The sequence below is a fragment of the Corapipo altera genome, unplaced genomic scaffold (assembly GCF_003945725.1).
Source record: "Corapipo altera isolate COAL_440 unplaced genomic scaffold, ASM394572v1 22b, whole genome shotgun sequence".
Classification (NCBI taxonomy): domain Eukaryota; kingdom Metazoa; phylum Chordata; class Aves; order Passeriformes; family Pipridae; genus Corapipo; species Corapipo altera.
Genome location: NW_020884876.1, coordinates 15,070,859 through 15,142,947, shown reverse-complemented (window position 1 = coordinate 15,142,947; position 72,089 = coordinate 15,070,859). Strand labels below are relative to the sequence as shown.

The window sequence follows — 72,089 nt, the reverse complement described above, 5'->3', positions numbered from 1 at the left end:
ACTGTGAGGTACTTAGTTACAAAGGTATTAGAAATTAGAATTAGGTAATCCCAAGCACCCTCTTCCATTCTACATTTCTGTAACTCTCTGTTACCTGCTCCCTCTAGAATCAGTCTACATTCCTCTTCCTGCTATGTGTGAACTTACACTCATGTATCTTAAACACAGGGGGCTTGAAAACTTCTTTCACTGTGATGCAAAGTAGCAGCACTTTCCTTGCATGTGGGACAAGTTAAGAACACCCATATGAACAGGTAGGATGGCTCATCTGGAACTTGTTATGCTAACATAAATCAGCCGTGTTTGATACAGGCCTTAGCTTAAATGAGACAAACAAGAGAGAACAATGCTATGTTATCAGGGAGAGAGCAGAGACATCAGTCTAATAACAGCTCAAATACAGGACAGGATAATTAAAGAACAAGTTAGACAAATATTTTAATTTGTTATCCAATTTTAATTGGATAACAGCACTTTTGAGGGATGCAAAACCAAAAGTGCATATTTTAAAGGTAAGAACACAGACATGTAAGGACTTTAGGACCAGTCAGTTATGGAGAAAGTACAGAGCAGTAGAAGGAGATGAGGGAATAACATAAAAAGAAAAGAAAAGAAAGAAAATCAAGCTAGACTTCACAACATCTAAAGGCGTCAGCAGCCTTCTGAGGGAATACAATATTTTTCCTAGCTGTAAATTTATGCAATAGGTCAAATATATGTTGGCCTCATTTTCTTTGATGGTAGATTGTATAGATCAGATATCAAAGTATGTCAAACTTATGCAAAGACTGCAATTTTAAAACCACTAGTGGTGGTCCAAAAGAAAAGAGCTGGAAATGGAGTAACTCCCTAATGATGAATTTCAGGATTTGAATGCTATCAAAGTAGAAACTATATTCTATGTTATACAGCTAATAAAGGTCAAAGATCTGAAAAGATGGACTGGGATGCATATGAAACTGTAAAATGAAGGAAAGTAGTAGAGCTTCCCAAAGGAAAAGTAGAAACCAAAGAATTAAGTTAACACTAGAGACTGAAGAAGTGAGAGTTTTGCATAAAAATGGTTTATACATACATTTAAGCTCCTCTCACTTCCTTCTGTTATTAAAGAAAATTAGAAAGGCCCACAACATACCAAAGTTAAGATATGTGAAAATGAAGCCAGTGAGCTCCTTATCTATAGATAAAATGTAGGGGAAAAGTCAATTTTCAGGCAATAAAAATACAAAAGTAGGATGAGACCAGAGATATAAAAGACCAGAGATGCTGTTTAATAATCTACCAGTTCTCATGTCTAATTAATGCTCTCAGGCACATGGACACTATAGAGAAAACTGCAGACTTAAAGATTAATGAACTTACCGTACCATGGCTAAACCAGTATCAGTTTGATCCCAACCTAGAATAAATAATAAAAAAGTGGAGGCTGCAAAAAAATTAAATAAATAAAGCTTTTTTTACAAAATAGGAAGACTCTTTTAATAAAAGTAACAAGGCACATTGAAACAGGGGTAAGATACTCTGGTTTGATTTTGTTATACATATTTTATTTTTTTAGGTTTATAACTAAAAGTATTAAAACGCTGCTCATATAATAAACTCAAACAAATAGAATAACACAGTCATAGATGATATAGATAGCTATATAGAAGTGCATTTATCAATAACTAAAGTGAACTTTTTAACAAGTTAACAAAAGTGGGAAGTAGGATACTCAGTTTATTTGTGATATTTCTTCCTATTTTACAATACTGGAAATACTTTTAAAGAAACAGAAATGTTGACAAGATTTTCAGAAATCACTATCAGACAATTCTGATATGCATACCCCCTGATGGTGGCATTCTGAAGGAAAAAAATCATTAACAAAATTTGAATATACTTGGCAAAAAAAATTGAAAACATAAATACACTTACAGATATTTAATGCTGGCAAGTTCTAGAAAGTTATCTGTGTGCACTTAATGGTAAAATGGATTTATGAGAATTTTTTTCAAAGCTTTAGGGTCTACAACTCAATAAATTTAAAACCAGTTACATGTGAACTGTTGCAACTGTTTCACATGCTTAGAGTTTATTGATTTTTTTATTTTGGCACAGTATATCAGGGATAAAACTAAAGATGGTTTGAATACAAACTTATGGAATGTTAGACTTTGATTTTATAAACTCAGAAAATGTGTTCAGATTTACAGATCTTTTCTTGATTTCAAAAAATTCCCTACTACCAATCATACTAATGAAATAAATATTTGAAAAAAATGTAATTTTTTTTTTACTTACTTTAAAGAGTAGTACTTAAACCACACTAAAAAACAACCAAATTGTAATCTCTCATGGTAATGAAAGATTATTCCTTCTGCTACAATGATGTGAGGTTTTAGTTATGCTTTGGAATTAGACTTGCTAAAAAATTTCCAAGCTCTGAAATTTTTTCAACTATTTTTAGTGGGGAAAACAGGTAGTTCTATGCACATATGAAATGTATTCACTGCTAAAAAGAGAAATGCTATTTGACATTGGTCTGAAAACATTAATTACTTTAATAATTCCATTAATTCAATTATTTAAATTTCCTTCTTCTTCCAAGCAATCATGACACAACTTTCAGTCACAAGCAGCTTGAAATAAAGGGAGGAACATTCTTTACCTATTCCACATCTTTTCCACTGCCTGTAGAGTTAATATTCTGGTTTTGGTTCACAGTTAATTCTAATAAAAATCCCAAGAACTTGGGAAACACACAGATGGCCACACACTATAAATTATATGGTTGTCTTACGTGGGCGGTATGTAAAACATTGCTTCTTCACTCCCTTATATCAAGCCTGAAATCAGAAGGCACTTGCTGCTGATATACCTTTTGCATTTTCTCTTTTTAATTTATGTAAAAATTTTATTACTTTCAAAAATAAGTCTTCTCAATTAGGAAAACTTTTATGTAACGTAATCTCTCCAAAATCTAAAATGTTTTCATTAATGATGGTTTTATTCTCTCCAGAGGAAAACTATGCACAGGAAGGATACAAGAAAAGGAGCAAATCCAAGAAGAAAAAGAAATGTTCAAGTATGACTGAAGTGGTTTAGAATACTACCCAGGTCCACTGTTGGAAACACTTCTGAAAGAGGCAGTTCTGGAAGCTGGTCACCTGAAGACAGTGAGAAAACGGATGTGAGAAAGGAAGGACCTGATCATCCATCAGACGGAATCCAGACGTGACAATTAGAGTTAATGAACCACGACCCATGAAGCTGCCTCAGCACCTTTTTACAACCCCACTTCATGGCCTTAATAAAAGTACCAGGGCTTATTTTACAGAGCACATCTGCTCTAAATTCTCAAAGGAGAAACTCTGCATTCAGAAGTTATGTTTGGTTTCTTCACCACTTTTCAGTCATATATAAAGAATATTTAACAGCTGTGTATTTACTTTTCTATCTGTTCAGTCAACAGAACATAGGAAGATAATTTTTTTCATATAATAAGACTGCATTGTTATAATAGTCATTTAGTTACATTAACATAATAAGCTCCTGAGGATGACTGAAAAGTACCAGGCAATTTTTTTTGTTTTATTTCTCCAATGTAATGGCATCTATATGCAATATTGCCTTTGATTTCAGATATTTAGAAATAGTGTGCTCTACAAAAATCAGGTTGATTTGCTGCTTTTCAAATATGTCTCACTCAGCCTTGGTACTGGAGTCTTCAATTTCTTCACAGAGCAAGTATGGCTAAGCAATCAATACCTCTTCCTCCCCTAAGTCCGGAAGATCTGCTGAACTTCTAAGCCTGAGGTTGAAACTGGTCTTTCTTGCCTTACAGACAAAGGATTTCTCCAGTTATCCGGTTTTTGGATCCTACCCATTTCCTTAGGTCTCGACTACCAATTCAATACCCACATTGCCTCTTCTGTCCAGAAGCAAAAAGAAGCCAAGGGGAAGGACAAAGTAGCTCATAGATTAATTGTTAGAAGACTCCCTTTGGCATAGTAGGAGATTACTGGAAGAGCTCTGGGATGGACTTTAAGGAATAATATATACAGGGAAGAAGTAATTTTGTTCCTCACTACAGTAACATGAGTGAAAATATGACGAAATTGACCCTGTTGTATCACAAAGCTTCAGATGGCAGTTGTTGAGAAGCCTAATTATGATGTATTGCTTTCAGATTGTCAGTGTTTTTCAGGAAAGAGAATACCTTCTTTTGATATTAACCACTAATTTAAAAATCAATCAATCTGCATATTAATGCACGACTGAATAAATGCTAGAGTCATTTGTCGGAAGGATACTATATTTTGTCATTACATTATTGGTCAGCCAAGTGTGATATGTATACAGTGCTAGCACAAAAATTATTTTCCCAAAACAAATCAATTCCCTATGAAAACTGATATCTAAATTACCATTGCTTTTTGGTAATGGTAGACAATTCCAGGAACACTTGTCCAGTTTGGCCCTTGTCAAAGCCTCCTACAGTAAAATATATAATTCTTCTCTTTTTATAATAAGCAGAAAATATCAACACGTTCAGGAGACATTCTGCTTTGTTTGTAGGAACTCAGTGGGAGCCTGTGCCTCATATAGACTTTGACACTGAGTTCCTGCAGCTTGGTTCAGAAACCTGCAAAGGCAAGATAGTAAGAGCTCGGGAGTGGTGTCTCATGGACAGCTGCATTCCAGTTCCCTATTCTTAGTGAGTTAAAAAGTGATTGGTCACATCCTGCTTCTAGGGAAGAAAAAGACCCTCAGCAGACAGCACCTGTTTAACTCTGAACTGAAAGAAAACCACCATTCAGAAGAGTCCAGTTTGGTCTTGCACATGGAAATGTCTGTGGTGCAGGACTTCATTGGTAGCTGTTGCCTTTCAAGGGAAGTGGCTCACAGAGCTTTGTATTAAAATTTTTTTCTATACTTTAAATACAGATTAAATAATAAACCACTTAATTTTATTCTAGCAAAGTTTTCTCAAATAAAATTAAAAAAAAAGTCTTACATTGTTTTAAATGGCTTGGTAATAAAAATCCCTGAAACTGTTACTCTTAGTGTACATACTATTGATAAGACAAGTTCAGGTTTATTTTCTTTCCTTGTTTGTTTGGTTTTTGGTTTAACCTTCCTAGAGCTCATTAAACGTATTGAAATCACAGTCAAACTAGTGAAAAAATAATATGTGAAGCTTAAAAACTAGCAAAATTTAAAAATTATTGAAATAGTGTTTGCTATAAATACCTTCTGCCTTGCTTAAACACCAAATTATTTTTGCAAATTTGTGTTCAGAGAACATATACACCATAGTGAATAAACCACCCACAGACTGAATGATGTTTTAAATGCCCACTACTTTAATAATTTCCTTCAAGCCAATTCTACTTCAGTAACTAAAGAACATATAACAGAAGAAATAATTGGTTTTAACTTCAAGTGTCATATAAAAACATTTAATGGAAGATCTCTATGTAAACAAAGCTTTCTATGAGAAAATGCTCTACTAGACATTTGTGGTTTCATGAGCTGTTTACAAGTCATTCTATTCTAACACTTTTTATTTAAAAGTAACAGGAAATTGTGTTTCATCATAAACTTTGTTTCTTTGGGTTTTAATTAATTTAATTATTTTTTAAATTATTGTTTTGATTACATTTAATATACAAAGCAGTCATTTTGATTGAAAACTCTGTTCCTCATCCAAAATTCTCGTCCGAAATAACTCATGTTTATAGGGAGACACAGCAAGGAAAAAAAATATTAGGTGTTGACTTAAAGATACGAGAGCACTTAACTCAGAATTGTGCCTTGGAACAGCCAGATCAGGCATGAACATTCAATCCTTCTTGGCAGCTACAGTCCAAGTTTTTGTATACATTCTAACCAAAACTAAAGTGAACTTTCCAGTTTCTCAATTAATAGAAGATATACAGAACCAACCTCCCAGCACAGTACGTATATTGAAAAATGTCATGTGTACTAATTAAATTACAGTATTAAAAAAAAAAAAAAATCTATGTGTACCTTCTTGATCCATATTTTCAGCAACCTATGTCCTACTTTCCTTGCTAAGTGAGTCATATCTTTAAGAAGATTTAAAATCCCACTTTGAAAGGGAAGAGTACAATAGGACTGAGAACCAGGTCATTCTGGTATAGGCAGTAAAATGTTGCCTTACAATGAAAAGAGGTGTACGCGTAAAAAAATACTGTGTTCTTATTACTAAATTACTATTGCAAACAGAAGCTGTCATTAGGCAGAGACGTTTTTCAACTTTGTCTTGAAGGCTCTCTTAAGACAAAAACTAACAATAAATACTAGAAAGAAATTTCTGTCCGCTTGAGGAGATCCTCTGAACAGATCACCATATACTTTCTTAGTTAAGAATTTGATTGCAAAACTGTTTAAGCTGAACTACTGCGAAATAAGAATATCTACAAAGGAGTTGTATTACTTTAAAAATATTCCATAGTAAATCAACTTAGCATTCTTGTACAGGCAAAGACTGAATCTTTCTCAGACATATTGGCAGATACCACTATACAGAGATAAAATCACTTCTTATGTTATTGCCCAGTCACAACAAACCTAATTTTAATGATTTGTAGGTATAAACACTGGAACATTGAAGGTATCATAGAATCCTCACCTAATTACTTACCTAACTGTTAAGAAACAGGAAGCAGCTATGCACACACAGTTAAAGAGGCAGAAGGCCTTTTACTAGGAGCATACAGTTACACACTACTGGACTAAAATTCTGTGCTGCCTTCTGTTATTATGCACAATTCAAAGATATTTTTTTCATTATACTCTATTACATTCTGTAAGAGAGCAACACCTTGACCTACCACCTTGAACAGCTGTACATTTTCCTGCAGGTAATTTCAGCCCCTCCTGAGTATCCTCCTTCTCCTGCCGTATTAATACCATTAATTCTGTGACATATGGTAAAGTTTTTCAGCTGTAGAGGACCCAAGTAAAGATCCTGGTATGAGACAAGTCTTTCAAAGGATGTAAATCCAGTTTTGTTGAAGTCAGGAAGATTTTTACAGTTGAATTCAGGGAACAACTTAGACTTACTAGCCCATTCCTATTCACGTCACGCGTTAGGGAAGAGAACCTGCAGTTTTGGAAGTGACTTGTTCAGCTTAATGGCCACATCCTCAGGACTGAAGTTAATTAATTTTTTATTAAAAATTCCCATAAGAGTGAATTCCTCATAAGGGAAGTAATCCTTTCCAATACATACCATAGACATGAAGTAAATATTTTCTTGTTCTGAGACTTAGTGGTTATTACTCCTTAGTTCTACTCATGAAGTGTACTATTTCTGCACTGACTGACACAAATAGTTCCTTCTGACTGCTGTCCTCCTTATTAAGCTTTATTAGGTTATTAACAGTAAGAAGCAGAAAAGAAACAGTACTGTTAGTTGAGAAAGTTAATTTTAGAAAGCAATAGAAAGTACCTTACCAAAAAGGTGGATCTAAGTCATTAACTTTAATGAGGTAATAAAAAACACTAAGAAAGAAAAATAAAAAAAGTTGCGTGAGCAATTATTTTACATGAAATCATGTAAAGAATTAATCATACCAGATTATCATTGCAGCAGTATAGAACTTTTATATAGTAGATTAACAGTTGAAATCCATATGAGATTATTATTTATATGTACATCTGAATATATGTTTTACTATAATAGAAAGTATTTCATAGATCTTCCATTTCATTTTGAATGGAAATATTTTTATATTTTCAGGCAACATGTATAGGTTTTGATTATTGGTACTGAGTCATTTAGTAATATTTTATTTTTAGTTTTATGATTTATTTGCACCACAGTGAAATATGCAACCTAGTTCAAAGCTAATGATACGTAAAGTATTAACCCTGACAGCTGAATAGGGTCTTTATATTCAAAAAAAAGAAAGGAATGAGTAAAGAAAGAGAGGACAGAGGCACTGACAGGCATAACCATGATTCTTAGGAAAACATACTTAAAGAAGGCACATCACAGCATTTCTATGCAGCCAAGCTCTTACAGTCTAAGGGACAGCTACACTAGCTGCTCTACACTAACTTTCTACATGGGCACCTATGCACTAAAAGAAGGGAAAATTTTACATCTTAAGCTTAACTCACTTTCAAAGAAGACTAAAAATAGTGGTCTTGGTTTAATATAAGACTTAAAGGTAATACCATTTGCATGCTATTTTCTTGCACCAGATAATTCTTAGTCAGCCATCTCCATCCTTTTCCATTACAGACTACTGGTGACTGTCCTCTCTTTCACTTGGAAGTGGTTCAGAAGTCTGGCCCACAAGTACTAACATACCCATGTCATACAAATTGACACTTGACCAAGTCTCAAATTCATCTTAGTATTTTCTGAATAATTAGCAAATAGGGAAAATAAACAGGAAGATCCTGTTTGGAAACACTTCACTTTGAAAGACTGACAAAAGCCACCTCACTATAGCCTTTGCAACCAAATGACATTTTCTATGACTGGTAGAACAGAGCAGCACATAGTATTTATAGGGGATCCCTTTGATCCCAGGAGTATCATTTACCTGTGTTACGGCTCATTTAATTATTTGTCTTCTCAGTCAATATCCTTTGATGTAACAAATTTCAGGATGCCAGTCTTCTGATATATGGCAAAGTAATTAATTCCAGCAATAATATCTTCAAAGATGATGTTGCAATTCAACACAGAATAAAAAAGCCACAAAAGAAGAAAGAGGTTAGACACAAATAGTATATCTCTCTAATTCAGCCAAGAACCCAACTTTGTATGTTAGTCTGAGTGAGTTATTTGGTGTATATCTACACCATATAGCTTTTTTCTTTGTTTTATATGATACATGTAAATATTATGTTTATTAAAAGGTAATTAACAGATGTAAATTCATGGGACTACATGTTTACATGTTTTAAAAAAAAAGGTTACATTAAAGTACTAAATATAGGATTCACTTATTTTTTTAAATTAAAGAATTCAGGATGTAGTCTCATTCCTTTCCTAATAACACTCAAAATACTGTGATATTGAACCCATGCAACACACATATGGGCCTTTATTTCTAACTTTACAACTTGTGCAATTTTTTAAGGTTGTTCAAGTCAGACCAAAAATGAGTTCTGTGTAAAAAAAAAAAGAGAAAAATATACACTGTTGCTGGGGTTTTCTTATCCCATTCTATAATGCACCTAGGCTTCTTGTTATTTTCTACATTTCTTTGAGCATCACTCTTGAGCTGCCATGGACTATAAGGGAGTATACCCACTTTCATCATTAAATCCCAAGAACCAGGTTGACTGCAAAAAGACAAAGTTCTAACTCAGAAGATTGAAGTGAGTCTGCGTAAGCTAGTAGTACAGCCCCAGAGGAGAAGACTTGCAGAGCAAAACTGTTGGTGCCAAGAATGCAACATCCACAATACGTGTGTTTCAGGTGGGTTACTCAGATTACTTGATAATCAGCTTATGTGGACTGAATGTTGATTAGCAGTTGGACTTCATCTATTGTACTCACCTTCAATTCATAACTAGTGCAAAAAGAATCCACTTCATAATTTCTGATACTGCTTCATGACATCAAATCAAGCACAATAATTGGAAATGAGTGGGAGATTCATTTTAAAAGTGCACTGCTGATATAAATCCCAAATTGAGCAAGCAGCAGGACAGGGTATGATTTCATGAATGAACATACTAGTGTAGCAGCACAAAAACTTGAAGTTTAATATTCTTACCTGCTTTGTCATAATTCAGGTAAAGTAGTCAGCCCTAAAATTTGACATTTTACTCTGCTTCACATATTCTGACTCTAAAGAGCTGAATTAAAATTAGGCCTGGAAGTAGTCATGCTGGAAGTTTAAAACTCCATTTGCATATTCCATTTGGGCTACTATTGTGGATTTAGACTTTAAGATTACTCTTTTATGTATATTTCCTATTTTTTTAATCTACCTATTACTTTCTTCACAGACGTTTTCTGCAAAGACACAATTTATAAGATTAAAAGGTGTGATCTTTTCAACTGATTGAAACAGATGAATTTGAAAAGTATGTAAAATCTGACATTTTTTTCTGGGTGGCAGGGTTTGTTGATAAGAAATTTTCTTTATTACTACCCATGTTTGCTCATTTCTATAATGGGATGATGACTGTAGTAAAGGTCATAATGGTTCAATGCAGTATCACAAAAAAGCATAGAAAGTTTTGAACTATACATCAAAGAAATGTCCTTATGAATTTAATAATTTTATCTTTGTTTTATTAGATATGCCATTAATTATCTGTTAACATGGAAACTGCATAAAATGTTAGCCATTTATACTTGGATGCAAGTCCAAAATAATACTTGAAATTATAATTAATGAAAACTTAGCTTGTCAGCTGTTAGCTGTATGACCCAGTGTCTTTTTTCTGAAGTAAAAGATTATGTGGAGAGAAATATTATGGCTGGAGAACACTACAATGCTTCGGAAGAGCTGCACAGCCATGACAGAAAGGACTAAAGAACTTCTTACAGAGGTGGAAGATTTTCATCTTTTCTCCTTTCTCCAAAAACCCTGGGGAAACAGGAAAATAATGGATAAGTACTACACAGTCCTCATGTGGCTTCTGCCAGCCCTTCATATCAGTGCCTGTCAAAGCTTCATCTACAAGCTGATTTAACATGTAGTCACTCAGAATGGTTGCTTTCATATCAAACCTCCTTATCTACCTGCTCTGCTTGTGATAGATGGAAGGGGTCACGGCCTTGGCAGGAATTATTTGCAGATCTTCCCTCTCTTTTTTTCAGTTAGTTTTTTATTTGAAAGGGAATCTGAGTGGTGTTATTTACAGCCCTGTTAAGGAAGATTAGCAGAACAGAAGGACAATGATACAGATATAAATTCTATGGTGTTATTGCTCCAGGCCAGAAGAGATGAAAGGACAGCGCTAAGGGCACAGCATTTTGGTGTCTGCTTTCAAGTTACGGCCAGGAACATGAAGGTAACAAAAACATATTTATAAAGGTATTAAAGGGTCATGATATGGATAGATGCTTTTGGGTATCCAGTAATCTCCTCCTCTTCCTTTTTCTTCTTCTTCTTCCTTTTCCTTCCTACTCTTTTTTCCTCCTCCTCTTCTTTCTTCTTCCTCTTCCAATCAACAAGAATGTATTTTGTTTAACATTTACTACACTCTTCACTACTTAAAGAGCTGATATGTGGGGGGTTTTTCTGTTATATATTTAATATAAAATATATCATTTGCCAAAATGATACTACATATAATTTTATTATCCTTTAATTCTTGAAAAATTATTTTAGAACCCTTAAGTAAAAAGTGTGCAATTTTTTTGCCAATCATTTAATTATTGTGTGCAATATTCATCATTTCAAGACTTAGTTTTTCTGCTTAAACATAATATATGAAACAAAGCTTTCTCTACAGCAAATATTCACATTTTCTTTCTATGTTACATATTTACCATGGTAGAACACCTAGCACCTCCTAAAATTACCCATTACCACTTGTTTCAGAATGTCGCTATTGACATTCTAATGTGCTGAATCAATTATGCATGCACATGCTGAAATTCCTTTTCAGACCTGAAGTCTTCAGTCAGATGCATTTGTAGTCATAGATTTCATAGCTAACTATCTCAAACCCACTCATAGCATCTATGAGTACCAATAAATCACTAACTTCCTGCAGGCAGGAATTCTCAGAAAAATATTTCCCTATTTTAACAGCATCTTTTTCTTTCTTTAAAAATCCAGACTGATAGTAAAAGTAAATTAATTTATGTATTTTTGTATTAAAAAAATAAGTTGCAGAGCTGTTATAACTAGTGTACTTATTAAGATGTTTCAAATTGTTATAAATGACATCTAATTAATTATTTAGAAGAAAATTTGTTGAAACTTAAGTAACTAGCTTTCAGTCAGCATTTATTTGATTTAAACTCACTTTTGAGTTTGAATACTTTTTAGTTGTAAATTTAAAAGTAAAAATCAAAGGTGACTTAAATTTAAAATGAAAACTCCAAAAGTTTGCTCTTCCTGAATATTCCTTAAACTCTCCTTCTACTTGACAGATATAACACTGCTTATCTTTGAATGATAACATGCGATCTTAATGAACACCAAATGAAGTACAAATATCTGCATAGCCACAAGCCCAAAATTGACACTAACTTGGAGATTTGGGTTTACTTCTCATTTTAAGGCCCTGAAGCTGAGTTACTGGAGATGGCATAAGCTGCTTTCACTGTAGTTGCTGTGTCCTTGGTACATTTGAACTGGTTACAGAAAATGGTAAGAAAACAAGGGCATGACCAGAAGACTGGGTCTGGAAGAAGGATGAGAGTTAGAGACACAAAATGAGGAAAGCAGAGGAGGGATAACAATAAAAGAGAAATATAAAAAGAATTATAGGATTAGGGAAGGAAGAAAAACCATGAAGAGAAGGTAGAAAAGCAAGGAAGGAAGAAATAGATTTTGAACAAAATGTGTTTTACTCCATTGTATTCCTTTAATCAATAGTTACTCCTAATCTTATACTAAAAGAAGGCATTATATTGGAGTTATTTAATTGTGTAGTACAAGAACTACCTCTCTCCATTACATCACTTAAATTACTTAGATATTTAACACTTTTTTTTCTTTCTAACTTGCCTCTTAATCTTTATCTCTAGACTTCTTTTTTTTAAAGTCTTCAGTGAAAGACTTTGTACTACCACCCTTGGTTGAACACTTGCTTTTAAATAGATGTAACAGAAAAATGTTATGCTCATTTGGTTTGCTTCTCATAAGTTTCAGCATGCCAAAACATTTCCTTGACAGTGCTTGCAAAAAGCAGAACTGGCAAGCAAAACAGCTTCTCTTTTTGTCACATGAACACAACCAAGCTCAGCAAATCCAAGAACACACACTCAGCAACAACGGAAAATATGGAAGAAGAATTTCAAGCAGAAGAACAAATCACTATAAAAAGAAAGGGAAACTTATAAAGAAAAGGATATGATAAGAGCAATTGATGCATTCATTCTGCATGCTGAGGAAAACATGGTGTAGACATCAGCATCCACTGCTGCTCATTCATAGCACAGAAGTTCAGTGCTTGCAGAAAGTAAAACATCCCCTCAGTCTTTAGTGCTCATCAAATTATCTATATTTCTTTTTTTAAAATATTTTTCCCCTGCTTTTGGCAAAAACTTGCTTATTGTGTGGTTTAGCTATCTCCTTTCATCAAGGTGTCACTTTCTTTATCTTTTGCATTCATATAATCTCTTATTACACTTATCTTCCTCCTCCCAGATTTGTTCTACAGACACTGTGAGTGGAAAAGGACATAAATGGGAATATGAATGGCAATTCTCAATTATTTTTCTTACATTGTGTTTTTATCAATGCCCTGTCATACTGAGAGAAGTTGTCTACGCCTCCTGTTGTGATTAGTTTATATTTGTATGTTGTTTGCTCTTAAAGTATTTGTTTTTGTTCAGGTGGATATCTAAAAAGCAGTACTATTTCAGGGAGGTAGCTTTTGGTGTTTTGGTGACAGGTGACCTAAAGTTGCTCTATATTTGCTTAGCTGAATTGGCCGTAGATAAGAGTTATACTGAACAGTCTCCCCTTTCCTTAAAAAGGGGTTAAGGCTCTTGCAATCTGTGATATGTCTTTTCAAATTTAGGCTCCTCTCTCACTGTTTCTCTTCACAGAATCCTATTCCCTTACTTTGAAGCATTATTAACTAGGAGAGTGACCACCTGAAACGTGCATAGACCTTAACAGGTCTTCCCCAAGAGCCTGTATCACATATTTGACAAGTTCATACAATACCTCCTTAACTTTGCCACTGAAGGGAACTAGGACCGGACAAAACCTTGCAAAGGAAGCCAGACCAGTAGATGAAGATTCAGTCTGAAAATCCTCATAAAGGAAAGCTGTTAAGCAAGTGCCTAAATTGTTCTCTCTTCAGCAATCTGCCCTTGAACATATACAATAAAAGCCTTATTGAGCAAGGACAGCTCACTGAAAGGAGGCCTGAGAGCAAATCATAGCTCCACTTGAACTGGACACTTCACTAGTGACAATGACAAAACTGTACTTCTATAACTGAAACTGTGGTGGTTTCCAAGATTCTTAGATTTTCAGTAGTTACCTTTTGTTGGTTGAAATTGTTTTCCCATCTTTAGACTCTTTTTGAAGCATCCTTGTCTTTCATCTGCTACTGTCCTTTTGTCCTACAGTCTATGTTGAACATTTGAAAAACCAAAAAAATCTGAAACCAACAAACACAATCAACCTAAAAAGTTCAGATGTGCAAAACAGAGAAAATTAATTATATTTTAAAAAAATTAATGCAACAGCAGTTACCAGATACTGATGTTATACAGATTGCCTACACTGACAAAATTAAGTTCAGTGCCAGAGTGATTCAACACTCACTGAGGTACCTCTGAAAATGTGTACATTTTACCTTCAGCCAAGTTCTACTTCTCTTTGCTAAGAACAGAAGGTTATTTTAAATTACTTCCATTTCCAAACATTCAGTTCAAACAGTCATTGATTTGAGAACCTAATGAGTCTTTAAGGGCTGCTTTTAAGATATCAAACCAAATTTTTGAGTATGTGGAACTGCAACTTGTAATTGTAGTAGATTAAGAATTTTAGGATAAAAACATTGTCTTCATCCATATTCACAAAACATATATGTCTTGTTTACAGGAGTTATTAGTGATATTTTAAAGAGGAATCTAAGACAGAATCACAGTGCTCAAGAAATAACAACAACAACAAATTAGCATGTAGGATTTTACTTCAATGCCTTCAGTCGCCTCAATGAGAAGAATGGAATAACTCATGACAAAGCAGTAACCAAAAAATAGGATAAACTAGAATTCAGCCCTTAATCTTCTGTCTTATTCTAATGTGCTTGTGTGCATAGGCTTGAAGTTGTAGACTTCAACACATTCAGGTGACTTTATTTTCTCATAAGTAATACTCTTCCACAGCTCACTTTTTTGGCTTTGTTTGTTTGCATATTTTTATATGGCTGGTGACCTCTAAGCGACTGTCTATGGTAAGCCAGCCTTCACAACACCTTCTGTGGCCCACTGACCACTGATGATTCCGTTCATCTTACCTCCACTGAGATGTTCAGAGGTTATCAGTTGTCTCCAGCATAACTGGGTGCCATGACAAGATGACCTTACAGCTAAGTCCTATCAAAGTCCTTCTCAAGGGATCATAATACAGTTTATCCGCTGGTTTTGTCCTTTTTTGTTCAGTATTCCCAAAATCTTTTCATTTGTTTGCCTACTGCAAGCTAAAAAGAGGTTTCTGTGTTAAAGACCAGCACTGCTGGACTGTAACTCCTGTTATTTCCAGTAACTCCTGAACACATGAGCATAGCTTATTCTGAAATGCCTGTTCTACTTCTGCTCTGCACTTTAGGTTGTGTGTTTTAACATTTTTCATCTCCTTAAAATATCCAATAATTATACTCCTGTATAATGTATTTCAGACTGATGTTAGATATAGGGGTTTTTTTCATGTGCCACTGATAAGTATTTCTTCCACTTCTCAAGTATATATGAAAAAGTTCAATACTACTTGATTACAGGAATTCAGATTTTATATCCCTTTGTATGATGACAAGCTTCCATCCCAATTTTGTGTTTACCAATACATTCATGTATCTCTGTATTAATCTGTGTTGTCCAGTACATATCAGTTGTGCAGAGTAGGAATAAAAGCATCCAGAAAATTTCAGATGTATCTCCAGTCAGATAAGATATAGAAAAGGCAAAATGAAGAACTACATGTATTCTAGTTGGGGTAACTAAAAGTCTAGACAACTCTACAGACACTTCATTCTCACAATTATTTTTTTTCTTATCTGCCAGTCACTATCAAACAAGATGCTTAGATTGAAAAAAGAAAATCTGAAATTTAAAATATCGAATCAATCACACATAGAACAGTTCATGACACAGCCACAAAATCATACCCTACTTTAAAAATAGTTTTGGAAAAAGTATTTCACATTTTGGCACGGATGATGATTACAGGGCTGCTTTACATAGTAGTTTTTCACATAATTTTATCTCAAATACTTAGAAACCACCTTGCAGGAGCTGTTTAGAAAGCTGCTCAGCAGATTTTACTGCTATCTTTTATTTTGGTTTACACTGCAACTTGTTATGAAAACATCTTCACTGAAGAATAAAGAAATAGCAATGTCAATAGAAAATACTTCTCTACTGATAAAACTGCAGCCATGTTAGAAGACTAGCACTGGTCTCTGCTGTGATGTTCTGGAGTAAAAAAGTCCATGTGACAACAACCGAGAAAAGATTAAAGGATAGAATATGATCTCTTCAATTAAGAGCATGTTTGCTCTGAGCTGTGGTACACAGGCAGAAGTATCCAACACAGGTCTCATCAAACAAGCTCTTGAACTACAGGTAGTGAGATCACATTAGTTGAGTGGTGAGGATTAGTAGCCTGAAAGCAGAGCTTACATAACCTAAGCTATAGTGCTTTCAGGACACAAGCCGCAGAGTGCTGCCTGATATTAAGGGGAGGAAAAAGCAGAGCCTGCACTAGCTGTAACAGTACTACTAGGGAGTAGCTTAGAAAGAGCAAGCAGAAAAAGACAAATCCAGGGGAAAATGAAGGTAGAAAGAGCAAGCAGAAAAAGACAAATCCAGAGGAAAATGAAGGAGGCAGTGGACCTTGTGAAAAATTTGTAATATGAGAGAGATGAAATAGAGATAGCAAGGACAGATTAGGAAGACACCTTATCTAGTCAAGAAGAGGATTCAATGGTCTGGAAGCCAGAGAAGTTTTAACTTCATTACTTCTTTTTCTGAGGGCACTTCTAGCCCAGTAGCTCAAAGTGTAAGTAGACCTTGATGAACTGGATGAAGGACTGACCTAGGTAGCCAGTCATGTGTGCCTTGGCTGCATCCAGCCACACTAGTCCTTATAGCTGCCTCCTTGTAATCTCATTTACTTATAGATGAGCACTGCATCTAATTAGAAAAGTTAGGAGCCATATTTCAATACTCAGTAATAAAATGTTACGCTGAAGAGGTATTAGGCTGCTAATATCATCAGAAATTTTGACCTTGCTGTGAGCTGTTGTTCTGAATGAGGTTTTATCACAGTTTTAAAACCTCCTCAGCTGTCTTTGCTAGGGCTTGGGTATTTGCTACATCAGAGCAAATATGCCCCTGATGCTCATTGAATATATTCAGGCACTGTATTTCTTAAATACACAAAAACTAATGATAACCACTTTCCATCTTTTTGCTTTAGAAAATGCAAAACAGTTTGAGCTCTGGCAGTTACAACTCATGCTGTTAAAAACAAACTGTCATTTACAAAACACAAAAATCTAGTTTTGCTGCAATTTTTTCATCCAAAACTGACTGAGGAGGTAGAAAATCAACATAATAAATAGACTGCTTGTCATTACCTTTTAAACTTACTAATACTGTTTCATTGTTTGTCTCTTTATTTATATTATAAAAAGATCTGGATTTCAGAAAGAACGACAGCTTTTTATAAGGCTGACAGTTGTGAGTGGGAGAAACAGACGAGTTTTAGGAAAGGTTTTAAATAAAAGCCACAGATTGAGAAAATTTCCTCTAAGCTTATATTAACTATGTTAATAAACTAGACAATCCAAGCAAATAAAGAAGTTGAAATAGGTATAACAAAAGGGGGTATTAGCAAGAGAAGAGAGTTTAAGATTCTTAGTTCTTGTGGGACATAGACTAAAATGCAAAACTGTTAGGTGACAGTGAAACACGTAGGGAAAACACCTACTGCATTTCTTATATACAACATTTTGTTTTCTATCTCAAACCTGAATTAGGGCTTGTGTGCCTGAAAGACACCTGTTTTTCTTAGAAAATGGACTGATCTAATGAAAGATCCTTTTCAAAGTAAAACTTGCCTGGAGCCACAATAACACTATGATTCTACAGCAGGGTTTTAGCGGGCTTTGGTTTTGTTTGGTGCCTGGAGCAACAGGCAGTGACACACATCCAGGCTGCCTGGGCACTGTGGTGCCAATAAAACTAATACTGATTGATCACTTCTCTCCTAATTCTTATTGGTCTTCCAGATCTAAGATAGAATTCTCATGAACAGGAATTAGATGGACCAATGCTGTCAGGAGGAAGAGTTCTTCCAAAATCTGTTACCTCTTCCGAAAATGAAAATTTCTGGGGTTTTATAGCCACAGACCAACAACTATGACAAAAAAATCAAAGCCTACTCTAATGCAAAATGCATGGAATTGCATAAATTAGTAGCTAATTGTCATTAAGATGCTATGAGAAAATATTAAGTCATCTGTTATTATCATAAAAAAGAGCAGTGCCACTTTACAATAGAAACTAAATAAATTAAATTAATTAAATAAATTAAATCAGGACAACTGCTGTGTATAAACCAGGATCACACCAAATGAACATATCTGGTAAATATATTTATCTGCTCACACAGCAGTGTGTGAGCAGATAAAACAAACTGAAGCAGTACTGCAACAAAGTGATTTTTAAAAAGTGATAGAGAAAATGAATCCAAGTTCTCTTTTTTCAATAAATCTTAATGATAACTAGGTTTTGACAATTTGACTATCTAATTAGATGTGGGGGGTTTTTTTCCTAATAAAAGACTTGCGTTTAATGATTTTGTTTCTTTCTAATTTTCTGCTTACACAGGATATCAAATATTCACTTATGTTTACTTTTTGGAGATAGCTCCTGTCTAGCAGTTTTTTGATGATTTATTAAAGAGTATTGGAAAGGTCTTTTACTATGCTTGTTAATGGGTAGGTGTTCAGAGGCAAATTTAATGTATTAATTTTAAATCTCTTTTGACAAAAAATAATAGTATATGTTTTGAATTGAAAATAGTTGTGTTTGATTAACTGAGGTACTCTCCTTGCTATCCAATGCTGGGATCCCCCACTTTTGTCAAAGACAATTCTGGCCAAAAAAGAAAAGACTGTGTAATGCAAAAACAAAGGGACACTCTAGTTCTTTTAGGTTTTTTTAAAAAAATAGAAGGAAAAAAATGCATTTTTATTTGGATAGATTTTGTCTCCATATGGAATGATTGTTAAATTGATCTAAATTGATCTGAGTAAAGTAAAAATTCAAATACAAGAGCTAGTTTTGGGAAGAACAGTTCCAAAGTACTACCCTTTACACAAAGTTCTTAAATATTTTTAGAAGGGATATAGTTGTCTAATGTATAGTATACTCATAATCATCTATAACTACTATAACGGATATAAACACATCAAGGCCTTTCAAAGTTTATTCTGTTAAACACAATATGCTTTTCTTTATAAGTTACCCTACAAATATTTTTTGTCTCTATTTTTTTTCTCTGAAATACCTTATTTTTAATACAGGACAATACAGGTGTAGCTTGCACTGACTTTGAAAATGAAGATGTTCACTATACATGCAATTAATCCATTAACTCTAAACCATGCTATTTTACCAAGGGGTGGTCAAGAGGTTAAAGGGAGAAAATATCACTCTCTCTCAGCATTAACAAATCCATTCTGAAAGGGACACTCTTCATCTCATTTATAAGACACATAAAGCCAATATAAGCCATAGAAGTCCCATAAAGCCAAGATTTATAAGGCTTTATAAATTACTCGTACAAGTCAACGAGACAAAAGCAGTCTCTGTCAGCATCAGGGTGTGCTTTTCATCACTTAACAGAAAAGAAAGGAGCAGGCAATTTTCAAAAGGTCTCCTTTCATCACCAGGATAAACTGAAAACAAATGCAAATTTTTATGCTATCTGAAAATACTCATTGGGTTTACGGCTAGACAAGGAGAACATCGAGGGGAGTGGGGGCAAAACAAGAAAAGAATTAGAGCTTTGCTGTGAGTATTTGAAATCTGATATAAGCTCATTCTTAAATGCCAAGTTAATGGGCAAACAACTATGCCATTTTACAGAATTAAGATATTTTCTAATTTACAAGTGTAAAGTAAAATACATTTATTGGTGAAAATCACAATTCTATAATTCCTTTAAGTAAAGGGAAAATCTTCGTGCAGTCAATGAGTTTATGTTCTATCACACATTTGATTAATTTTCTGTTTCTGCCGGTCTTTCTATATGAACGAAGGAGCTACAAGCAACTACAAAATATGAGCATTACCTACTAAAATCCTGACCAAATTATTACAAGGATTTTGATTCATCTTCATCCTTGAAGTCTGCATTGCATCATGGTTGCTATTTAGTTTGGGATTATATTTACATACTGATCCTCAGAAAAATTACTCAGAAATAAAGGTCACTGAGATTATTTTGTTGGAAAAAACCACTTGTAAGTCAATGACAATTTTCTTAAGTTTGGTTAAAAAAACAAACCAATACAAAAACCCTTCAAAACACATTCTGGACCTTCAGGAAAGGACAAAATCTCAATTTTAACAAAATCTATTAAAAAGGGGGGCCAAAAAATGACCTGACACTGAAGACATTTTTTTCTTTTTCCTTCACCAAAAAGACTCATCCCCAAAAAATCTACAACAACAAAAAAAAACCCTACCCCAAACCCAACAAAAACCAAAACACATTCCCCAAATCATTCCAGTTCAAGATGTTTAACTTCAGATAAGTAGGTTTTGTATACCTAATAATATCATTAGTATCACAGTGATCTATGATAAAGCTGATAGTGTTGCTAAACACAGTTCTGACATCACTGCAGGCAGGGTCCCTTCTGAGTAGTGATTATGTTTTCAGTAAGTGGAATCCTGAACAAACTAAAAACTGGGCCACTTTTTTTATCAGCCTCATTGAGTCAAGACTAATCTTTTCTGTCTTCACACAAATAAAATATCCAATGATGTGTACAAATGCTAAACACAGGTTGGCTCTACATGCCTCTTTCAGAGTTAATCACTTTGTGAGATACCAGAAGTGGAAGAAACTTTGGGGAGCCAAATGTGAAGAATGGTTGGTTGATAAGACTACCTTTCAGGGGCACTAAAAGCAAAGAGAGGACTTCCTGTTTGATAACAGAAGAGATAACAAAACTTTGAATAAACTGATAGTATTTCAACAAAAGAAAAAATCAAGAAAATACTTCGCCTTTTCTGTGTTTCATAATAGCATTTCTTAATAGTTTCTACCACACACTGGGAGAGGCACCTCACACAAATGTCCAAATAACTCACATTTTCATTTCTCTTAGGTTTGCTCAGTATTAAGAATTGGTCCCCAGCCTTCCCGTGCAAACTGCAAAGACTGAGATATTCTCTACTTGCAACAAAATACTTCAGGTGATATTTTCCCTATAGAATACATAGGTATTTTATAGGAAAAATAAAAGAATGTACTTCTTTTTTTATGCATTTCTACTTATCATGCCATGCCAGTTTATGGCCACTGCAGTGCAGTCAATACATCAATCCAAATTAGATTAAAACAATGAGAGATGATGAGAAGGGAATATAAACTAACCCCTCTGAAATACTGGGCTGAATAACTTTCAATTAAGCCTGACATTGTAAGAAACGTGCCTATTAGCCTAAAATCATTACTTTTCTAATTCTGCATTCATCATGCCAGCTACAATGATAACTTCTAGGCAAGGATAAATCAAGAATATATTAAATGTATTTATGCTTAAATGAGCTTCAATCAGATAGAAAACAAGACTTTTCATAAAGGAAATCTGTTTCTGCTAACATACATCAATGAGCTGCAACTTAGCATTCAGGACAAAGATGTTTTTCAAGGTTTTCACCTTGTTGTACTGAAATTTTCCCAACGAATACTTATTTATTCCAAGACACCTTGGCCCAGCAAATTATTCATTCCTGTACATCTTTCTAAGCAGATGAGAAGCCTTAGTGAAGATGATGGATCTACTTATTGGCTTAAATACACACTTACACTCCAGCACACTGTGAGATCAGAGCCTATCAGCTGCAAAGAATGCTTACTAGCTACAACATTAATTGAGATGCACAGGAATTGTAACCTCTCAGCACCTCTCCATAAGTTATGACCTCATTTAGGGCTTCTGATCAGTTGCCAAACATTTACTTAGCTGTTAGCAAACTGTAAGTTAATGTGTAACAACTGCAACAAACCATGAAAATAATGTATCCCAACAAGATAGATGTAAACCTCTAAGATCTATTTAAAATTGCTACAGAAATTCTATATAAAAAGTGTAGTCAAAGTGCTACAAATATGACATGATAAGTCATTTAAGCTTAATTTAGAGTTTAATAAACCTCAAGTTTTTATTTGGGTTCTTCTCAGGTCTTCTTATACAAACCACAGAGGAATAAAATATATTTGCAGTATGAACATTACCTTAACTTAATGTTACCTCTTATTATTACTGATACACTCTGACAAAATTGTACAGTATTTTCTTTATCTATAAAACTGTAAGCTGAGTCTGTTGCTGTGGAGATTCAAATAAAAGGATGGGCTGATTTAGGCTGAGGTAGAGATAATTTTCTTCATAGTAGCTGGTGTGGGGCTGCATTTTAGATTTGTTCTGAAAACAGTGTTGATAATCCAGGGATGTTTTCATTATTGCTGAGCAGTGCTTGCACAGGTCAGAGGCCCTTTCTGCTTCTCATCCCACCCCACTGGCCAGGAGTCTGAGATGCACAAGTAGTTTGGAGGGGACACAGCCGGGGCAGCTGACCTGTACTGATCAAAGGAATATCTCATACCGTATGGTATCATGCTCATCATATACAGCTAAGGGAAGAAGAAGGAAGGGGGGACATTTGGAGTGATAGCATTTTGTATCCCCAAGTAACCGTTACATGTGATGGGGCCCTGCTTTTCTGGCAATGACTGAACACCTCTTTGTCCATGGAAAGTGGTGAATAAATTCCTTGCTTTGCTTTGCTTGCATGCCCAGTTTTTACTTTACCTATTAAACTGTCTTTACCTCAACCCATGATTTTTCTCACTTTTACTTTTCTGATTCTCTGCCTGGCAGAGAATCAGAAAATTTTACTTTTCTGATTCTCACCCTGAGCTGTGGTGTGGGGCTAAGTTGCCAGCTCAGTTTAAACCATAACAAAGGTCCTAGTAAATACATATTAATCCTTTGAAAAACGGGACAAGGAATACCAAGTTTGTCGGTGCCTTCCAAAGATGACTGCAGTCAATTTCTGTTTCAATTCACAGCTTTTCATATGCCTAGCATTGTACTGTCAGTATTTAGAGTCCTGAAACCCTGCTGTTGGCATAGAAAAATATGAAGTATCATACATGAGTAGATCATGACCTTATTATTTTGCTACATGCCAGTGATGGACAGCTGATGTAGCTGCTGATCTTCAAGTGAATGCACTTACATTAATACATTAATATAGATACCCCTCCTATAATTCATTTGTCTAAGCACACGGCATTTAATGTTGGTTAGTCAGGATGAAATTAGTACTAATGCAATGATGGCCTTAAATCAGTTAGCTCAGGAAGGCTATCCCTGTCACCATGGCAGCATGGCCCTAAGAACCGGTTGTAAACTCATCAGAGGACTTGAGCAAACACTCAGGAGCATGGCTATTTCCCTGTTGCACTGCTATGGTTACCTGAACTAGCATATCTAAATCTGGTATGGGTAAATCACTGCAATAATAAGAGTCTCGTGAAGAAACTCATTCTATATATCCATTCTTCATTGGGATTTCCAGTTGAAATGCCATCTGCAAGTTATCCAAGCTTCAGTCTACATGACATTTTCTGTCTGCCAGAAAAAGCTGTGGAGCTTGTAACCTGTTCTCGATTGCTCTCAGTCTTCAGGCCACAGTACTTTTCACACCTTGCGAAAACTCTACAACCACCATACAACAGATGGGAAACCAAAGGTCCTGTCAGGAAAGATGGCAGAACCAAGACGCTACGGGCACAAAACCAATTAATTCAGCTGGTATTTTCCATCCTGACCTTTCCCAAGAATGAGGACAACTAGGAACAGGCTGCAAGAAATGCCTGGACAGTGGTGGCCCACATCTGTGGCCACTTTTGCTTAAGGCAGCTGGGAAGCCATGAGGCACTTGCCTATGTCATGGACAGTGCAGCACATGCAAAGTCCAGTGCCTCCAAGACGCCATCTATGAAGGTGTGGACTGGCAAATTTGAGCCTCTGCAGGAGGCTCAAACACGGGATAGTGGAGTGCTAAGATCTCCACAGGCTTTCAACATTGGGCATCCCCAAAATCTACAGTGGATATGGAATAAGTCTATGAGTGTCATTTGTACCCAAAACGAGATAGATGGATAAACACTTCAGGTTTCTTTCTTTCACTGCAAAAGTTATAAAAGGGAAACAAAAATACTGTGAATAATTGCAGCCACATTGAAGCCAAGCCCACATTCTATAAAGCAGCTTTGCAAAGACAACATTGTGTGATTTCATATTCAGTGGCCCTTTGCTGCAGTGCCCAGGTAGCAGTGGGACAACACTTTGGGAGCAAGGGTGAGAGGGAAAGGTTACTAAGCCCCTGTGAGTTATCTGGAGACTCACACAACACTGGAATGGCAAAACTACTGATAGCTGTCTCTGCCACTTCACTCTCCACTCAAAATCCTTGACAGACACAAGCCTGGACTCCGGCAACCCACCAATCCCTGTTGTCACAACAGCTCCCTGGAGGCTTTTAAAGACAGTCAAACCTAAAAGTAAGTATAGCAGGGGCTAAAGCAGCCCCACGCAGCTCTGGCAGCCAGGACTCTCCACACTGAAAGTGAGAGGACTCTGCACCTCACACCTACTGTGCATGGAAGGACTATGGACTGGCCAAAGGAAGCTTTGTGATCACCATATTTAGTTTATGAAAATGAAAAACTGTGATTCACTACCTATCAGAACCACAATATCTTCTTGAGCTGTGACATTCATGCTGTGATTTCTCCATCCTGCAGCTATCATGTTGGAAAACCATTAAGCAAATTTATTCAACTGCAAAGATACAAATCACTTAGTCTCCAAGCATGTCCAAGTCCATTACTAGTAATGCACTACTCACCTCAGTGGCTCATTAAAAACAAATAGTGAAAAAAATAAAAAAGAAAAAAAGAAAAAAAAAGAAAAAAGGAAAAAGAAAAAAGAAAACAAGAAAAAAGAAAAAAAAGAAAAAAGAAGAAAGAAAAAGAAAAATAAAAAAGAAAAGAGGAAGGGGCAAAGAGGTAGCTGTAGTATGCATACATATGCACAACAACATCTAAATATGAAGGCCAGTTTTCAAAGGCACACCAAAAGTCAACCTTCAATGGGATGTACTTCTAAAATTACCTTCAATTTCAACTTCTTTTCAACACAGAGCTCTTCTTGAAAACACTTAAACAATATATAGCTGCTTTCATGAGCATTAGAAACAGCATTTCAGGCAAGTTTATTTTTTGTGAGAAAATATTATGCGTATAAAAATGGAAAACAAATTAGATGATCATCTTACTGATCACAGCTATCACAACTGAGCAATACAACTGCAGAACCAGTTCATGCAGCTAAAATAAATTAAACAGTCTTTAAAGTTACACGGTTAAGAAATATAAGGAAACGTTTAGTTACTTCTTGACCCTCTACACCTATTTATTATAGCACTTTGAAGGACAAACCCCTAAACTGGTCGACTAACATATTTTCCAGGATATATTCATCCCACTATACCCTTACATCTCATTATATCCAACCTGAAATCTAATGCAAGTGGTACTAGCTATCTATGGCACAAATATGGAGTATGCATGTTACTAACACTGGTCCAAAATTTGCCAGGACTCTCGTCTCCATTTTGGAAAGTTTTATTCTTGATATAATTTGATGTATGAAAGTTCACTGAGTGTGTAAATTTTTGCAGGATCAGGTTATAATTATATATATTACACTATTACTGAGAGTGAGCAAATGCACACCATTTTTTCACATTAATAAACAAGTTGTTGTTACTGAACATAAAATAGAATTTCTCACCCTGTGTAAGCATGCTTCCAGTATAAATACAGCAGTTTATGACTGGGATATCCAACCACACAGAAGCAATTATTACCTAAATGATGAACTGTTCAAAATTAATCAAATTTTGAAAGGCCTGATACATTAGCATTTTCACCTCTGCATCTACAATAACATTATCTTTGTGTTTTAAATGGATTCAAATGCAATGAGGAATAAGTTGAATGGAGCAAGGACCACATCTCTTGTAAAATAGCACACTTCAGAAGGGAAGTTCATCAGATATTTATTACTATTTTGTAGAAATGTGCAAGCTGAAAATATTTACTAGCCTCAAAAGCAAATAAACACACTGCCAAATTCAACTGAGAATTTCTCAAGCAGTGATGCAATACATCTCATGTTCTGCACTTTCTGACAACATTTAAATTATGCACATAACCTAACATAACCTCTCTTCCATGAAGCATGTATTTTGTCTGAGGGTTGGTGGTTTGGGCTGCTGTTTTGTTTACTGGATTCATCTATTTTTGAGGGAGTACAGTATCCTCTACAAAATTCTGATGAGCCTGGAATCTCAGGATCTTTGAAGGCTTAACACAAGGATCCTTGTGGTGAACACTGAAATCGACACAATTTATTTTGAGTCTTGTTTGCGCATTTTGTTCACGTTAGAGATTATTATTATTTAATATATATATTGCAGAAGTAGACCAGTATAAATCATGCACTAGTGCTTAGTTGCTTTAGATTTTACAGGATATTCTTTCACTGTATCCTGTACCTAACGTCAGGCTTTGCAAATATTTCCACTACATCATTCCTGCTAATTTAGTCTTTGGTCTTTCCATTGATAGAGATAGCACTTTTCCATTAAAAAAAAAAAAAAAAAAAGATAGGACCTTATTTGGTATAGTTATAGGTGTTGTACAGCCACTAATCACCAGAAGTGGGTGACAGATTACAGTGCCCTGTTTTGTAGTAGGCTTTTTTTACCTCAAAATTTTCCACCTTTGCTATCAGTGCAGCTTCAACAGTGGGAGAAATGGTAAGATCATAAGTGTAAGAGATCCACAGCAAGCATTGATCAGAGCAGTCACCCAGCAAGTGCAGCAGTTAAAGCACTGATAGGTTCTTCAAGGCGATCTCTTCAGTGAGGTGGACTCTGTTATCATAACACAGTAATTCAATCACCCATTGTATGTAATTAAAACTAAGATGCTGGCATAGACAGGTCTCACAAGTCTACAATGTAAATCTTATCCCTTGAAAAAATCTATTAGTTAGAAGCATACAACATCTAGAACAGCTAGTAAAAAGGCTAGTTATCACATAGATGCTGTTATCTTAACTAAGAGTAAACACCACAAAACTTTTCAATAAACAAAACTATATGATGTGCAACTGGAAAACTTTCCTATACAGCAGTCAAGGGACAAACTACATAGGAATTCAGTGAGAAATCCACTATTTTCCTAAATAAAAGCTTGACTTTCTTGTCTTAATTCTTTTTTCATGTGTTGATATATTTTATTTGAATGTAAGCTTGCACTTCCTGCTTTTCAGTTTGCCTCAAGGTCAGAAAAGTGAAAAACTCATACCTTCTCTCCTTTTCCACCTCTCATCAGTTGTGTTGGCAATAGAAAGGCTGATAACAGATAAAGAAATAATTTAAAGAGGAAACACTGAGAAGGCAGTATCACAGCCTGGACATTGATGAAAAGCGAGGCAGCATTGCAATCTTTTTGCCAGGAGGCAAAGTTCAAAGGACTGTACTAGACAGGTCTAAACCCTTGTAATAAAACACATACATAAAGCGTACATTTCACCTTTTTGCAAGATGGTGACCAGGCTTGCAGAGGGTTAATAATAGCGTCAGCTGTTTGGAATACTAAAACATTACATCACATTAGATGGGAACATCCCTTATGGGAACTTGTGCTCACTGTTACTGCAGAGCTCCTTCATGTTTCACCATATCTCTAATGATAAACTGCAAGCAACACAGAAAACAGATCTACTGAAGCTGCAAAGCAAATTTACTAACTGAAGTCAAAAGTATAAATATGCGAAGAGCTGGAGGGTCATTTGAAATTCTCTCTCAAGTAATCACTCAGCCAATCTCTACACAAATTTGCCTGTCCTAACACTTCCTGCATTAAAATTTTACTGTGGCTGGTGACTGCCATCCAAAACATAAGACCAGTTATGTAGAAAATTATCTTCAGGAAGTTAACTCTTTCTGTCTGAAAAATTTATTGAAGTTTGTACAGCTAAATGGACACATTTATGTAAGACCAATAATTTTCCATGAAAATCGTGTGAAGTTCTAAAACTTAGAGTTTAGGACAAAAATATATCTGTGTTTCTTTCCTGAAATTTCCCGAGCAAATATAAACAGTAACTTGTATGTTAAATATTGCAGTAAGCACCTCTCTTTCCTAAATGAGTATGTTAAAGCTGTAGCAGAAAGGTACAAACTTGTTTATTTACATGATCACTTATGAGAGTTTTCTTTATAACATGGAAAATATATTTTTAAAAGATTTTCGCTGCTGAAACCCAGGGCACAAAAGGTCTGGCTGTGTAGGGGAGTTACATATTTAAAAGTTAACCAGCAAATAAAAATTAATTATAGAACTTTGCGCTTTTCAAGCATTGAGTTTTTTTCCTTGAACATCATTAATTTAAGACAACATAAATTACTCTTTAAATTAAAAAAGTTCTGAAATTATGACCAGTGGCAGAGAGGAATCTGACCCCAAATGGGTTCCCTGAAATAGAACATGTGGTCACACTGGTGGGGATCACAGGCATTGTTGCTACAGAGTTGACCTCTTTCTTTTCCTATTAAAAAGAAATATGTATATGTATTCCCTAGATGAATCTTAGAATCAAATTTTCTTGTTAGAGATGGAAGGGAACTGAAAAATAAGTGCACCTTCAAGCCCATGTAAACGTATTTTCCTTAAGTAAAAAGGAAAATTCATGTGTGTAGGTAACTGATGAAACCGTCTTTCGTCTAGGAGGGACTTCATAATTTATGATTATTCAGGTGCATGGCTGGTACTTCATTGTATTAAATAAAATCAACCCTACAGATTGTAGGGTTACAGAAGTGAGACAGACTAAGTCTACAGAGAATGTTTTTCCTTTTCCATTATTATTGTAATAATTATAATTATTTCTTATACTGCAGTAAGAACTTGGAGATGATGCCATGAACACAGCATATTTTCTTCCCAGTTTAAAATTTCAAAAAATGTACTCTCTAGATTATGCAGCTCTGCCACACACACGGAAAACCTCTCAAACTGGAAAAAAAAAAAAAATTATACAAGGTTTAGCCTAGTCTAATGTGTCCCCCATTTCCTTTCCTTGAGCACATCTGTCTCCAGTGTCAGGTTACCAGTGTGCGTTCTTTCTGCTTGCTGACCACCATTTTCTTCCCAAAAAATCCTGTCTCCCTCCAGGCAGGAAAGGCAGCTGAGAACTAATAGGCAGAAAAGTGATTTTTTTTTTTTCCAGAAAAAGCATAAAATGCCAAACAGGAGGAATAGGGTTTAGGTTTTGAGTCGGTTTTCATTTCCAAGATTAAAATAATGACAGAAAGAGAGATTTCTCCTAAAATCATAATTTTTGAGCTAATTAGTTTTGTTCAGAAAAAGCAGTCTTCATGATTATAAATGAAGAAGGCAAACATTATATTTGGCATCTGGTGCTGTACCCTGGGCTGAATAAAAAACATCCATTTTATTCGTGGAGGGCACACAGACCCTATAAAACCATGACAGAATAATCCCAGTGAAACTTGTGGTTTAAAAAAAAAATCACAGACGCCTAGACACCATTTCAAAATTTATCCCCTTGAGCAATTCTTCACCAACTTTTTTCCCTCAAACAGCAACTTACATATTCTTTTTGCATTTTTCTATTTTTTCTGTTGCACAGATGACATACCATCTTGCAATGTAATAGAAAGGAACAAGGAAAAGCCTAGAATTTCACCTAATGGTATTTGCAATTGGACTTGATGATGTGCTTCACCAAATTCTTTTGAAGTAAAGGTTTTTACCCCAGATCTTGTCTGGTTACTGAAATAATTCTTCTGGATCAGCAGGATGGATTAATTTGGGGAACACAAAGTTAGAAAATCTGGTTAGAAACTCTGATATTATATCTCATCTGACACTTCCAAGTCAAAATTAACAATTTTCACTTACTATCAGTTACTATCACTGTTGAGCATTCAGCATGTCTTCTTATAGAGCAGTAGAGATCCACAATGATCAATATATTTTTACAGGCCACTAGCAGGGGAAGAACTATTATTGAAGGGGATACAGGGATGAAACCAGTATTGCCATATATAACAATTAATTCCTGTACTTGAGAGGCTTCACTTAACATTTTATACTGATAGTATTTGAAAGTTGTTCTCAAATATTAACTATAAACACTATAGTTTATAGTTATGTGTTGGCCTTGAAAGAAAAGGTAGGATTCAATTTTTCTAAGTAGCAGCCCAATAGGGAATGCTAATTAATCTCTTACTCCATACTAGGAAGTGCCCACTTATCTTTCTTGCCTGTTGTTATAATGCAACTCTGCTTATTCTGCTTCTTAGTACTGTGAATTTTACTGTTTCTTCACATTATTTCATCTTTTGTTCTTGCAGTGACTTGCTCTCTCATTTATCTAAATACTTTTTTTCTGTATATGACAAAATATTCCCTCAGTAACTTTTCCTTTATTCCAGTTTTATTATTAGAAATGGCACAATGATTTCAAATTATTTTTTCCCCAAATAAAAAGACTGCAACAGTCACACTGTACTGAAAATTTAACACAGAACAATTTCTATCCAGTGAAGTGATACAGTACTTACAGAAATGTGTTAAGCAGAAGATAATGCCATGGCTGTTACTTATAGTTAATGTTTGATATTCAGGAAAGGCACTTCTAAATATTCCTTTTCACAGCTTTTAAAATTATTTCTGCAATATGCTAAGTATTTTCTTTTTTTTTTTTGCGTTCTGGATGTAAACTGATAAATTGACTATTTTGATCCTATCGAAGAGGAATTAGGGAACAGAATGTCTGTTAGAAAAGTAGCAATGAGATAGGTGATAAATGCTGAAATCATCATTCTTTTATTGTGTTCCTTTCAGATTGCAAGAGAAGGGAAGCTTTTGATTCAAAGAACCAATTCTTCTAGCTCATAAAGCATTATCTACAGACCTCCAGCTTTCCTACATACTTTACATTCCCTTTCCTCTAAAGCCAACACAAAACCCACCAGCAAGTACTGTGAAAAAGGCAAAACTATTACATCACTACATTCTAGCTAGTTGTTATTTGCCTAATTTCAAGCAGCAGTATGCCACTTGAAAGTACGTACCTGAAGGAAAGCTGCTTGCAAAAGAACTACAAGTTCTAGATCAGGGCTGTAACACATTTTAGAAATTTCTTCAGTGGATAGGCATCGAATTACTACTGTAGCTTATGTGAAAATTGCGATAAATATGTGATTTATTGTGACGGGTGGCTCGGATTTTATCGGTCAAATAAACCTTTGTAAACTTTTGCACAGGGTAACAGTGGAACTAGTAAACAAACTACAAAAAAAGAGACATAAATACTGCACTTAACTATTGTATCTTACTCAATTTCCTTTAAAATTTAATGTCTCCTCAGAATGTTGGTAAACTTGACCACATTCAGGTGCAGAAGAGGCCTAGATAGCCTGAGGGACTGACAGCAGTCTATGCATTCTTTCTGCCTTTTAGCTATTTACAGAGTCTCTATCACTTTGAAGTCTGTATTACTTTCCACCTTAGGGTTATGAGTCTGAACCTTACATAGCTGACTGCTGAATGAAAGTGATCATCATTTGCAGGGATGTATGAACAAGTTTGCCAATGTGTTCTCATTCATGGTGAGCAACAGAACATATCCCTAAATGTGTCCTGGTGCAGCCAGAAAACTTAGGATATTGAGGATGTAACCCTGATTCTGTCACAAACTTGTTATGTGATTTGGCCACAGCACTCCTCTCTTTCTCTTTGTATTTGAAATTATACTCTATTTATGACAATTCTGTCACTGGCACCACGGGGACCCTGATATCAGCTGAGCTAGTGGCATCAGTATTAAAGAGAAGTCTAGTTTAAAGGTAAGAGATCCTAAAGAGAAAACTTAATCACCACCAAGCTGTAGAGAAGAACACTGGGAAGTGTCTGCTGCTCATGTCAGAGGAAAGTGATCAACCAGCAGAGGATTTCCTTTGCTGGAGGATTTTCCTTTGTCTGAGACACCTTCCTCAACAGTCTTGACATCATTTCAAAACAACATTTAATAATTATTTTCACCATGTATTCAAGCTGCAAGTTGTCTTTTAAGTCATATGGACATACTTAGACAAATTAAATAACTTACTAATGATGTATAATTCTATGAGGAGGAACTAGCATGCACTATTAAGTTAAATAGACTTTTAAAGAAAACGAGAAAGCCCAAAAGTGAAAAAATACAGGGATAATTGAATTTAAAAACCCCAATAAAACAACAAACCAACAACAATTATATATTCTATTCTTTAAGAAATTAGGCAAATAACAACTTTATAAAACTTTCAATAATACTCATTTATTACTGATGGTAGTATTTAATCTATATAGAAATTTACTTTTTCCTGCATATTTTGAAACAGAAACTTTTCCCAAAAAGGAACAAATTTTAATTTTTTTTTTTTTTCAAATCACTAGGTGCTATTCTATCACAAGAAATCAGCAGGTTGAAAATAAGAAAAGAACCAGTCAAATTTCAACTGATGCCAGTAATTCACTGAATTTCAATGCCATCACTGCTGCTCCCACATTCCGCAAGTTTTGCCATTCTTCTCTTCAGGTTTGGGTATCTGCACCACCTGTTTTCAGCGTGTTTTTTTAAAGCGAGCTCTCACCATGATCTAGAACAAACACACTGCAATGTACAGGTGAGTTATGCAAACCAATGTCCCATCCAAAACTGCTCCCCTCAAACTGCTGGAACAGATACATCTGTTTTTTACCACGTGGTAAAAAAATCTCACAAATTAATTCCTGAATATTCTGATCCTTTAAAAATAATGGAGGGTACAAAAGACACCCATTAGCCTTAACTACTGTCAGTTGCACTTTGAATAGCCACAACTTCGCAGCTAGTTTAGAGAAGACAGAAAGCATTTGAGCTGCGAGGAAGGCCATGCTTGGGGGGGTTTCCCTGCCCCCGCTTTCGGGGGTAGAGGGGGAAACAAAGGTCGGGGGGACACTTCCTGCCCCTGCCATTGCTGTCTGCATGTGGGATCAATATGGGCAATGTAAAGTTTAAACAGTTGCAAATGGGGGAGGGAACATCGAGGCTTGTTTTACATATGTTTTTTTCCTGCCCGGCTTGAATTTAAAGTGAAGCGGCCGCATTGTTCGAGAGGCTCCTTGCCCTTACGCATTGACAGGAGCTGCTGTTTACACGGGCTTTTCATTCCTGCGCTGTTTGCTTATGGAAAATAAGGGGGAGTGACAGAAAAAAAAAAAAAGAGAGAGAGAAGGGAGAGGAGAAGAGAGGAGAGGAAGGCCCAGACCGCAGTGCCATCCAGGAACCTTGCCCCTGCCTGATAATTAACTCTGCTGGTGAAGGCGGCTGGCTCTGGCTCCCCGGCTTGTCACTGGCATGTGAGCGGGCAGGGGCTCCTGCCGCCCTGCTGGCCCCTTACAGCCCCGCGGGCGGCTGTTCCTACATTTCCTCGCCTATATACACATACGCACACCCTCTGAGCTCGCCTCCGCGCTGACTGCAGACATGAGACTCCAACTGCTCCTTTGGACCGTGTTTTTGCTCCTGGCGAGCCTCCTCCCAGCCTACGGACAGCGGCCAGGTAGGCGATGCCTCAGCGTGATGGATGTGGTGGGACGGGAGCGTGGGGTTCGTGCCTGCCGTGGGCATCTCCGCCGTCTTTCTCTCATCGCGCCCAACACGAGTTTCTACTCGCGAGACGAGTTTCTGCCTAGCGTATCGATCTGTGCGCATCATCTCTACGTGTAGCGGCAGCGTGAGAGGATGCCTCAGGTTATCTCAGGAGTTTGGCAACTTCGGGGGTGAGGGGGGCTGGGATAAATAGGGACCCAAGGTAAGCAGCTGTTGTAGACCTGCTACCGGGAAGCACCGGCGGCACAGGGTGGGCGGACAGCGGTAGCTCTCGGTGAGCGGAGCGGCGGGGCCGGGGCTGCCGTCCCGGGGAAGGTAACACCGGCCGCTTCCGCGGCTCAACTGCTGGGGCACACTGGCGGCCGCCGCCCCTCACGCCGTGCTTCCCTCCCTCCGTCCTTCTCTCCGCAGCCAACCTGGCCCTGCGCAGGAAGCTCCACCGGCACGGCTGCTCCCACCGGCGCTGCATGCCGCTCCACTCCAGGGTGCCCTTCCCCTGAACCCCCGCCCGAGCCTGCCCAGGTAAATCCGCGTGTGCCGGCTGCGGCCGGGAGCGCTCCCCGCAGTGAGCGCCTTTCCGAACTCACACCTGCCATTCGGAACAGTGCACGAGGCACTGAAGGAACCAAGCCAAGCCACAGGTGTGATCGCATCCGGGCTTCCCTCGTTTGGTTTGAAAACGGGGTTTTGGAGCGGCCCCGGCGGGGCGGTCGTTGCCCTGGGGCCAGTGCGCTGGTCCCGTCGGCCGCCGAATTGTCCCCCTTCCAGGCCACCGCCCCCCCGCGCAAATGCCTTCGTGAGGCAGGGTGAACAACAACCGAGTCCGCTAAACGGGCCGAACGCTGCCCTCCAAGGCTGTTGGCAAAGCTGCGGGGCAAAGAGTGTAATTAGTGTAAGGGCTGGACAAAGCGGCAGCTCCAGAGGATGCTCCGGGGCTTCAAGCACTGACACTTCCTTCGTGTTGGATGCTGGGCGAAGTCACCTCACTCTGCCCATCAGTAACATGAAGGTAGTAGCATTCACCCACTTCAAAGGGGATTGTAATTCTTAATCATTGTCAGCAAAAGACTTTGAGCTCCTTGGATGAAAGGCTATACAAGTGCAAAACATTAATGCTTTATAGCTGATGAGGGCATATACATTCAAATACTAAGTGACTGCAGAAGCACACAGGTAGCATATGCAAATAGGGTGGCATCAAAAGGAAACCAGGGCTCTTGCAATTTAAGAATGAATAAAACATGTAGTCAGTTGCATCTTCTAAACTCATTACATATTAAAATAATGTTGTACCCCCAGGCATGACAGCATGCTAAGTCAATGATGGCAGAATCTGCGCTCTGTAGAACCAAGATGTTTTGATTTAGGAAGTGGTTAACAGTGAAAAGGAGACCAAAGTCAAACTTAACAACCCTATACCAAGGACCTTGTCAATGCATTAACTGCCTTGGTGAAAAGAGCCTACACCACTCCCCAAACAGCCGTGCAAAAGGTACCATTCCACTCTGTAGTGCTGGCCTATAATCACGTGGAATGTGCATATGAGATGGTAAACTGGCAAGCTTGTGAAGTTGAAAAAAAGATGAACATATTTTAAATTTAATCTCAGATGGGCTTGCATACCAAGTGGCAGAAATAAGCTGCAAGTATAAAGGAGGACATGCCATAAGGATGCTTCACTACTGAATGCCATGTCTTCTCACTGCTACATTTAGACAAGAGACAGATTAAATGAGAGTCCATCATCAGTTTAAGCAGAAACCTAAAAAGATAAGCAATCAGATCAATTCTCTCAGCAGGCAGAGACTGAATGGACAGAGGGACAGTGGAATTTAGGCTCAGAGACTTCTTGAATAGATTCTGAATTATTTGCTTCAGCTCCTAAGAAAAGTAAATTTAACTCCCTTTTCCTCCGATTCAGCATCCATATCTGGAAATTGTCTGTGTAGAAAGCATTTTCATTTTCTCTTATATGTTCTGAAACCGCACATAAGGAATGTATTTTGCTTGAGACTGCAGTAGTTGCATTATACATGTGCAGTTACACTGGAATTACTTTCCCTACAGAATATAAAGATAAAAGGTATTTGCAGGGTTATCTCCTTTTCTGTGGGGAGTTGATTTCTTGTAACGAAAGTCAATAACAAAGCAAAACAGTGTACTTACTAATTCATAAGACATTTTGTAGACATTTAGCTGAAGATGCTTCTGCTTTACAAAGCTGTTTAGAACTCAATAAAGCTTGGCTAGGGAGTAAGGGGTAACAGACACCTGAACTAAGTCTCTTGAGTCATCATTATGGGTGCTCAGCTCCTTTATCTTAAGTAGGATTTACCACCTACATTCCCTTCCACTTTTAGTCCTAATTCAGCAAATATTTACATGCCTGGGTAACTTGACTCATGTGAGTAATCTTATTGATCTCAGCGGAGTTGTACATATGGATAAAACTATTTGCAGATGCAAACAGGACGGACCCTTAAGCGTGAATTTCAACTAGTGGTTGGAAACTCAGAATGAGCATAGCAGCCTCTCACAACATTTAAAATGAGGAGAGGGTTGGACTTGATTTTTTTTTATCAGTTACATAAACAAAACACAGGAGAAAAAATTAAATTTTATATTAGGAGCCTTCTTGGTTTTGGTTTGGGGTTTTTTTGTTGTGGGTTTTTTTTCCCTTAAACCTTGTAGATAAAATTTCCAAATTAAGAAACATTACTCCAAATTTCACCCATGTATTTCATAAATAACATATTCTGTTTCATATGAAACTACTGTAGACTACCAAATCTCTTATTAATAACTATTTCTCTCCTTTTTCTTTTCTCTAGCAATTTCAGAATGGGCTTTTCAGTGTTTTAAAGGAGCAACAGTTAAACAGATAGAGAATTTAAATTAGTCAAAAGTCCAGATCGACAACAGCTGACCTGGCAGCCCCCACAGTTCCATCTTCAGCAGTCCTGTCTGTCACATTCTGCTGGACCTGGAAGGGGTGGGGGAAGGGTGGTGACGGAGGATGTACATGAAACTTACCGGGTTGAATCATTCGATGTAAATTCCTTGACTCTCCTAATGACTAGTGAAAGTTAAAGACCAAATCAAACTTAAACCTGAGCTGGGGTTCCAGTGGCATTAAGAAGGAAGGATCCATCCAAGGAGACTCATAATGGTATGTAACGTTCAGACTGAATGAAACTGGATGTGCTGTTAACTACTCAATTCAGCCTGTATATAGGGCAGTATTTAGGGTGAAATAATGTCAGACTCCAGCACAGAACTGTGTCCACTTTTGATTTATAGTTTTATATATTAATAATATATACATATGTGTTTTAGCACCTAACATTACATCTTTATGGAATTACCATAACAATAACATAGAATGTGTTACTGTAATAGTACCAAAGTCAGCAGGTCCTACTGGCTTCACATAGAGTAAGCATAGTGAGAGTTTACAATATAAGAAAGCAAAGAGAGTATTATTCCTCATTCTGTAGATAGAGAATTGAAGCATACAGAGATAAGAGATTAGCCAAGGGTCATGCAAAACTGATAACTCAGATCTCTTAAGTCAGGCCTTAAGGTCAAGCCCATCCTCCTGTCTAATGAGCTGTTACTGCAAAGCCTATCATTTGTTCTCTTAAACTGGGCTGCCAAACCAGACAGTTAAAACAGTACTACAGAACTGTTTGCTTAGTAGTCTTCCTAAAATACCCACTGCAGTATTATAAATAGAGCATAAAAATAGACCATTGAAAAGAAACCTTTGTTTGATCAACCAAAGTGTTGTGTAGTACTCTATTCCTGTAATTTAAATGAATGGGATATTTGAACATGGCACTACAATGAATGAGAGATTTCAGACAGAAAACAGACTGTTCTTTTCAGTACTGTAGGTTGACAAGACATTTAGCTTTTGAGTTTTGTTCTTAAAAAATACATGTTTCACATCTCCTTTTTATATCAGCAGAAATTACATACCTACATATAAAAGAAAATGCAGTAGCCCTTTCATTAGCACAACTAAAACAAACCTTAAAATAAAACATATCTAGATTTTTAAGTCATTGCAGTAGACTTGAAATGTCATTATTTTTTAAAAAATTTATAAAGATGAGCAAAGATCAACATGACAGTGATCCAGTATTAAAATTTTCTTCTTGCAACACATAATTTCTACTAAATGAAAGAACAGCAATCAAGAAAACTGGCTAGTTGAAACTTCCTAATCAATGTCTATATGTAATCCCTTATATCTAAGAACTTGAAAACTTAATTGAATTCATACTCCCAGAACTTAACAGGAGTTTCAAATTCCTCTGCATACAGAAAAAAAAAATTAACATCACACCCTATTCCAGAGTTGTGGAAAACCATCATAAAAAGATGGTCAAACTTGTCTATACCAACAAACAGTCCTGCAGGTAAACCTTTGGAGTCTTGAAAAAAAAGCAGTTTTCCAAAGAGGCTTAATATATTTTTAAAATTATTTATTTAACTTGGCTTTCATCCGTATCAATGGCTATCTCTGTTTAGAAGTACAGGTAAAGAGTGTGGGAAAGCAAGAAAAGAGTAGCTGTTTAACAGTTATGTCATATATGAGTTTATGGATCTAATGTGGCACTGGATATTTTATATAACCATAATTATTCAATTAACTTTGATAAAATTGTAAGAAAAACATAATGTATCTAATAAGAAGCTATATATGCATGTTCCTTCACAGAGGAAGCCTGTTGTCAGTCTGCAAAATTATTCTAAATGTCTGTTCTTTAAAACATGCTGATACCATAAAATCTTTGAAAAAGACATTGATTGTGATCTTTGATAGATATGTTTATCAACTGGTTGGTTGATTGTATATTTTGTACAAAGACAGTATGCATCTCAAATAATATCTCATTTTAAATAAACTTTGTACACTTCTCAAAATCTATTTTCCTCAGCTGTCAAAGTCAATGCATTTAAAGAAAATGGAGAATTTGCCTAGTTTTCCTGTGGATGCATATGGAATCAGTGTGTAAAATTTTTCTTACTCAATTTTTGACACAAATAAATTATAGTTATTCATGGAAAAATTTTCCTGACATTTTTGAAAATGCAAAATGCTGATAAAAGTCATGTACAAAGAATGCTAATTTAAAACTACTGGTTGGTATAATCACAGCATGATTAACATGACATCATGATACCCCACTAGGATTACAGCAAAACCAGACTATGCTTTGTCCCCGAGCCCAGAACAAGCAACATTTATAATTACCTCTCAGAATAAAATCTGAATGTTCTCACAAATTAAAAAAATTGTCTTTTTCAGGAGAAAAACAAGCTTAGCAGCAGTCTGGAGCATAACAGAAGCTAAAATGTGCAGTAACTTCCCTCATTAAAGGTTGGATACTCTAAATACATTTCTAAGTGCTAGATGCCTTGCACAGTAGAATTAAGAGAGCTGAGTAGTAGCATCCTACTACAGCACAACACTAGCACAACACTACCTTGACTTTTACCTTCAGTGGGAGCTTCAGAGGACTTAGTTTTCAGATGAGCTGGATTTGCCTTTGGCTTCGCTGAAACTGTTTTCATCCAACGTGTGCCATGTAAGGCTCGTCGTAAAAACAGTTTTGCTTAAGAGTTTTTACATATACAAACATGAAGCATTTGGACACAGTGCTACAACAGGCGCATTGACTGACCTCTCCTTGTGTGTGTACCAGTGTACACTGAAAGGAAGTTTGTACAAATACAAATTGCTGTGTACTGAAAATCAGAATTGATGTTTGCATGGATGCAATCTAACAATCAAGACCTGATACCAAGGTAGATTCAGACCTCAAAATTCTGAAGGGCAAAACGTGAGTCTCTGAAACTTAGAATTAACTCTTTGTCTTAAAGCTGTTGCGTTGGAAAAATGAAAATTTTATTTTAAAGTATGTTTCATTAAATCTTGTAACAGCAGGTCAACAGGAAACAGAGGTAAATGCAAGGCTTCGGTGAGAAACAGCAGTTTAGCATGTTCCCAAAGGATAATAAACAATTCACCTCTTCCCTTTCCAGTATGGAAAAGAGGAAATTATAGAAGAATAAAGACTGAAAATATTTCCCTTGCGCCACATACATATGCTATAAATATCCTGGTGTCTGTACACAAAGCCAAGGGTCACATAAGATTTATATTGACATCAATCAGGAGAAACATTAGCATGGTAAATAAGTTTCCAACCTTCAACTATCATCGGACAAGTACAATTAGCATATTGATACTAATCTGATGGCCTTTCTCTTTGTTACTAGTGATCAGCTGTAAAATATTTGTTCCAAGAGGGAAACACTCCAACAGCACAAACAGGGCAATATGTGTCTTGAGTTAGACACAAGAATACCTAAGAGCCTAACTCATTCCAAGGCTGAAGATGCTTTTCCTCTTCTCTTGAGAGTTACCTGTTAAACTGTTGTCTGCCCAAGTCCTTTTGGTCCTCGCTGCAATGTTTTTTAGATTGACTCTGGAGGAAGCCCACTTAACTGCATGTTACTGTAGAACCTTAAAAGCAGGAAAATCCTGTTCAAATCTTTTACAATCAGTAATTTCCCTTGTGAGGTGAAATATTAAAGTGTTTATATAGAATATCCACTATGAGCTATTCAGAAAGACAAAACAAATACTGAGAGTTTTTCCCTTATATATGATGCGTATCCACAAGATATCACATCTTTTCTTTCATAGGTACAAAATATATAGCTCAGTTCAGCATTTTACCCAGAAATTATTAAAAACCCACAAAGTGAACATTTTTTGGGCAAACCCCAATCCTTTATGTTTCTTAGGTGGTCTGAAATACTTTCCCCAAACCTGAAACACATAACTTGTTTCTCTACAGAAACAAAGCTATTGGGGTAATACCTGGATAATAAAAAATAGAACACATTAATTATTTTAATGTACAGTTGTAACATACATTAGGAAACATTCCTTCATTTTCATTATCTTCTTCTTGTCCCAGCTGCAATCCCATAGATCTTACCAAGACCAAGAACCTGCAAATACCAATGCAGTTCAGCAGCTGTAGTTACATAAAGAGCATCACAGCAGCTGTTCACAGTTACATGTATTCACCTACATGCACGTTTGCCACACATCCCCCAAGAACGGCTGTGATGGTGGTTAGCAAAGTGCTGCTTTGCAGTGGAGCACGTGCAAACCCCTGTGCTCACAAGGCAGTACTTTTCCCCCGCCCTGAAACTTGGACCTGATGCTTCACTGCCCACTGCATGTGCAGCACACTATGGGTTTTACTTCAGGCAGTGATATCCAGCTCAGGAACAGGTGCTGACACTGCAGCGACCCCAGCTGCAACACTGGTGATATGGACCAAGGGTTGCTCCGAAGCTGGTCAGACAGCTTTGGCCATCACCAAACCCAGCACCCAACCCTGCACCAGCAGAGGTTTCCAATAAGCAAGACACAGTATAACCAGAACAATTAGGACTTATTTTTCAATTTCAGCACTGTGGCATGACAACTCAGCAAGCTCACACACACTGAGCTTCATCTCTCTTGCACAGCAGCAGCCCTTTCATGTTGCATATCAAGCACCTGAATGCACACAGTCTTCCTGAGCAGCTCTGCAGTCCTGTTCTGCAGGCCAGGGGCAGGCTGGCCAGCAGGAAGAGGTAGATGCCCATGGCAGCACCCAGCAATGCCACATCATGCACCAGGGCAGGCAGCACCAGTGGAACCCAGGGGGCTGAGGAGTATTTCTGCCTCTGAGCAGGGCAAAGGCTGGCCTGCACAGGTGCAGACAAGGGCCTTGGGACTGGCACACACAGCTCTGCATGTTGTCAAGTAGGAGCTACTGGAGCAGGACAAGGACAACTCACTGTAGCTCTACCAGGGCCCCAGTATAGAGGTGTGAATAGTAAAGAGGGCCAGCTGCTAGCTGGAGCCCATACAAATCTGAAAAGCCTTCCCCTCACCACCTCAAAGAAAAAGCTTAAAGATACTAAGAAAACTAGACAGAGTTAGGGTTATGACGAAGATATTAAACTGGAGCAATACAACTGGTTGATTGAAGTTTTACTTTAAGCAGTCAAGGAAGGGAAGTGGAAGATTTGAGAAATTACCTCAAAATACAGTAAGTTGTTATGCTACACTATGTAGCCTATTTCTCTATGTTGGAGAGAAACACTAGCTAGCAGGGAAAATCTGAGGCGTGATGGGAAAAAAAATTACCCAGGAAAGAAAATAAAACTAAATGCAAAGCTTCGAAACAAATGCACAGCTATCTTTGTTTGGCTAGTTTTGCTAGTTTTAAATGCCAACACTGCTATGAGAACTTCACTGTAATAAAAAAAACCTGGACAGATTGCCTGCTGGAACCGGATTTACATGAGCTTAGAAATGACAGAATTCACACTCTTCCTTGGTTGCATTTATTGTGCATGAACTTCACAGTCACATTTTACTGCTTTTCATAGAAATGATATAAATTGATAAACACAATCACATCAAAACCTGAGTTCTAAAACCAAACATTTTTATTCCTTACATGTATACTATAAAAACTTGGCTGCATTTTCAAGAAACAACAGTTAAGGAGAACAGTCTAGTGATGGATAGCAGCAAAACCTCCACTATTTATTGTTTTCCTTTGAATGAGACAACACCAATAATTGTTGCACACTACACAGTTCAGGTATTTCTGAAGTTATACCCCAAGACTAAAGTAGGATGAACTAATTTTCTTTTCCTATATTCGACTGTAAGACCACTCCTCATGACAGTCTTCTTCCCACTTTTGAATAGTGATTACCCTATTCCCACAGAGGTATTGGCTTCTAAAATAATTTTTGGTCTACATTGGTAGACAAAGTAGTACCCAAAACAAGAGGTTTCTTTCACCAGCCTTTATTCACCGTAAATTAAAATTCTTGTTTCTTCAAGTTCTGAAAGACCTGTCTTCTGTTGCTTTTTCACCCACATGCACCATTTTAGCTTTTGTATCAAGATGCTGGTTTTTTGAGGAGCCAAAGTAAAGAGCAAATATGCATTAACTTGGGCATCTTTGAGAGAATTGTTAAACCCATTCACCATAAATTAGTTGCTAAGTCAATGCAAAAGCTTACTCTCAAGTATTTTTGTATTAAGTTAGTTTGGTTAGCAGAGAAGGAATCTTGTTATTAGCTGACACAAATTCCTAGTAACGGGAAAGGCATGAGCCCTGAAGATTTCAGAGTTTTAAAGCCAGAATTCTGAACAACTGCTCAAATTAATTATCATGACATTGTTTTGTACCACACACTTATGTGTGAGATTTGCAATATAAGGACACCCACTACTTTTTTTAAATCCTAAATTGGACACCAATTTTCCCCACTTTCTTGACAAAGGAGAAAAGGAGACTGATCTAGAAAAAAAGTATCTGTATCAGATTAGTGAAGTACACCACCTCTATCACTGGAAGTAACGGGAATCAGTGACATAATACATCTAGTCCCAGCTTCAGCAATAGAAACTGAAAAGACATCCCTTGCAAAGTCAGATTTTTCTAGAGAACAGATTTGTGTTCTAGAAAGGTAAAATACTTTGGTAGCTTGAAGCTTAAAGATTACAGCAGTACAAAATAATAGAAACAACTGAGCAAAGTTAACCTGTTAACTCAGGTCCAACTTTAACATATGAGGAATTAAAAACTGTTGAAGCTGCAGAACTTTTTTCCCAGAACTGATGATTTGAAGAGTGTCCAGTTGTAACAGGTTTATAGTGTACGCAGAGCTTATCCTTCCAGCTGAACTTCTGTTTCAAAATGTGAAAGACGATTGAAGAAGAGTCATCTGTAAAAATCAGTCTGGATATTACATTACCTCATGTTCCCTCCAGAGCTCCAGCAGCAGTTTTCCAAATGCTGTTAAGTTTTGGTTTGTTGAGATGTTAGTGCCAACAGTCTCTTGCTGAGCAGTGCATTGTGTCGCTGAAGATACTCTATTACATCTCCTTGCTTCTCAACTATCTCTTCTAAACTTGAATTTTCCCTTGAAGTTACAAAAGTGAATATGGGTTTCAATAAGTGACAGCAGCTTTCTAACATGTGAAATGTCAGAGCTAATAAACACTACTTAAACAAGTAATTTCCCTCAGTTTTACTTATGCCAAGCTCAACTAACTTTTGAGGGGAGAGGCAATTTACAACACCCTTATGAGAAGGCAGGAAGAGAAAAAGTTTGGCTAAACTTCATGTCACGTATACATAATCAAGTTCCATATTTCCTGGTAAACAGTTACAAAGTGAGGATTCTTACTGTTTAAGAAACTAAGACAATCAACATGCTGGAATTGTCCTAAGAACCATGGAACCTTTTAAACATACATTAGGATGCTTATTTTGAGCATGCATAGTATTATTGTTCAGTTGTGAGGGATCATAAGCTGTTTAAGACAGAAATCTCTTGAGTAACCTAGAGTAGCATACATGATATGCTACTATATACAGTGATATCTGTCCCCTACCTAAAGAGCATCAGTACCAAAAGTTGTGCTATTTCAGATCTACAACCTTATGCACTGCTACCCTCCCTCCTTAAAATATATCCAGTTTTCAGATATCCCTCATTTTAACTTGGATGGTAACATTGCAACATTTAAATAAAGCCAAGTTAAATGAGAAAGTCTATAAAAATACAGAATTTTTAATTAAATCAAACCTAATTAGGAATTTTTAAGAATACAGCAAGATGAAGTATCAATGCCTGAGTGTATTGTACTCTTTCCTTACACATAATTTCTTCCTAGCTGACTTGGGAATCTGCCTTCTTAGTACACTTATGAGCATCTTAGAGCTTAAAAAGTTGCTCCTCAGCCTTGCAGCATTTTTGTGGAGGAACACTGCCCTTTTCATAGTTCTTAGAAAGTGCTAAAGAAGATACCTAAAGTGGAAAAAAGCTTAGGTCCAATTAAAAACCTACTTTAGTTAAACTGGAAAAAATAAAGAACACAAGTTTTGTAAACAGAAAGCTTGCAACTTTAACCAGTAATATGCACTCCCAACTTAAAGCTCCTGAAGATGTCTTGGTAGTAACTCAGGTTGCAGAGGTCACGATATTCAAAAAACATTCTTCTAACAAGGTCAACTGAAGGGCTGACAGGATTCACTTTTCAATAGACCTTAACTCTCAAGGGAAAGAGAGTCACAGTTGTATAGAGCTAAATTAAAATAACATTTTTTCAATCAGTTCTCACAGGAAGTTTGCACTCCCTAATCAAAAATAATCAGAGTCTTTTCCTCAGCTGGTCATTGTTGGAGACTCATTCCCTGGGCATTTGAGAATTTCTCAGGGGAGAAGCTGAATGAGAAAGGAATGAGGTCCACCATGCAATCACTATGGTGTTTATATCAAAATGGAAGTCAGACATGGTATCAAAATTCAAGACAACCCTAAATCCTTCCTGTATCCTGGCCACCTACTTCCAAGTTCCATAAAAGCATGTGCATGCTGCATTTGTGACACCAGGGGAAATGCCAAAGTATTAGTCATTTCTGCACTTTCAACTTTTCACCAAGGCACAACATATAGAAGCAAGTCATAGTGTATTAGAAAATTCCTAATTAAATTCTTATATGGAAGCTGATGTTAGTTTCAATTACTTGTTTTTGTTAAGTCATACCAGACTGATTTCATCAACTGGAAGATGTTCAAGCAGTCGGAAGGTATATAAAGGACAATCAAAAAATAAGTCTCAGTGCTTGGAATAGCTTCAGTTACTGTTGGACAGCTTCTCTGTCTCACTGAGACCTTCTTTACCCCTTAAGTGTCCTCTGCACCTTTAAAGTTCCTTCCCAAACTCAAAACATATTCCAAATCCATTGCTAGAATCTCATGTCCAACTGCTGGCACAGAACAGAGCTGCAAAGTTTTCTTCATCTATTAATTGACCACAATATACTTCCTTCCCTGAAAAAACTGGTTGAAGCAGCTAGGCTTCTGCAGGTAAACTTTTAAAGTTAAACAGTGTAAGACACCAGTATCTTTCCCCAAACTCTCATATAAAACTAACTAAACCAGATTAAGCACAGTTATTTATATTAAAGATTCATGCAGCCAGTCATAAATAGTCAAATCACCTCCATCTGTATGTTTGAGGATTTCTGTATCACAGTAAATTGACATTACTATGTGGAAGGTACAAGACTGTGCTGTATCTCATCTGTGCATCTATAGTGGTAGCCTTAAGCATACAGTTTCCTTCACAACTGTTATTCCCACCTCTGGCTTAGTTGAGAGATTTAAGATTCTACATAAGTCTACATGAAGTAATGCAATTAGTGTTACCTATATACCATGTCTGAACACAGTACAAAGTTAACACAGAAAAATCTTACCTAAATCCAATTTCTGAGGTAACATGACTAGGGTAGGCATACATCTTTTCTTCTTCAATTATGTCAGGTCTTGGCTTGGCACGATTGAAGTTGCTTATTTTCACTGTAACAAAGTGGTATAAATTAGTTGGTAAGCAACCAGAAAAAAATCTTTATCACCAAATTCTAAGTTATAAAAATCTCTAACAGATGACTCTAAGATTACCTTAGGATAGGAGATGGAAAGACAATAAAGGAATCTGAGGAGTGGGGAAGAGGGAAAGCAAACGCAGAATCTATTTCTACTTATTTCTGGAACGGCTTTGATTACAAGTTAGTGATAATTTGCTGAGTTGGTTTATTTGTTGCTTTGGTTTATTTTTAATTCCCCTCAGTCCTGCTGCTTAAGAGATCACCGTGAAGACTTGAATGGGGAAGTTTGAACATACTGCTTAACATCTGCAAAGTTTAATCTGCCACCTAAGAGAGAGTGAAACCTTTGCTGCCTTTTAGAAGGTACTGAGATTCAGTCTCCAAATTCAGCCCGTCAATTAAACAACATGCCATAAAAAAAGTTGTCAGAAGTTTTGTTACTAATACCTAGGTCAGAACTTCTGGCTTAAGCTCTTCAATAAGTACTAGTTTAACTAGACTACCTGCAAGGAAGTAGCAGCTTGTCTGCCTGCTCTGACTAGGGCAGACTTGCAACAGAAAGCCATTAAGTATTCAAACCAGAGTAGCTCTGTGAGCAGCTTCACATTGTGAACCTTGCAGTGCTGGCTATTGAAACCAGAAGTCATTCCTGGGCACCTGTGAATAAAGTTTAAGACTAAATTTAACAAATGTGGGATGGGAAGAGCTGGGAAAAGTTGTAGGCTTCCTCTGCATGATTTTGGAAAAGAAGCTGTAAATATTTGAAACCATTCAATATCAGATCCTGATTCAGAGAAAATATCAAAATATGCAAAGCATGCTTTCAGGACTCTGTAATTAGGGCTGCTTTTGAAGCAATACTCTAATGCCACTAAAAACATTACAGTCCAGCTCTGTGAGAAATCCACACCACTGCAGCAGAGGAGGACTGTCCTTACAAATCAGTACCATGAGGGGTTTATTACAGGCCACCCTGCTAAAACAATGCTAAGACCCTCCAGAGGTTAACTACAAGTTAGGCTCAAAGGTTAGTTATTTCTATGATGGTATTTCTCTACAAATAAAACCACAAAGGAATGGATGTGGAATTCTTACCATGTGTTGTTTGTGGGAATGTTAGTCTTTTATTCAAGTGATATTAGAAGTATGTGAGAAAGTAATTAAATACATAAATTTAGTAAATCTTTTAAAGCTTGACTCCCTATCCTAGCAGTAAAAAACTTAGAATAGTAAGCTGACATTTAGAGCTTTCTGTATCATACTTCATTCTGTGCACTTTTACCTCACTTGAGCAATTTATATATGTTGAGTCTGTTATAGGTCAATCACAGCAATTCCTTGTAAATTTCTGAGTCCCTGCCTCTGCATCCTACAGCTCTATACACACACACTGCTGCATGGAGATGCCTCTTAAGAAAAGCAGTAGTACTACACAGGACACTGGGTATCATACAATTCCTAAAATAGCTCCAAAAAGCAAGATGAAATGTCTAGAATTACGGTCAGGTATTCCTGATTTTTTAGACAGTAATATTTAAAAGACAGTAAGTCAGGTATATGAACCTTCTGCAGACAAGCATTTATGTCTCATAGTTAAGAAATAACTATTTCACTGTGAAGAAACAATGTATGAACTGGTGCTACCTTCTCTCCAATATTTAGGAGTAACATACTAACAAAAAACCCAGTTATTTTTAGTGTAAATTTACCCTAATTTCCCCATTGTTGCTCAGCTACAATAGCTGATAGTATCTTAACAGTAAGTGGTATCTGCTAAGTGCTTGCCTTGAAGAGGGGAATCTCAAGTCTAACCAGAGGGCTGCCCTTAAAACTGTTCTATTAAAGAAGCTTCATGCTTCCATCCAGTCACATACTCTGCTCTGTTTGCCAGAGGAAAACCCATCTGAATGTCACTATTACTACAGATTCTCATGGTATTTTAAAAATTGGCCAGACATTTGTTTTGCTCCAATACAGCTTAATTTTTATATTAAAACATTGAAAAACCTTAAAAACCAGCACTATACACAAGATAGACATGCAAGCAGTCTCTTAGCTTACCTCAAGCATTGGGATGGAAAATGGAAAACAAGGTATACTACCCAATGGAAAAGGCAACCTAGGGTGACTGGAGGTCTTCCTCACCTTGAGGAAAGTGTTAAGTTACACAAAAATTAACCCTAGCTTTGTACACCAAGTTTCAGAGAATGAATCAGACTGTTGTTTTGGGGCTGCTCAGGAGATAAGGAAGCTGTTACTAAAAGACATTGCCTTACTTCTTCCTAGCGATGCAGCTCTGTCCCTTCTCCCCCCTGGTTCCAGGATTCACTGAACCCTTCAAGCCTCCTTCAGCTAGAAAGCAAAACACTGCACCCCACAATGTCCTTGTATACATCGGTTAATGAATCTGATGATCACAGGAACTGGTAGAGTACAAATTAGGAAACAAGACCCTTTTGGTGACAAATAAGCAGATAGTTTGAGAGTTCTTACAGAAGTTCAGGCTCAGATCTTACTATTATGAAGGTCAATTTTCTAGCACTTTCTTATCCTTTTCAGCCAGGGTAAGAGACACACAATGTAGCTCTTGGAGCTCCAGGAGGCCTCAGGGCTAGAAATAGCATTTCACTGGAATTCCTGACTGTTCTATTACAGTTTTACCATTTTATCTCTTATTTCCTGAGTTTCCCAGGAAAGTAAGTATGCATATGCAAAGAAGGGATGATCTCCAGCATTCTTGGAATAGTTTCCTAGGACTGCCATGTTTGTGTTCCCTCATCCTAGCCTTTATTCCTCCAAAGGACAGCTAGTCTACTTGAGCCAGCTGGCTCATTCACAGGAAAGCCTGACAAGCCTACAGCATTCAGCCCCTCTGCAGAGTTGTAAGAGGAGGACATAGTTTAGAGCTGGGACCTTATTTCTTGGTGCATTTTTGATGCTGTTGCAATGGAGTCAAGAATAGATTTTATTTCCTAGGTGAGCAAGCTCCTTGGCAGTATTTCTCTGTGTGCTATTACATTACCACAAACATACCAAAATTTTCTTTCAAGCATTTATTTACCAACATTTTAGGTAGTTCTGCAATGGTTTAATGGAAAGAGGTTAATCAAGTCCTTGTTGGTTTGTAAGGTCATCTGCTTTAGGTTTGGTGTAACTTACAGTGGTAGCACAAAGCAAAGCCTCACAGTTTTATGAACCAGTATCTTATTTTAACATAAATCACAGCTTTCAATAGCCATGTTTTATAAACATTCATTTCAAAGAATCTTCCATTTTAGTGACAAAGAGGAAATGAAGCCTTTAGGATGGGACCAGGGAAAGATGAAAATGCTGGATAAGGCATAATCACACTACCAGGTATGCAAGTCCCATATGGAAATCCCAGAAGCAGTTCTGACAAATCCAGCTAGCTCTTACTCCCTCATAGCTTGTGGTGCATGCATATGAGAAACACTGATAGACAAACTTGTTCACAGGACAGTTTTTGAAACAATTAGGCATTCATTGCCACTTCGCTGGATTAACAGCTCTGAGATAACATGGAGCTTTCATTTAGCAGCACTTGGAACCAAATCAAGCCTGACAACCTTCCTATTTGTTTTGAATTTGCCTTCGTTCTTCTACAAGCACACAATCATTCTGTTATTTATAATGGCAGTTAAATGTCTTGGGGTACCCCAAGTAACTACTGTGAGGGCAAATATAACACTTGAATACCAGCTATAATAATAAGTCTCAAGAAAGCAAAAAACTTGCCTCTCTCACCTGTGTAAATCACTAAGCATGTGAGGGAGCTAATCAGCTCCAGGCCCAGGACTCCCAGGATAAGATACAGGTACACTTTACTGCGATCAGGAAAGGAATGCTGCACTGACAGAATCAAGAGCAGGGCTGTACTACCTAGAAAGTAAAGGTTATATTTTACAGGTGTAACAATTTCATCAGTTGTTGAAAATAACTTAGTACTTTCTCATCCCCAGTATCTGCATTAGGCTGCAATCTTTCAGTAATGCTTTTGCATTTCATATCATACTTGCCCTTTCAGTTAATTTCCTTAACACAGGTGATGCAAGCTTACAACTGCTGACAGCAAAACAAGGTTTCATTTCAGCATTTCACTGTAATGGTAGAGAATTATGAGTTTTCTTATAGATTTTTCTGGCTTAAAAAAATGAGTGGAAGAAACACTAGAAATATTTAACATACATATATGGACTTAAACAGTTTCTAGCTTTGTTGCTGCTATCCATCTTACTCATTCCTTCAATTTCTAACAGGTCATATTAGTGAGGCTAAAAGAGCAAACAAAAACTAAATACCTTCCTCATTTGCACAGGCTTCCACTTGTCTAGCTATTATTTTAATACTTGCAAGTTACTGAAAGTTTAATTGAAATGAGCACAGTTAGTCAAGGAAAACAAATAGAGTTACAGACCTAAAAAACATTTTTAATTCTTTACACACCCTCTTTTCTGATACTGAGTGTGGAATGTCCTTTTCCTGTAGAAATGCTATAATCAGTGTCTGGATAAGGAACTAAATTTATCAAGACCATTAATGTAGCTAGGGAACAGTGCAGTTCTCTTTCATACTGTGTCAGGCAACCGAACTGTGAGGATGGAAGTGGTATCGGCAGTGATTACCACACAGGAACCTTGCAGTAATGGAGCTATCTACTTTCTGAAATACAGATGATCTCTACCAAAATTCTACAGCACACACCTGATTGCACCTGAACATTCGCATACGCCCAGAGTTTGTCTAGTAGGGGAGAAGTGAGCTCCATCTAAAACAGGGCTAAGTATTCTGAATTACACTGCAATAGGTGGAAACAGTCTTTTACATCATTAAGCCTGCTGTAGCCTGATTTTGTCTCTGCACTTCAAACAATTCTTCATCTTCAGAGCTCTACCTAGTGGTCAGAGCCTGAAGTTTTGCACATTCATCAAGTTGACTAGCTCTTTTAGTGACTGTGTGGAAAAAAACCTAGGTTTTTATATAGAGCAGGACCATTTGACTTATCAATTCTGGTGCAAAAAGTCTACTCCAGTTATTCAGAAGCTTTACAAAAGGGAGGTGAGACTAAGTGGCAAAAATACTGTAAAAGCCATTACTGGTCCCTTTTCCACTGCTATTTATGTGAATAGTCCCCTCAAGTTAGATGGATTTTAGATTTGTTCAACCAGCTTCTAGAAAGGTTACACCAGCTACTTGCACCAATACTTTTCAGCTCCACTGGCCAGTGATGTAACAGAGTTAAATCACTCCCATACACCACCTTTTGTCCATAGAAAGGCAGTCAGAAATAGAGCTGCATGTCATACATAGCCCTACTCAAGATGAGAAAATTGCTTATTTTACTGATTTCAGACAGCTGTTGAGCAACAGGAATTCATCTGTTTCTATGTGAATTGCTGAGCTTGAAAAGAGAAGAGCAGCACACTTCCTGGAAGGACTAGCAGTCTTACCACATATCCAAATAGACAAATGAATATGCAAATCAAGATCACTAGCAGTCAAACAGACCTGAATATTTTATGGCTGAAGACTAAATGCTAATGACTAAAGGTTTTACTCAACCTCACACTCGTGAGCATTTTTCCACTACAAAGTGTTCTTTACAACATGCATCTGGCAGGCCAGAAAGCTCAGTCAAGGAGGTTCATAAGTGCTCCTGGGCAGGTTTTTAGAAGTTCATAAAACATAACATACAATCATATATAAACTGTTCAGTCTTTTACTGCTTCAAGTTTAGAGCTTTAGAACAAAAAACAACTTCACCTATGGAGTGTATGAGCAGTGGAAGCCTTTTTAGATGCTTTGTTGATCGGTATATTGCAAAGTAACCTCTTCTTCTGACTTGACTATGGTGGTGCTGGACATATCGTTCAAAAAACACATGCAGAATCCACAGAATTACTTTTGCAATTATTATGACAGTCTGCACTTTAAGTGGGTGAGTGTAGTTTCCAGGGCACTTATCTTGATTTGGATTGGGGTAAGAACAAAACATAGCTGCTAAAAATGCTAGAACAACAAAAGCAACCTGGAAGAGAAAGGAAGAGAGATAAAAGTCAACATTTAGCTATAAATATGTAAAAAAAGCAGGATTATGTAGTTTATTCATTATGTATTACTTTCTGAATTGATTTTATTAGAGACAACATATAAAACATTATCTTCTACAACCACTATATGTCACTCTGGGAACCTAGTGCAGACTGAAAAGCCAGTGTCCAGCAGAACAGAGATGATAATCATCACTCTTCTTGGAATTTCATTGTTCTCCAAGTCTTTCCTTCATAGTGAACTTATTTAATTTCTGGACCCTCTTTACTATGTCTTTTTACTTTAAGAGGTACTTGATTTATACTCCTCAAAAGAAAAATCACATCTTTTTAGACTCAATCAATTACACTTGATGCTGCTGTGCGAGGCAGCCTCCTGTCTTATCAGTATAGTCTGTGTTTCTTTAAATTGACAGTAGCTAAGTAAAAATCAACCCTTTACTACAGTCATTGAAGATCATCTCCAGTTTATGACATCAGACAAGTGATTCCTCATAGTAACTTAAAAACTGAATTATTAATATCAGGTAACTACCACCTTTGTCAGGTGGTAATCATTCTTTAGTATATTTGCCATCAGATATTTTCATTTTCCTTTTTTACTTATGTCAGAATAACCAGACAGATTGACAGTCAGATTGTGTATATACTTATCCTTTCAGACTAGTGCCATTATGCCATAACTTTCCCTGTCTTCTAGACTTCTCTAGAAAATTTCAGCATCAGCAGTGAGCATGAGCAACCTTTTCGCCAACTAGAAGCAAAGTTTTGGATGTGCATTACCTGTGGTATATGTATACACACAGGGGTTTTAATATTTAGAGATATTTTTGTAATAAAAAATGTTTTCCCTACTATGTTCATTCAGCAAACAAGAAAATATTATACTATCTCATCCTGGTTCACTCTACAGAACAGGAATATTTTTAAAACAGAACTGTAAACAAAAGCAACTCCCATCATTATGGAAATAAATTGAGAGCTCCCATGAACAAAAAATAAAAAACCCTCAAGTCTGAAAAAGTCTAACACCCCTAATATACTTGGCTTAAAAAAGTGTCAGATGCTCTGCATCTCATAACTGACAGAAACAGCACATTAGAATCAAAGATAGAGCAAAATATCTGATTTTCATTTGCTACCTTTGTTTCCATACTTAATTCTATGAATATCTAAGATCGCACCAGTCCCTTTCACAGATCATAGAATATGCTGAGTTGGAAGGAACCCACAAAAATTACAGAGTCCAACCCTCACCCCTGCACAGGGACCATCCCCAAGAGTCACACCATGGGCTGTGACCATTTCCCTGGGGAGCCTGTTCCAGTGTCCAACCACCCTGTGACTGAACCACATCTTTTTAACATCCAACCCAAACCTCCTCTGACACAACTTCAGGCCATTCCCTCAGGTCCAGTCATGGGTCATCACAGAGAAGAGAACAGCGCTCCTCCTCTTCCCCTCATGAGGAAGCTGTAGACCTTTCCACTCTCTTGAACGTATTTTTCGTATTTTTGTACTTTCTCAAGCAACACCCTTCATGGAAATTAACTTTTCAGAACCACTAAATTACTTTTGATGCAAACTGCCCTTAGCTCTCTCTGGTTGTGGCCAGAGATAGGTAACTGGGGAGGGAGGAAGAAGGGGAAATAATTTTCACACAATCATCAATACCTAAAAGAGACACTATAGAGGACAAACAGGATAAACGGTGAGAGGAAAATAAAAAACCCCAGATAAAACAAAACAGAAGTGTGTCCTACATTATCCATAAGACCACCATTTCCAATGTAAATTAAATACCAAGTTATCTTGAGATGGGTTAAGTAACCAGGTTAAGTAGTTAATTAAGAGGAAGGCTCACCAACAAAACGTTTGTTTAATCTATTATTTTACCACCCCCTTTTCTTACAAAATTAAGAATAATTCAGATATTTTATTTGGTCCATTTACTGTTTGATTTGCCATTTCTCAACAGTAAAGCATTTAGTTCTATTCCTTCCAGGAGTTAGGAACATATTTCAGTACAGAAAATGGCTACGTTAAACTGATGCAAGCAGGAATGACCTAGCAGTGCATTGCTACTAACCTACTATAGCAACGTACACAAGAGGAAACAGGTAGCTGGCTGGAAGAGCAGTATTTATTAAGTATGTTTTACTTCCATTTTAGGGCAGTCCAATAACAGGTGTTTCAACTCAACACAAAGGAATTTTACATACAAAAAGTTATTCTTATAAAGAGTAGTATTTAAAGTTCAGTTTTGTGTATGTGCATACACAGAAGGGATTAGGGAAGGACAGAGTTAACATAAAGAAATTATTTCTAGCCTGTACACTTCACATTGCTCTCCAATCTCCTGATAGGAGCCAGAGGCCTGCAGAAAAGCAAGGCTTGGCAAAAGGAAAGGCACTCAAAAACCCAGCCCTACCACACTCTGGTATGGCCTACCCACACACTCCAGAATTGTGCGTAATTAGGCAGCTGCACCAAAGCAGCTATTTTGCTACTTAACTCCATTTCTTGACACAGGAAGGTGGAGAAGAAATATTCCAAGTTACTTACAAATTATTTTAGAGATTCATTGCAACTCTACTGCTTAATACTACGATGTCTTAATTTCTCCAGGACACTCACCCCTTTGGCAGGCCTAACCATCAGAACCTAAGCTAGCATCTCCGCATTCTGCAAGATTTGCGCACATTTGCAGAAGCACAGGGGAAGAAAATCCAATATGCTTGTTTTCCCCATCCATTTTTAGAGTGAGAAAGACAGTGCCACTTCAGGTGACAATTATAAAGCTGTATTTCACCAACAGAAAAGGATACTTCTCCATTTTGCTCCAAGGACCAAGTGGTCATTGCAGCAGCTTAAGCAACAGCAGCAAGACTCTTCCTGGAAAAGTGTGTGGTGACAGATGCCTCAGTAGTTTTCCCTCTTCCCTTCCCCACACTTCTCACCATTTGCAGGAGAGAGGAAGAGGTGGAGTCAGAAGAGGAAGTAGTTTCCTACAATCCTGACATTTGGCTGCATCAGTTATGGTAGCAGATGGTAAAGCCCCAAGGGTAGGCAGAAAAATATTTACTACAGAGTTCAAGGGCACCAGAATTTGTCTGGCAGGGGAACAGAATAAGGTTAGATACATGGTTTCCACCAGGAATTTTGGTAGTCTGTTCTGCAGAACAGCAGAAGTCTTTCTTAAGTCTACTTGACAGACAGAGGGGCACTTCTTGATACTACCACGAGGCCTACAAACACTTACTCCCAAAATTACAAGGCTGGAGCATATTGAACAGCTTCACGCAGCTGCCCAAAGAGAGACCTTAGAGGTTGGTTTATGCTTTTAAAGTTCTGGTAAGAGGGTATGTTTTGAAGAGCACTGAGCACAGCATTTTTTGTTTGAGATGAAATGAAGCTCTAAAATAGCTAGCAACACATACATACATGTCCTGTGCACTTTCCGGCTTTACCTTCAGGTCATTGTTGGTGGCAGTATACAATCATAGAATTATTTAGTTTGCAAGAGACCTTTAAGATCATTAAGTCCACCATTAATCCATGTCCCTAAGAGTCATGTGTTATTGAAAGATGCCTCTGCCTAAATTAAGGTGAAAATGAGACCATATGTTGAAGTTAATAGGATAGATCTTATCTAACAATAAAATGTGAGGTAGAGAGATAGAAAGAAATAGAAGAGAGGAGGAGAGAGAGAGACACACACATTAAATAGAAGATAGTCACCACCTGTGGATCCAGCAGTGGTCCTTCTTCACTCTGGACTTCTCAGTGGTGGGAGGCTCCCAAGGTAATTTAAAAATTTTCACTATTTATACATTTTTACAGAAAAGGAATTAATGCTCATTGCTCTTTTATATTCTATTGGTTAAATGATTCCCTCACTTCTAATGCTAATTAGACCACATGTCCAGTCTCTTCTCTTGAGTCGGTGGGTTGTGGTCAGTGGTCACGATGTCCCCCTTTTAAAAGGGGATTAAAAGGAATTACCTTTTATCCAGTCCAAGCCAATTTCAGCAGTCATTGATTTGGCTTTCCTTGTGGCCATAAATTCCACATTCTTTATGTCCATTATCAATGATACATTCTTGTCCCTCAACTTTGTTAACCTCCCCCCAGGTCTGAGATAACACTAAGACAACAGTACCACCTTTATCTTATCTCAAGTTCCTGCCATGGTGGCTTAAGTTACAGTCCAAGTTCGAGGTACCCATAGAGGCATATTCAGGGGGCAGGGGGGCTTTGGTAGTCACAGATGCCATCTGTTCCATAACAGACTGTGATCTTTGTTCGACCAGTGACACACGTATGAGCAGTTGCTTCTTTACACAGTTTGCCACAGTAGGAAGTTTTGTCTGGATGCCTCACCCAGGATGTGCTAACCAGATCTCATTTCTGCCAGGCTTGGAGTTATCGGCATCCTGTTGCTCCATTCTGTGCTTATCTCATGGTAAAGTCCTTCTGTGCCCTTAGCAGTGTTTGAGATAAGTAACTGTGCTCTTTAAAGTCCTTACACCATGCAAGTACCATTTCAGTTAGATCTTAGGATCAGACCTCTTCAGCCTTCCTTCTTCATGTTTGGTTGCCATGCACAAGCAACAATAAGCCTCTGCAGCTTATCAAGGATAAACTCGCTATTAGGCAAGGATCTCTCTACTTCTGTCTACCGGCCTCAAAGGCCTGCATACTGTTCAGTATCTGTGCTTTTTGCCCTTAACCTCCAGAAGTGAGAGGAGGAAGTAACATTTGGATTCCTTTCTCTCTCCATCCACACCTCTATCTCTACCATGCAACCCCTCATAAGCAAGTCCAACTTTACTTGTTTAGTTACCATAAGAAATACCTTCTTCTGAAATTAAGTTCAGCATCAGAAGATATGGTATCAAAATTATCTTAGCCCTCTATAACTAGTATAGCACTTCTACAGCAGTAATATTATTTTTAAAGTACATTTCCAACAGCATAGAAAAACTACTATTTGAAATGCTTCTCCACCTAACAAGATGTGTCACAGCATGTTAGCACCAACAATCAGAATGAGAAGGCAGCAAGTATCCAGTAGCACACACATTATCAAAATTCATTGGCAAGTGGGACTTTGCTGGTTTAGAAGAACAGCACATGCAAACCCCTGAAGAATTCTGTTACATGAACAGTAGAATTCAGAACAGAGATAGCAAGTTTTCTTAAGGAAATCATGCTTCTTAAACTTACATGTATTAGCAACAGGAAATTGGCAAGGAGAACTGCTGGGATAGCATGAAATCTTGGCCTCAGTTGGGAATGTAATGTGTGAGATGAAATGAGTGGTGCATCCAGTAGAGGATCATCTTCCAAACTCTGTGTTATTTCCAAGGAACCCTGGAACAGAAGGGGAGGGCAAAGAATATCAACAGGTAAGCTCTAAAAGTAAAGTACAAAGGTTTAGCAATCTTCTGTTAGCAAATCAAGCTTTGTGGGAAAACCACCCCACTACGTCAATATCTTGAGACAAGCTCTTAAATTCTAGGTAAGCTCTCATCCCTGAGGAATCCAACAGTAACCTACCTCCCAGTATCACCCTGGGCCTTCAGGAATTTTAGGTTTTAAAATGTATTATGAGTATCTGAGCATCAGCCCTGAGAGATCCCACAAGTACTAGCATATTTATATGAAAAAGTAGAACAAGCGATGGTTAAAGTGTCTCTCACATACTTTATACAGGCACTGCAAAACTCCTTGTTATTCTTACTCCTGTCCAACTACAGCTGGAGGCAATAACAAAGCTGCAGTGTAAAAGTAACAGTTTTGAGGATTCAGCCACTGACACTACTGACCTGTCTAAATGACTGCAGCATTAGTTAGAACTGCACTCAGGCAAGAAGGAAACAGTAGGAAAGTACCGAGTGCTGAGCAAGGCACTCTCAGCTTACACTAGAGAGAATGCAGCCCATACTTGACATGCTGGTGTAAGTAATAGGTCTTTGACTCCACATTAAGCTCAGACGTTTTAGCTACATAAGTTTCCAGAAGTACCTTTTACTAAGTAGAAGATGAGTGGAGGGAAAAACCTTGGAAAAGGAACTTGCTCCAGTGCTATGCACCTCTGCTCCTTCCAGGCCAGGACACAGTCATTGAATACATCTTAAGTGGAACATACACAGCCACTATGAACAGTAGAACTGCAAGTTTCCTTCCTAGGATTCACTAGGCTATTTACTGCTTTTAAATCGATGACTTCTCTTTGCAATAGGAGAAAGCAGCATAAGCCTCAAGACAAACGATGCACAGCATTCTTCTAAACTAGCACAAGAAGAGAGAGAGGGATAAGCAAGTTTTGGGATTAGACCTAGGTTTATAGTTCATGTTAATGAGGACAAAGTAGATTGGCCCCCAGTGTTATTTCACCTACAGACAGCTGCCTACAGCAAAGGAATGAGTCATCAAGAGTTATTTCATTTAACAATCAGTTTTATTTTAGAACCACAAACACCACACTTCCTCTACAAAACAGGAGTACGAACAGACCTTCCTCACCTATTTGATACCTTTTAATTAGCCTAGTCTTTGACTGTAAGTGACCCTTGCTGAAATACCTGCCTGGTAAGATGACATTTTACTGCAGACCTAGATATTTACAAATGGCACTTCTCTTGTGAAGCTATTGATGCCCCATTCCTGGAAGTGTTCAAGGCCAGGCTGGACAGGGCTTAGAGTAATCTGGTCTAGTGGAAGGTGTCCCTGACCATGGCAGGGGGGTTTGGAACTAGAACTTTAAAGACCCTTGTAACCCAAACCATTCCATGATTCTACAATCACAGAATTAATAGCAGGGTTAACACTTCACATCTCCCACAAAGACAGCAATTCTCCTCAGGACAATATCCTTTGTCTCGTGGGAACAAATGAACTCACCATTTCTGCAATACCATGACAGATCAGGGCACTCCTTCACAGACAAAGGTTTATCACAACACGTATGACCATGTTACTTTCTGCAAGACTGGCTACAATCCATCTTTGCACCCTGAAATACAGCTAGCGTTAGGAAGCACTGGATGACAAACTCCTCGAGCAGATATTATTACAGACAACATAGGGAAGAGGGGAATTAAAGCATGGGAGATGATGAACCCATGCAGTCAGTGTAACATTAAGATGTTACTAGATTAAAATCTAGTAAGCATCCTAACAAGAGAAAACACAGATTTCATTTAATTGAGCCAAACCACAGCTGCCAAAAGCCAAAACGCCTTAAAAACGGACTTCTCTTAGGCATTGCTGTAGTCATGAGCACAGGTTAAGACTTCAGCCTCTTGGCTCCCTGATCCACTTGCAGCATGTGACCACCTCCGCAGCAGCCCAGCACCAGGAGAAGGAGGAGGGCAGTCAGGAACAAGCCGCGGCCAGCAAGCTTTGCCCGCGCAGGCTTCCAGCTGGGGCGGGGGAAAACATCCAAATAAACAGAAGAACGCCGTGGCCATGCCACCGCACAGCACATAAACCAGAGACTGCGCTGACAGGATCCGCCTGAGAAAAAATAACCCAGAAGAACTGAAGGAGCTACAGGACTAGCCTCGATCAGAGATTAGTAATCTCGATTAAAAACAACCCCAGGCCCAAATGCCTCGGGGGTACCTCAAGCCCGGCCGGGGAAGGGCAGCGCGGGGAGCGAGAGGCCCGGCGGCCTCCTCACTTCCCAAAGGGCACCTGGGAAGCGCCTGGGCCGGCGGATTCTCCCGGAAGAAGCAGATAAAGCCTTGGGCGCTCAGGACGGAAAGCAGCAAGAAGAAGCGGAAGGAAGAGACGGCACAGAATACGAGGCCCTCTCCCGGCAGCGCCCACACGTAGCCCAGCCGGGACCCCCGCGACCGCGACCCCGCTCCCGCCCGCCTGCCCGCGCTCACGTTGTCCAGGTCCTGCCGCCGCCGCCTCCCCACCGTCAGCGCCATCTCCACCTCCGCCGCCCCGGCGGCGCTTAATCGGCGCCCCCGCCCCTCCCGCCGTGAGCTCCCCGCCGCCATTGGGTGCGGGCCGTGCCCGGCACCGCCCCGGGGCGGGGCCGCCGCCGCTACAGGCTGAGGGGCCTCGCCCGCGGTCGGGGGCTGAGGGTGAACCAGCCGCGGGTTGGGGCTCCTCGGCCTGCCCTGGGCAGCCGCCCGCTCTCGTGGCGATGCTCGGTCCAGCGCTCTTGATAGCCCGGCACTGATTTAAACCGGGGACTGGTTACAGCAGGCTCCAGGATTCTGTCCCCGCCGGGCCGGTGGCTCGGGTGGGGAAAGTACACCAGCAGCAGATGGCTGGCTAAAATGCGGGGGTAAACACAGCGTGGTGCTGCTGTCAGCTTGCTGGGCGGAGTATTTTCCCACCTCTAATTTGTCTTGCAGGTACTTCTGGAGGAAAAGATGGAGTCTACGCAGCTAATTATTATTATATAATCTGGATGTCTTATCTGTGAACGTGTCTGGTTGCCCCTTCTGATCACGGACAGTTTTAGTGTGCACAAGGCACTTCATAAGTTTTCAAAGATATTTCTGTCCCAGTTGTATATTTTGTGAAGAAACACATTTTCTTTAAGACTTGCCCGTGCTAATTTCATTTTATAAGCCTTTGTGCTCACACTGAGACAGACTGTGGCCACTCACAGTGTCCAGACTACTCACTTTATGGATCTCTGTCACTCTCTACAACTCCCTGAAAGGAGGTTGTAGGCAGGTGGGGGTCAGTCTCTTCTCCCAGGCAACCAGCAGTAGGACAAGAGGGCATGATCTTAAGCTGTGCCAGGGGAGCTTTAGGTTGGATATGAGGAAGAAGTTCTTTACAGAGGGAGTGACTGGGCGTTGGAACGGGCTGCCCAGGGAAGTGGTGGAGTCACCCTCCTTGGAGATGTTTAAGAAAACACTGGATGTGGCACTTAGTGCCATGGTCTAGTTGACAAGGTGGTGTTAAGTTGGACTCGATGATCTCAGAGGTCTTTTCCAACCTAGTTGATTCTGTGATAACCTTTTGTATTCTGGATACTCCTTGACCACTTAGTTGCACTTGGTTAGTCTTTGGTAATCTTTGTTAGCATCTCTAACCTTTTTCAGCTGTATCATTTCTGAAATGTGAAGGATCAGAATGACACATTGTTCAAGCATGTGTAAAGTATGAGTTTCCAATGCATCATATTTATTATCTGTCATGTTCTCTGTTCATCTGCTAATGTTTCTTAACATTCTATTCTATCTGAACAACCTTGAATCTTGAGCTAATCTTAGTGAGGATACTGAAGAGGATCAAAGCTGTAATGGGGATTTGAAAGACAGCAAAATTGTATCCTCTCCAAGTTGTAATTGTTCTTTGGGTACTATTTAAGAGAAGCCAGGACTGTCACTCTGAACAGCTGCCATAGCTCTGCCTCTCTTGAAAACATGTAGAAGTACCAAGGGGTGAAAACTGCTCTTGAGGTATGAGCTTCTGCAGGCTGTTCCGAGTTTTTGATCTCAGTTTCTGTGACTTTTCTTGGGTATCTTTTTGTAGAAAAAATACCCAACTGAAAGCTCCCACCCAGAGCATTTACGTTCATCACTTGCATTCATTTGTTCTTGTTTTACACAGATACACACATTAAATGAACTGGACAACTATGAAAAACAAGCCTTAAACTTGCTGGTTTCTGTAAGGTAAAGTCTAGCTCCTGTGATAAAAGCATGCTCTGTTCCAGTTTCTTAGCCTAAATGTTCCTTTTCCCTCTTCCTTATTGCGCTGCCTCTTTCTTTCCTTCCTGACAAGAACACAAGTACTACTGATCAGCAAACAGTGGACAAAAGTTTTCAGTAACAGTGAAATGAGGCCTCAATTCACTGGTTGCTGTTCAAGTAATCAGCATTACTTTTGTAAGGTGTTCTGTCTTGCCAAGTAGGTAGCTTAGCAGGTGTGCTTGACACCTACACAGATCTAATAACCATCAAAGATTAAGGGTTCAACAGATCAGTCTGCAACTTGATTGTGCAATTTTTATGAAGATGCTGTGTGACCACCAGAATTTCCCTTTCCTTTGTATAACTATACAACTTATTTGCACAAGACCTTTGCCTGAGCTTTTGCTGAGCTTGAAAAGCGTGCTTATTTTGCAAGGAGCAAGAATGTCTCTGTCCTGGTTAACATTTCTGTTCTGGAATAACCAGAAATGCTGGTGTGCAGTGTGTTGTGCCTAGTCTCACAGCCAAGAAGCTAATAACAGTGCCAACTACTGACAATTGTAAGAATACTTTTTTAAATACAAATACATTTATATTGATTAAAAATATTTTATAGCCATTTATTTTTAAAATAATTAAAATAGCATTATATTTTTAAAGAAACAAATAAAAAAAACAACAAAAAAAAAAGTCTTTCACAAAAAGTCACATATTATCTTATGTTGCTTAGCTGCTATTTTTTTCATTTGTGACCACCAAACACATTTATTTCTCTTGTCACATTTTGTTGGCTTGCTTACATGCATGCTTAGGAATGCACATGTGTTTTTTGTCCTTTAATCAGAGGGGTTTGGGTTCTGAATTTGTCAAGAATGATATTTGAGGGGAAACAGTAGAGGGGAAAAAGGTTAAAAAAATGAAGCAATTTAGAACAGTTGTTCAAGGTGTTAATAACCAGGGACTTGTTTCATCACTTGGATACGCAAGTTCGAGTAACTATGTTTTTTTATTAGAATAATAATTTAAGTTGAGGAAGTACTCCTCGTCCTGCTGCCTGTCTCCATAAAATACTATATGCTAGTTGTAATCTTGGTTTTAGCCTGTTTCTTCAGATATGCAATGCATTGTATCAGCAGTGTACTATTTAAAAAGTGAACACAATTGCTGCTAAGTAGTTGCCATTTCTCTGTGCTTGTTCAAAGATAATTTTGTAATAATGTCTGTTTATTCAGAGCTTTAGAAATTTGGTCCAGTGTATAATCCATTACTGCAAGGTGCTGTATACATAAAAACCACCTCTATTCGATGTTTTGCATACATACATGGAGTGTGTGTGAGACATGCCATTAGACCAGTGTTTAGGATAAATTCAAAAGAATAAATTCCTTTAAGTATAATTTTAGAATCCTAAAGTCACAGTAAGTTTACATTTATTAGCACTCATTTGAATATGTATAATTTTATATATAACTGTAAACATTGTTTCTGCTGAATGGAAAATGAAGAGTTCTCAGTGGATTACTGAAGAGCATGGTTGGGGGAGAAAATACAAGTTTAAATATTTGAAGTGCTTATTTACTGTATAGAACACCAGTTAGCATATTTAGAAGTATGTAACTGCCAGTTTCAACTGGTTTATCTAAAATATGTATGTAATTTTTATAGTAGTCACCTCCTCTTGTTCTTACTAGATCACCCAGTCTTTGTTTTGGTTTTGATATATTGTTTATATTTACTGTCTATATTATATTATTGTCTATAATTACTAGATTCACAGGTAATTTTTATTGAGAGATGCTTTAATGATGTAAGTAAGGTTTCAATGAAGTATGATTTTCTTCTGCTCAATTCCTGTTCCAGCTCCTGTCCAATTTTGCAGGCACTGTCATTCTAGTGCCCAGGACTTGAAAGTCTGCTCCCAAGGGATGATCCACTGCTGGGGAATCTAAAAAAGATCAAGATATGGCCTGTTCTTAAATTATTTCCTCTGCAATCCCATCACTAACGATGAAAGTATCTGATAAGGATAAGCTAAAAAGATCTGATATGGCCCAACAATGCTATGCTATGATGTCCTTACTTGCTTGTTGCCCTTAAGGAAAGCTCATGTAGATTAGATACCCATGATTAAACCCTATACTTAGGCATTACCATTTATATATCAGTAATAATTACAATATTTAGGGACTAACTTTCACAATTGTATCCTCACAAAGAGACCTAATATCTACTTTTCTTCCTCTTCATTTTATTTAAAATTTGGCATGGATGGAAACAGGATTGGGCTCACAAACTTTTTCACATTCAACTGTAAGATATAATTATTATTACTATTTCTTATTCATATTACAAGTAGTACTTAAACTGTACTCAGCTCTTCATAAAGAATACAGTCTCTGCTCTGAGAAAATGGGGTTGTGACAGATCCCAGCATTACTAAAAATACAAATGGGAAGTGAAAAGGTAAAAATAACAGTAGACAATTTTATTTGCATGAATTGGTTGTAATAGTCCTGAAAATCATACCGCAGTAAGTGCATTCTATATTCTAGCCTCAGATTACAGACACTTCACAAGTGTTCGTTTTATTTCAGGCTTCCGTAAGTTTTTTAAATCCTATGAAGCTTAAAAAACCAGTTCACTGCTGAACACATTTATTATAAAGGAAACTTTCTCTCCACGTGTAGTTTCAGATTTTCACATCATGCAAGTGTAAGCTTTTTGTGTTGAACAGCATGGGGCTATTTAGGCACGGTAATCACGTAGTCAAAAACTGCCTCTTGCTATGCAGCTTTGGCTTCATAAGTAATATGCCCATTAAAAATTCTGTGGCCTTTAAAAAGAGAAGAGCGTAACACTGGTATTGATAAAAACTCTTTCACTCTTTCATCAGTTATATATAAATTTGAATGCTGGAGGCTTAGTATGGCAGTTGATTAATTCAGCTAATCTATTAATACAAATCATTTAGCAAAATGTCCAGTGTGTCCATAATGGTGTCCGGAGATAAGACTGATGAAAACAGGTACCTAATACAGCTGGAGAGAGAGAGTTTGGACTGCTTTATACAGATGAGACAAAGGGCATAACATAATAGTGAATGGAAGAATTGTGAAAAACAGAATGGGCACTCTGGATTGCTTTTTTAAATTTTACTGATTTTCCAGATATATTAAAAAACACATAAATTGAGGTTAAAGAAAGGATACAACTTGTCAATTTCCTGTTTATTTTCAGAAATATACATTACAAATATAAAAGTTTGGAAATAAGTATCACAATGTATCTTATTTACTTTGTGCTAAAGATGAATTTGAGTGCTTTAAATTGTTTAGGGCTTAAGCAAATGCTTAATTTGCAGGATGAAAAGTACTGCCTCTGCAGAATAATTCTTTTTACTTTCTTCTGATTTTTCAGAATCACATTTCTGGTTTTTTTTGTGTTATAAAGCTGTCACAGTATAACAAGTATTTATTTGAACTAAATAAAGGGAAATGCAGAGCTTTTTCTGAAAATATTGGAGTTTAGATTATATACTTTCTAGCGTAATTTTAATGAAAAAAGAGAAACATTTGAGATAATTACCTCTAAAAAACTACTGATAAAATTGAAATAAAGACAGAAGATGAAATTTCAAAGAACAATTCGAGATTTTTTTCCCCACAGTTTTTTTTCTCAATTTTATGGTTTTTTTGTCTGAAATTCTTAAAATGAACTTCTCAAGAACTAGTTTGTGTAAACTAACTTTTTGATTTGTATGGTTAAATATTAGCATTCCGACAAATATTCTTTTGAATATTTAAGGTTCTGAGTTTACCTAATTTCATTATCCCAGTATATTAGTGTGGATCACAATGTTCTTTTGAATAGAAAAACTAGCAAGAGAATTTCCTTGATACTAGTTGAAAATTGTACTCCAGGAACACCATAACAAACTACTCATTCTATGAGCATCTGCTTGTACCAGAATCTTTGGACTAAAAGTTTCACATCTTTATTTTTGACTTAAATTTCCCCTTCATTTTTTTTTTTCTATTTAATATGAGTCCAGTTTTAACCGACATTCTGAATAGTTCCATGTACTGATCCTGAGCTCTTTTCTTAATATTTACAATGAGTTTGCAATACCTTCTAGTCTTTCTTACACACACAAAAAAGGTTATTCCAAATGAAGATTTACTCATTTCTGGAAAAGCAGCATGATATGCTTGTCACTTTCCATGAACAACCTCTCTGCAAAATTATCAGTAACTATACCTATGTGATTTTTATTTTTATGCCTTCCCAAATATAACATTTTAATATTTTAATGTCTTTGATTTCATTGCCTCTTTGCAACAAAGGAATCTGTATAATGTGTGAGCTAAATCCCGCTTGCTTTTTCCCAGTGTACAGCATTTTTCATTTTCACTGAATACCTCCTCAAGCGCTCTAGACTATGCAAATACTGTTCACCCTGTCTTGTTTATATGCATATGAAACAGTATATATTTAGATTGATTCCTTCAGCATAGTGTCACTTTTCACACTGTAAATTGCTTCCAATTACTGTTCTTGGGTAAGCTCACTATGTGCATGACTATAGGCAAATTGGTGATTTTACTGGTGGTTTGCAATAGGCCGATGATGGATACCCAGGACTACTGAAAAGAGTAGAATTTCTCTGTCTGTTGTGCATTCAGTAAGCATTAGATGGCAGCATATCAGTTGTTTAAATGTGAATTTAATTAATGATCTGTACTCGTTTTCTTCTGAGAAAGGGGTGTGTTAGTTGATTGACTTGGTTAGGACTATCTCACAATATTGCTGTTAGAGTGGGGAATATGATGGAGGAGAAGTATATGGACTGAGGGGCTTGCATCTAATAGACATAGTATTATACTTGACAGTTATTATCTATGAGGAAAATTACTTTTGCTTTTTTTTCAAGAAAATAATGTTTTAATGAGTTGAACAAGTATGACAGAACATAATAATAAACAAAAGTCTTTTCTACACTCTTTTAAAGTAAAATGATCAGGAAAAAACCACCAGTGACTGCTTATCCATATGTTTGCTAAAAACTGAATGTTTTAAATAAGTCCTTTTTTTTTTCTCTTGTAGGCTGTACACAAAAATGGTGCAGAACTTATTTCAGTAATGTGTAATTCTGTGTTGAAGGGTGGAGCTCCTTATCAGCTTTGCACGTTGCTGATTGGGATGGTCCAGTTTTCCCCAAGACATCCCTGCTGCGGGTTACTGCAGCTACCTTTGCATCATGTCGAAGTGATCACATGGTTACAAGGTGAAATCTCATAACTTTTGATGGGCTTTCTTCTGGTTGGGTGGCTTGGTGGTTTGTTATGGTTTGGTGAATGGAACTCAGTATAGAGACGGGATTGCCTTATACAGCAACACAAGTCTGCAGGTATGAGAGTAGGGGCTGGTCTACCTCTTTCACAGTTATCTCAGGGATACACCTTATGTGAAATCTGAACCTCTGCAGCACTGGGCCTTAGATCAGCTCATGAAGAGATCTACTTTGCATCTTGGTAGTTTGCAGTACTAATATGAATCACAGCCATGACCTACATTGGCTTCCAGTCATAGTGCTTACTTGAGCTAGGACTTCCTTTTGGAAGCTGTAATCTAGAAGGAACACAGCACTGACCACAGGTATCTGGCTTCTCCATCAAGTAGAACTCAGAAGCATCATACCATTTGCTTTTTATGTGGCCCTTCTTTTCCAGAATTAGGATTAGAGTGCTTAAATCCTGTTTACTAGACTATGTGCCATATCAAGTCATTTTGGAAATTATACCATATCTGGTTTTGAACACTGAAAAAAAGAGTTCTTAGTTACAAATTTGCATCATCATTTTAAGGTCCATGAGTTTTACAGAATAAATCTTACCCTTCACCTGTTTTCATTAAGTATGTATCATTCTTAGTGCTCCAGCAATTGTTTACACAGAAGAATAACACTAGAAAAGACTAAATACTTTCATCCATGCTTAATTGTATTTAACTGATTGTGGTCACAGTACGATTTATTTTTGATAGCAGCTGCTTTGCTATTCCTTATTTCACATTCCCAATTTACATGTCTTATTTTTTCTCTCCCTGCCTACTCTCCAGTACATATTCCTCTGCAATCTGGTCCCTTTCTCAGTCTGCTGCGTGCACTTTCTTGCATTTCCTTTTCACATTACTTTGCAGTATGCATTCATGACCTTAGCTCAATGATTCTCCGAAACTTTAAATATTCCATGCTTCTGGGGAAAGAAAAAGGAGTTTCTTCCACTAGAGTGAGGCCTTTTAAGATTAGGTAATGCTGGATTAATGCTGATATTAGTGCTAGTGTCTTAGACAAAACAATGTAGTAATAAGTAATTATGTGTTGAACTTAAGTCCTGTCATGAATTCCACACAGGTCCTTGTGGATCTGTTCAGATACAGTGGCCTTGGTTTTATAAAGGTCTGCTGCTGGATGGTAATGTTACTGGGGGTGAAATGCACAGGGAAAAAAACGGATGTGTGCCCTCACAGATTTTGAATAAATACATATTTATTTTTACATAAATCTTATACATATATTATCCACAACTGAATTCAGTAAGATACAAATATAATGGATAATCTGACAGCTAACAAAGTGAGGAAGCACATTGTTTTTCTGTTTGAAGCAATAAGGAGGACAGAGTACTTAAGTATTCGATTCTAGACTGGTTCCTTTCTTATTCCCTGTTCCTGAAAAGAATCCCAGCCTTAGCATGTCCTCATAAGCTTTCTGCCCAAATCCTTCAGAAGCTATAACTTCTAATATCTTCGACAGGAGTAAATGTTCTTACAAACTTAATTTTTGTCCTTTTTGTAGATGTCTTCCTAACCTATGTTTGTCAATTAAAAATACCAGTAAGAACTTATTTCAATGTCCTCTTTGGCTAAACCTAATACAGATTTCTTCTAACGTGACCACCTCAGTATGGTGCGTGGTCCCTTAAAGATGCTAATAAAACACCATGTATGTATGCAGTTACATTGACTTTTACCAGGGTTCTTTATTCCATTTGTAGGACCATGTAACTTGTGGAACTATCTTGCTAGCAAGCAGAGCTCTGCTGGCATAGCTTCATTTTCAGTGGATGTACTTCACTGATGGTTAGTATCAGGGTTTCTATATCAGCAAAGTACTTTTAGTGTCAATATATCTGAAGAACTGTGCGATCCTAAGTAAGCGTTGGCCACATTCGTTTGAAACTTAAACAAGTGGGAAAGGACCAAGAATTGTTACAGGGATAGCCTAAAACACAATAGGGATAGCCTGAAACACTATAGAGAATTTCCTCAGTAAATGCAGTAATTCAGATTGTTGCAGCATAAACGAAAAAGACAGCTGTTTCATCATAGTTAGGAAACATAGCCCATCTCCTTTCCAAACTACATATATACACCCCCACACATATATAAATAAGCTTTTTCTCTGAAAGCTCTTTTCTAAGAAGAGGTCTTGCATCAAGCAGAATCCTGTAAAAATCCAGACATTGTATTTAAAGGATGTGTTTTCTCATAGTTAGAGACACAAGCTGTTTTGCCATAATCACATAATGTAGTTTGGATGCAGTCATTTTTGTTTCAGCTGTTCCAAATTCCTTTTGGAATTTCTGAAGTACAAAGACATAATTTTTGGGAAAAAAATAGAGAATGCTGCCCTATTTGTGTTTCTTTCTGATCTTCTGCATCACAGAAGTTAACTGAACCAATACTGAACATTTGGCTCTGAAGCCAAAGCAACACTGCAAGAAAAAGAGAGAAGTCACAGGTTGGAAATGCTTACTGTTCATTTAAGAATGAACGTTTGTCCTGGTTTTGGCTGGGGTAGAGTTAATTTGCTTCACAGTGGTTGGTATGGGGCTGTGTTTTGGATTTGTGCTGAACACAGGGTTGACAATATAGAGATGTTTTTGTTATTGCTGAGCAGGGCTTACACAGAGCCAAGGACTTCTCTGCTTTCTGTACTGCCACACTGGCAAGGAAGCTGGGGGTGCATGGAAGGTTGGGAGCAGACACAGGCAGGATATGTGACCCAAACTGACCCAAGGGATATTCCAGACCATATGACATCATGCTCAGTATATAAAGTGTGGGGAAGAAGGAAAAAGAGGTAGATGTTTGAAGTGATGGTGGTTTGCCTTCCCAGGTCAGCATTACTTGTGATGGGGCCCTGCTCTCCTGGAGATGGCTGAACACCTGCCTGCCCATGGGAAGCTGTGAATCAATTCCTTGTTTTGCTAAGCTTGCGTGCACAGCTCTTGCTTTCCCTATTAAACTGTTTTTATATCAACTCACAAGTTTTCTAGCTTTTAGCCTTTTGATTCTCTCCCAGATCCTACTGGTGAGGAAGAGAGCAAGCAGCTTCATGGGGCTTGGCTGCTGGCTGGAGTTAAACCGTAACAACATGACTGAACAGTTCTGCCATGTTAGCATGGGACAGAATCTGCAGCTGCCTACATGCTTCCAGGATCTGTATGCAAATACTGTGCAAAATCCCTCATCAGCTTCTGGACAAGTTCACAAGAGTCTCATATAGACCCTTAAACACAGCATAGTAGGATTCACTTAGATCTTACGGATCAGTAGAAGCTAGGAGCCTTGTCTTACAAAGTAACATATACATGAGTTTAATCTAAGTTATAGAAACCTGGATGTGTGATGATACATTCTTCATCAACTCTCTGATCTACCTAGGGCAGACCTGCTTATGAACTCAGACCTCGGTAATGCTATGCTACACAGAACTGGCTGAATCTTAAACCTCCATTTCAGAGGCCATTATTGCTGCCTTTGGAGCAGACTTCCCTGCAAGCAGGTTTTGTTGCGCATGTAAATCTTTAACAAGTACCTTGTCTTCTCTAATACAACAGAGGCAAACCTAGCTGTCTCTCGAGAAGAGATAAATTCAGCAGTTACAAAGCACAGACTTAATAAAAACAGGCACTGCCTATTGTGACTATTTAATTTAGAAAAACCTCCAGTGGAAACCCATCAAAAAAAATTTGAAGTGTTCCCAAATCAAACATCACAGTGTAGTAAAAGAGAACTGGTAAACTGAGAAAACTGAAATGGCATTTTCCAAGTGAGGAGTATTACTGGAGATTAGCAAAGATGAAAATAACAAATTAAAATACATTTAGTTTTAATAGCCAGTGATTAGAAACATTGGTGAAGGCTTTATGTATCCATTTTATAGTATTCTTCACCCAAAACACATCTGCCATTTTCTTTTTTGCCATCTACTTAAAATATGCTATCCTTAAACTTCTCTCACTCTTAGAGAAATAGTGTTGGTCAGTTAGTGACAGATTTATTAATTTAGAGATAATATTAAAAAATAAAATCTCTTACTCCAGTGAAGAAGCATTTTATTTTTAGACATTATCAGACTTAAATACTTGAATTTTGTTCAGCTTACTAAACAAATCTTGCACTACACAATCTTCTAAGATTTAGAAGTAATTTACAGAGTCCAAGTACATTAAATTTTTCTCAAATGCCCTAAGTCAGAAATTGCTAAATGTAATATTTTTCATTACTATTTGAATTAGTGTTGCTTACAAAGACACGTTTGAAATAGATCCCTTCGCATTTCCCTTTGCCATTTTGCATCACATTAAAACACAAGTCAAGTACTTAATAACCATCAGCAGCAACGTTTGCAAAAGACAGAAGGGCAGCTGTTTTGAGTGTCAGTGTTTCCACTGGACTGGATCAAATAAATGAAAATGAGATCCAACAGGTCACAGCAAACTGGAGCCTATTCAGCTCCTCCACCCCGATGCACTTTCGTTCTTCGCTTCGGCTCTGCTTTAGCTGCAACCACCTGCATGAGCTGGTGCCAG

At 37.6% G+C, this 72,089-nt stretch overlaps 3 protein-coding genes across 8 annotated transcripts in view; 2 read left to right on the top strand and 1 right to left on the bottom strand.

The window, feature by feature from the left end:
• The window catches only part of SMIM31 (small integral membrane protein 31), a 13,887-nt gene extending 7,883 nt beyond the window's left edge, over positions 1-6,004 (top strand). For 2 of the 3 annotated variants that reach the window (XR_003526478.1, XR_003526477.1), the window contains exons 2-3: positions 169-254; positions 3,002-6,004. Coding sequence is in view for 1 of the 3 variants with exons in the window: in XM_027636199.1 (XP_027492000.1) it covers positions 3,002-3,087 (86 nt within the window). In the remaining 2 variants the exon portion in view is untranslated. The remainder of the gene's footprint in view (positions 1-168; positions 255-3,001) is intronic. The other variant, XM_027636199.1, reaches the window with a different exon arrangement.
• A 27,437-nt stretch (positions 6,005-33,441) lies between these two features.
• On the top strand, positions 33,442-38,339 carry APELA (apelin receptor early endogenous ligand). The gene is made up of 3 exons (XM_027635782.1): positions 33,442-33,913; positions 34,375-34,485; positions 36,795-38,339. The coding sequence occupies exons 1-2, from the start codon at positions 33,838-33,840 to the stop codon at positions 34,461-34,463; spliced, it is 165 nt and encodes a 54-aa protein (XP_027491583.1). The 5' UTR covers positions 33,442-33,837; the 3' UTR covers positions 34,464-34,485; positions 36,795-38,339.
• A 4,028-nt stretch (positions 38,340-42,367) lies between these two features.
• Positions 42,368-60,513, bottom strand: TMEM192 (transmembrane protein 192). Of its 4 annotated transcripts, none has more exons than XM_027635780.1 (7): positions 60,436-60,513; positions 59,444-59,555; positions 57,764-57,910; positions 52,248-52,512; positions 50,223-50,366; positions 46,335-46,437; positions 42,368-43,989 (listed from the first exon to the last, which is right to left on the bottom strand). In XM_027635780.1, the coding sequence occupies exons 2-7, from the start codon at positions 59,444-59,446 to the stop codon at positions 43,866-43,868; spliced, it is 786 nt and encodes a 261-aa protein (XP_027491581.1). In that variant the 5' UTR covers positions 59,447-59,555; positions 60,436-60,513; the 3' UTR covers positions 42,368-43,865. The 4 variants fall into 4 exon arrangements, with proteins under 4 accessions (XP_027491581.1, XP_027491582.1, XP_027491579.1 ...); XM_027635781.1 differs by lacking the exon at positions 60,436-60,513 and adding an exon at positions 60,167-60,185; XM_027635778.1 differs by lacking the exon at positions 59,444-59,555 and having other exon boundaries at positions 60,436-60,510.
• Between the last annotated feature and the right edge of the window lie 11,576 nt (positions 60,514-72,089).

Excerpts from the sequence above, each read along its gene's own strand:
- TMEM192 (XM_027635778.1), bottom strand. The coding sequence starts at position 60,480 with ATGGCGCTGACGGTGGGGAGGCGGCGGCGGCAGGACCTGGACAAC. Across the intron at positions 52,513-57,763 it reads ATTTCCTGTTGCTAATACAT|GTTGCTTTTGTTGTTCTAGC; the intron begins GTAAGTTTAAGA and ends TTTCTCTTCCAG. Across the intron at positions 50,367-52,247 it reads ACTGCTCATACACTCCATAG|GTAGTACAGCCCTGCTCTTG; the intron begins GTGAAGTTGTTT and ends TTTACTTTCTAG.
- APELA (XM_027635782.1), top strand. The coding sequence starts at position 33,838 with ATGAGACTCCAACTGCTCCTTTGGACCGTGTTTTTGCTCCTGGCGAGC. Across the intron at positions 33,914-34,374 it reads AGCCTACGGACAGCGGCCAG|CCAACCTGGCCCTGCGCAGG; the intron begins GTAGGCGATGCC and ends TTCTCTCCGCAG.